The sequence below is a fragment of the Erythranthe guttata genome, chromosome 10 (assembly GCF_056151865.1).
Source record: "Erythranthe guttata isolate IM_541 chromosome 10, IM_541, whole genome shotgun sequence".
Classification (NCBI taxonomy): domain Eukaryota; kingdom Viridiplantae; phylum Streptophyta; class Magnoliopsida; order Lamiales; family Phrymaceae; genus Erythranthe; species Erythranthe guttata.
The window spans coordinates 15946430-16018518 of record NC_142542.1 but is presented as its reverse complement, the minus strand read 5'-3'; the positions used below and the strand labels follow the sequence as shown (position 1 = coordinate 16018518).

The 72089-nt window shown below is 34.1% G+C and overlaps 4 protein-coding genes across 4 annotated transcripts; 1 reads left to right on the top strand and 3 right to left on the bottom strand.

Annotated features, from left to right (window-relative positions):
* Window positions 1-9678: 9678 nt before the first annotated feature.
* LOC148767699 (uncharacterized) lies at window positions 9679-11700 on the top strand. Its single transcript, XM_088824827.1, has one exon. The coding sequence runs from the start codon at window positions 10429-10431 to the stop codon at window positions 11638-11640; it is 1212 nt and encodes a 403-aa protein (XP_088680953.1). The 5' UTR covers window positions 9679-10428; the 3' UTR covers window positions 11641-11700.
* A 19807-nt stretch (window positions 11701-31507) lies between these two features.
* LOC148767698 (NAC transcription factor 32-like) lies at window positions 31508-32694 on the bottom strand. The gene is made up of 2 exons (XM_088824757.1): window positions 32520-32694; window positions 31508-31713 (listed from the first exon to the last, which is right to left on the bottom strand). The coding sequence occupies exons 1-2, from the start codon at window positions 32692-32694 to the stop codon at window positions 31508-31510; spliced, it is 381 nt and encodes a 126-aa protein (XP_088680883.1).
* Window positions 32695-42043: 9349 nt separating this feature from the next.
* Window positions 42044-43230, bottom strand: LOC148767697 (NAC transcription factor 32-like). The gene is made up of 2 exons (XM_088824756.1): window positions 43056-43230; window positions 42044-42249 (listed from the first exon to the last, which is right to left on the bottom strand). Exons 1-2 carry the CDS (start codon window positions 43228-43230, stop codon window positions 42044-42046), a joined length of 381 nt encoding a protein of 126 aa, XP_088680882.1.
* A 6125-nt stretch (window positions 43231-49355) lies between these two features.
* On the bottom strand, window positions 49356-50497 carry LOC148767696 (NAC transcription factor 47-like). The gene is made up of 2 exons (XM_088824755.1): window positions 50323-50497; window positions 49356-49528 (listed from the first exon to the last, which is right to left on the bottom strand). The coding sequence occupies exons 1-2, from the start codon at window positions 50495-50497 to the stop codon at window positions 49356-49358; spliced, it is 348 nt and encodes a 115-aa protein (XP_088680881.1).
* Between the last annotated feature and the right edge of the window lie 21592 nt (window positions 50498-72089).

Genomic DNA, 72089 nt, shown 5'->3' with positions numbered 1-72089 from the left:
TAAAGTGTTAATGTTGAAATAGAACATAGAAAATAGTCAAATACAAACAAAAATGCATTGATTGCAAGAAATGTAAGGAAACAAAATTGAAAAAAAATAATTAATTAAAGAATTTAGAAAATATTTTGAAATGAAAAATACGTAGGCATCTTATAAGGATACAAAAAGAAAAAAAAAAAGGTAAATGATTTTACTGTTGGGATGTGAAACCCAGGATTCAATGAAAATTCGCAAGAGGTTCTAGATTAGCCGGTTTTAATTTTATTAACATGCTTTGATTAGATTCCTTTAAAGCGCAATAAATCTAATCTAGCAACTTACAGCTTTCGCGAGCAGATTCGTCTCTATCTTCGGCGCACGAACGAGGATCCACGTCACGCCTTCAACCTTCGTAAAAGCTGCTGTCCAGAAATTTCCAGTCCACTTCCTTCACCGATATCTCCGCGACCGTTGATCCGATCGGGAAACCCTTCAGGCAGATTGTAGATCCAAGGGTTATAAAGCTACTGTATAAATTTCGAGCCTATCCGACTAACGGTTGATTTATAGTGATTTTCTTCGCAGGACTGCTCAGAAAATTCGGGAATTATAGTTTGCTCTAAAAACCTATAATCATCTATTGTATATGCCGGATTAATAATTCTTCTACAAGGGTGGACTTGTACTTGAAGAAATTTAAACCTATAATCGAGAAACTTAGGGAGAAAAGAAGAAGAGAAAAATATATTCTCTTCCCCAACATGAATAGGCGTGTGTCGGAGTTCTTTTTCTCATCAACCTAATCTCTATTATATATAGCACAAGGAATTAGAGTCACACACGAATTCCACTCCTTCTATAACTCTATATAGTCGAAAATTGCAGTCCAATGGGGACTTAATTTTCCGCTATATTAATTCCAATATACAATATTAGTTGAACTTTATTTTCTCGATTAATTAGAAAATCCATCCGAATACAATAGGGACTAAAGGAGAAAATATAAATCGGGCAACTAATCAAACACCTTCTTAGTCAGATATAATAAATAATCAAATACTAATCCATTATTAATAATCAATTAATCAATAATCTAATTTAGGTTTAAGACAGTTAAAATATGTTGACTAATTAGTTCATCCACTACTTTAAAAAGTAATTGAAAATTTTAATATTACACAAAGTATAAAAATATTACTTGAATTTTATGAAGCATTATAACAAGAAGATAACAAACACTTGCAAAAGGGAGATTTACGAAGACTGAATGGTGATTTCGAACACTGGATTCAAATTCTTCGCGTTCTTCCTCTATATATATATATTGATTAAGTTTCTTTGTTTATTCGATTACTAGTTTATATTTTTTCTTAAATTTAACTCACTATAAGTAAAAAATGGCAGAAGTGACATCCGAATGCGATAATTAATATTAAAAATTGTTATTTTCGTTGTCATTAATACTTATTTTTGTTGTGACTTAATCCTTTTTTATTATTACTATATAAAGTTGTGACAACTAGCACATCGACAATATTTTCTGCCTAACCATATGAAAATAAGTGTTATTAATTACTCAAATTATAGTGTCTAATCATATTATAGTTTTTCTTATGTTTTACAGGAGTAAATAATTAATTGAGCTAAAATTTCATTGAAACATTATATATATAGGAGTTGTTGGATTGAATCTATAGTTATATAATTATTTGTTGAATTCAATTGAAAAATGGCTTTGATAATTAGGGCGGTGGATAAAAGATTATTAGAATCAATTTCATCATATTACATGTTATTGGCATGAATATAAGATATAAATATAATCTATGTACACCACATATGTATGCATTATCAGAGCTTGTGCTTAATATTTTATTTATAATTAATTCTCATAGACGTAAAAACATTGTTATGCACACTAGTGGAAAAAAATTAAGTTCTCGAGGACCTAATGCATTAAAATGTTTTATAAGGCCGATAATTAAATGTTAATTATATACAATTTTTTTTTAAATCTCTACATAAAAAAATTGGAATTCGAGAATTGTTAGAGGCCATGACCCCTTCTGCCGCTATGCTGGCTCCGTCATCAGTTGTGCTTATTAGGATTGTAATTTATTGCGATGGCCGATTATAATTAAGTTAGTGTTCTGGATATAAACGTAATATTAACACTTGCTAAATTGGAATTTACGATCTTTGAGATGCTACACTTGGTGAAATACATCGGATAATTATTAATCATTGATGTGGTGAATAATTTTCCACTAAGCATACATACACAAGTGTGTGTGTGATTGTGTGCAGATCAACAGTTAATAATACCCGGTATATTTCACCGGATGTAGCATCAAACAAACCAAAATTTAATTCTTACAACATATAGGTGGAAGATGATGAAAATACAAATTAACCTTTTCTTTTTCTTTCTTTTTTTTTTTTTCCTTTTCTTCTTTCTTTTCTGATAACAATCTCCCAACCAATTTTTATCTCTGACATTTTTTTCTTAATATTTTTTCTTTACATGCAATAAATTAAACATGTAACTATATTTATGAAATTCTAATCTTGTGTAGTAAACTCACAAACATGCTTTATGAAAAGAAAAAAAACATTTGACTTATGGTTAAAAGCAGGTTCAAAGCATAAACATAATTTATTTCAATTTGATCGGTAGTTGCACTCTTCCATAGTGTTAATATGTTTTACATTAATTATCCATAAATCTATATAATTAAATTGAGATTTTTAGGCAAGGAAAATAGAAATAAAACATTGACAAAATTAATTATAGATAAAAAAACAGTTGAAATAAAAATATAATATTACATATCTCCTTGTTCATGTAATTAATTCATTCTAAATCTCTAATTGATATTATATTCAATCTATATACTTAGTCCATTTGTCACAATTCTAAACCTAGCTTTACACTTTGGTCAATTCTTTAACCCTATTCTTAACTATAAATATTGGCTTTAATTAATTAATTGAGAAAATGTGCCAATTTTAGCTTCAATATATCAATATGAAAAAGTTTTATGGGATAGTTGTGTTACTCGTATTACTCTTGACTCGTAAGCACCTCCTCCCAATTTTTTTTTATACATATATGATATATATATATATATATATATATATATATATATATATATATATATATATATATATATATATATATATATATATATATATATATATATATATATATATATATATTGCTTTTGACCTTCCAATTTTTTGATTTTTTTTTCTCGATTCCCTTATTGTATAGCTCTTTCTTACGTAAATTTATACTTATTCCTAAATTTTATTTATATAATTTGAATTTAGGTGACCAACATAATGAAAATTTTCGAATCCCGTCAATTGATTCCGATCCGAAATTTTCCGATTTTGGAACAAGTTTTTTCATTCCAATTTCCAAAATTTTGATTCCATTTTTTTTCCGGTATTGTTTTTGGAACAGAATTGAAACCAGTTTTTCACTTCTGAAAAAATCGATTTATTTCCGAAAATACTAATTTCAATCCGATCTGTCTGATTTACACCCCTAATTATAGAGTATAAATATTGCTTTTCACCATCCAATTTCTTACCTTTTGTTTTCTTCATTCCCTCATTGTATAGCTCTTCCTTATGTAAATTTTTACTTAATCCTCAATGTAATTTAAATAGTTTTAATTTATTAGATTAATTTATTTTAGGACAAAATGCACTTTACTCTCCATAAATTTTTCATTTTTCGCACTCTCCTCCCTAAATATTCAAAAAAGAGATAACCCCCTCAAAGTATTGTTTTGGTTTCATTTTGCCCCAAAAGACAATTTTCGGTGGACATCGTGCAATAAAATAACATTTTAAAGGATCAGTGTGCAGAAAAATAGTGTTTTGATTGGGCAACACACAACAAAAAAACATCTAAAGGGGTTCGTGCGACAAAAACACTCAATTATATTCCCATCATGAATATAATCCATCGGAATTTTGCTATTGGGGCAATGTGCAATAAGAATAACATTTTGACGGAGCCATTCACTTTTTTAAATTTTGAGGGGGTAAAGTGCAAATATTAGAAATTCGTAAGGGGTGATGTGTAATTTACTCTTTATTTGTTGTTTTTTTAGTTGAATAGACATTTCCACAATAAAATTATGGAAAAATGAACCTTTTATTTTATTATTAACATACATAAACATGATGAGAAATTATATCTATTGGTCATGAACTTATTTCTTTTCTTACACAGTGTAAAAAATTAAAAAAAAAATATAAGGACAATTATTAAATTATCAAATTAAAGAGTACTAACCTCCATTGAGCCAAAGAACAAGAGGCCTTCTCTCAGCAACATTGCTTGTGGCCTCAGTCAACCAATAAAAAAGCGCACGCCCTTGTTCTTCGTTCACCGTAACATAGCTGGAATACTGCCGGAATTTCACCGGCGGCTGTCCCGGAAGCTTCGAAATCCGGTCAGATTCTTGTTCTTTATTAGGTAGTGCAAAAGGGTTTGTAGTGAAGGAGAGAATGAAGCAGAATAAAACAACTCTTTCTAATAATGCCATTGAATTAGCTATAGTAGCTTTTGGTCTTTTTTTATAAATAAAATGTAGCAATCTTTTTATAAACTTAGGAAGCTCTGAAACTAATGCAATAGGAGTAATAATGAAAATAATAATAATAAAATAATAATAATAATAATAATATTAATAATAATAATAACTATGATGTAAACAATGATAGGGTTGTAATAGTGATGTATATATACAAGTGATGTACATATTAATTCTCTTCTTAAAGTTTGGTCTGAAAAAATGTGGACCTTATTCTTTCCCATCACTGGGGTGTGTGTGTGTGTGTGTGTGTGTGTGAGAGAGAGAGAGAGAGAGAGAGAGAGAGAGAGAGAGGTGGTGGAATGGTCTCCATATATACAGTTATAACTATAAGTGCATATGTGTATGAAGAATTGAAGTTTGATTCAAAACTTTTATCTCCTCTGATATATGGGATGTGTGGTCCAATGTACTATATATGTGTAAGAAGATAGACAGATAATTAAAATATGTTTTATATTTATTTTTTTGACATATTTTCTAATTTTTGATATATATAAAACAAATAATGTTGTGACAACACTATGATGCACGGAAACTTCTGTACAAATGTGTTATTTGCGCTTTGGACACGTTTCGGGGCCGTTTTTCTAATTACTTAGAAGTTTTGAGGGCGTTTCTAATAGTAATGGAAAAAAATGTATTCGAAACGCAAAAACATGTTTGTATAATAATGAAAAAATATAATTGCATTTCCACCCAAAAGAAAATCTAGAACCTCTTTCACAAAAAAGAGTTGGAATTGTGCTTGAAAATCTTATTTCTCTTTAATTCTCACTTCTAGTGGTGTTCTAATATTTTTTATAAATGCCAATTCTACAGTGAAACAAATTTATCTGCACCAGCTATAATTTGTTGAATGATAATACGCATTGAAACTTGTAAATTATTAATAATTTGTAGATACAATGTAATTGACGTTAAGCATAAATGTAAGGTTATATCATCTTTTAGAATTTATGGACACGCCCCTATATTTTTAATATTTTTATGCTTTCCCATGTTTTCATATCCATTTTTTCACAAAAATAGGATTTTTCCCGTGTTCGTTTCCCCATTTCGCCATGTCCGCGTCCCAATGTCATTTTTTTGTACCTTACTATTGACGGAGAAAACTCGAAAACTTACCAACACACTCAAATAAGACATCGTCCGAGATTGAGAATATTCGAAAGCTGGAGATAAGTTATAGATATTTTTTTTTCCTGAAAAAGAAAATTCAAAACCCAACCATTTCGATGTATACGAAAACAATTCGATATTCTAAAAATTTCAAATCCGAAATTCAAAACTTTTACAAACTAACATAATATAATTTATGAATTATTTATTAAGTTCTCGACTAAACAATATATAAATATACTTGAAAATATTAATCCCTAAGGTAAATGGTATTAATCTCTCCCCCACAATATGGGGAGCATGGGGTTCGAACTTTGCTCGAACCTCCCCGTTACATCACATATACCAACAACAACATGTTGTCACAAACTTCAGAAAGAAAAAAAAGTCCCGAAAACGAAAAAACGAAAACCCTAACTACTAGTTCCTAAAGCACTACCTCAATTCCAAACCACTATTATATCGAGCTTTTTTCCTCGGATGATAATCAGTGTTGTAAGTTGTCGAACCAACCCCCGGCGGGGGAACAAAGTTGTTGCCCCTGCTGCTTGAGTGACCATGTTGAATATTTTTCCCCTCTACGTTTTCTCTGTAAATATTCGGCAACTGAGGGGCGAAATTCCCCGTATTCTGCGCATGCATGCCAAAGTTATGGCCCTGATGTTGTCGAAAATGGTAAGTAGCAGAAACCGCCCGATGATCGTTTGGCATGTAATATGGATTTTGCTTGCTGCCCGGATTCCGGATATTTTGCATGCTGCCTGGATTCGGAATATTTTGCATGCTGCCCGGATTCGGAATATTTTGCATGCTGCCCAGATTCGGAATATTTTGCATGCTGCCCTGATTCTAATTGTTTTGCATGCTGCCCTGATTCCAATTGTTTTGCATGCTGCCCGGATTCCAATTGTTTTGCATGCTGCCCGGATTCCAATTATTTTGCATGCTGCCCGGAATTCCATTGTTTTGCATGATGCCCGGAATTCCATTGTTTTGCATGCTCTCCGGAATTCCATTGTTTTGCATGCTGCCCGGATTCCAATTATTTTGCATGATGCCCGGATTTCCATTGTTTTGCATGCTCTCCGGAATTCCATTGTTTTGCATGCTGCCCGGGATTCCATTGTTTTGCATGCTCCCCGGAATTCCATTGTTTTGCATGCTGCCCGGATTCCAATTATTTTGCATGATGCCCGGAATTCCCATTGTTTTGCATGCTGCCCGGATTCCAATTATTTTGCATGATGCCCGGATTTCCATTGTTTTGCATGCTCTCCGGAATTCCATTGTTTTGCATGCTGTCAAAATTCCGCTTATTTGGCATGCTCCGATTAAAAGTAGAGCTCAAATCACCGCCAAAAGAATAAAAACGAGACCCGTCGTAAATATCGTGACAAGGCACCTGCTGAGAATTAAAATCAGGGCTGTTGGGAAATTGCAGCCAATCAAGGTACAAGTCAACGGCATCTGAAAATACTAGTTCGAATTCCGGAAATTGATATTCTTCGGAAGACACATCGAACTTGGCAATGAATAGTTTGGGATCGAACTGATCGTCCTCGTTTAGAGGTGCCGCCACATCACCGCTAGTATTATCACCGCGCAAATCCAAGGCAGCTACTTCTTCGGGTTGTGGCTGCTCGTCTTTTTTATCGTTAGCTTCTTCAACAACAACAACTTCTTGCACAACAGCTTCCTTATTCGCACGACGAGCTTTACTCTTTTCCTTGACCGGATTGTCGGTCGGTTCACCCGTTTTTTCGTACACACGGCACAGCACAAAATCGTCCAACTGCAAACGAAAAAAAAACAAAATTAAATAAATAATTTTAAACATATCTAGTGAAGAAAATTAAATAAAATAAAAAATGAAATAAAACCCTCATGTCAAGTTTGTCGGTCCTAGGTCGAGCTCGAGAGGGTTCGTTAGATCGGTACTCGTGCATGATCCAATTAGTCTTGGTGCCAGCTGGCGGTTTTCCTTCGAAGAAGACTAGCGATTTCTTGTAACCAACAATTTCGCCGTTGGAAGAACAAATAGATTTATCGGAACCAGTTGCTTTCCAATAACCGGTGCCTGCAGATCGACTAGGGCGGGACCCGTTTTTGTACTTTCGGTCCCTCGGCGTAAAATAATACCACTCATTTTCTCCAAGTTTAGGATAGATAGCTATCCAAAAATAAAAAAATAAAAAGAAGGGAAAAAAAGATATAATTAAATTTGCATGTGTTAAGTTAAATTCTTTAAGAATATTTCAGATATGTTCTTCACACATATAAAGTATCTATACAAGATATTATGTGAATGAATGAACTCAATACCCACAGAATCTAAAATCTCAACTAAATAATACAAAATAATAATAATAAAAATAATAATAATAACTCAACACATGTTAAATTTTCAATGATATATTGACTGTATTTATAAATCTCCATTTAAAAAAAAATCAAATTTGTTGAATCTAAAATCTAAATCCTCAACCAAAAAAAATAAAAAATAAAAAATAAATATGAATTTTAACATGTGTTAAATCTTCATCTTCAATGACAAATCCGACTCTATTTTTACACACGTGTGAAACCTTAGTAACTCATCATGTAGAATCCACACAAAGAAAAAAAAACAAGACTCTAAATTTTGAATTTAAAAAAAACAAAAAAAAAAAAAAAGAAAACAGTAGAACATTTCAACATGTATTAAATATATCAAGAGTATATCGATTCTGCACATCGACGGATACTACGAAAAACAGTTGAAAAACCCTAAAAAAAACACATCTAAATTTTCAACTTAAAAAAAAAAAGAAAAAAAGGAAAACAGTAAGTACATTTCAGCACGTGTTAAATATATCAAGAATATATATATCGATTTTTGCAATTCGTCACACAGACGGATACTACAAAAAACAGTTGAAAACCCCTAAAAAAAAACCCTAAAAACAAAAAACACTAAAAAAGAGAGAAACAAACCTCCCAGTGTCTGATGATTGGCCTAGTAAAGATTGACGTTGCTGATTTCCGGTACGGGGATATACTCGTCTCGGATCCGCTTCAGCAGATAATCGACAATCAGCTCTGTGTCTTTCGGCGCGAACCGGTATCCAGGCGGGTAGGGTTTCGTTGCGTAATTACGATGCGGCCGCATCGGAATCACTACTTGAGTACTGTTAGTTTCAGCTGGGGATAATTCCGCCGCCGGAATATTCTGCTGCTGGTCATTCTCCATTGTTGTTGTATATATATGGAGCTGAGGGTTTAGTAGTTAAGAGCCGTGGTGGAGTTGAAAATAGTCCTATTAGGGTTTTATAGAGAGAGAATGAGTTAGAGAGAGAGAGTTAGAGAGAGAGATGTATTTGAATTAGTTTGAATCTCTTTGATTGTTATCTGATAGAGGGAGTTTGTTGTGATTCAGAATTCTATTTGGATTTGGATGAGGTTTCTACGTAAATTGAAATATCGTTTACTTTTATAAATAAATTATTAAATAAATACTTGAAAAGTTTATAACAACTTAGATGCACTATTACGATGCCGATACGCATCTCAAATATGTCTATATTGTGACACTTATAATCGTCTCCATAGGTCTTATTTATATGACAATTAATGTCGTCTGTAAATGTAGATATAATGACCGCTTTGTTTGCCTCAATAAACTTAATTAGGTGACAAGCTAATATTCAATTTAATAATAGTTTTACAATTCACATATCCTTTACAACTCAATATTATAAAATTATCAGATTATTAGTTTGGATAATAAATATCATAAATAACAACATAAATAATGTATTCACATCATATAAGAAACAATTGTTGTACATGTAGACGCATAAAATTAATTAATTGGTTAATTAAATTAGCCAATTAAATTGTGTCTAAATTAAATTATACCTTGTCTTGCCAGGCAAGCCATGGGGATAATTATTAATTAATTATTGACCAATAGGATAATTTCTTCTCTTCCAAGTTATAAGAGATAAATATCAATTTAAAGAGAGCCAATCAAATCGCGCCACGTCATCAAGTAGACTTTAAGTAGGACTCTTATTCTACCACTATAAATAGAGACCCTCCCTACACAATTCAAAACACAACTCAAGAAGAAGAAAAACCGTAGGAGAAAATTCTCTCTACAATATTCAAGTCGTTCTTCATCAAATTCAAGGCGTTCTTCATCAAATCGAAGGAGTTCATCAAATCGAAGGTGTTCTTCATCAAATCAAGGCGTTAAAGCGTTTAATTCGAGATTACGGTGCTAAACCCTCGAATTAACGTTTTTAACATCAAATCAAGATCGAAGGAAGATTGAAGGGCCAAATCCATCAAGAACTCCAAGATCTTCAAGTCAAAATCCGTCAAAGTTCAGCGTTCGATCCGAGATTCAAGTCGCAAGACCCTCGGAAGACGTTATTCAAATCCAAATCAAATCCGGAGAAGATCAAGTCAACGACTCGTCTCCGTAATTCAAAGTCAATCATATATTTTTCTTGAGAGAAGAATCAGAGGATTAAATTAGAGTTTGTAACCCGCAATATTTTATTTTAATTCAATAAATTATCTTTGTGCAAGTATTTTCTTGTTTGTCTAAATCGCAGATAAGAAATTTGTTGTTACAAATTTTGGCACGCCCGGTGGGACATCTCTACCTCTCATCTCTTCTCTCTCTCGAAAATCCTCGAAGTGTTGCAGTGACGGCTCTACGTTCACAATGAAGATTGCTACTTCGGATTCATCAAGTGTGGGCTTAGGTACAAGGAGTATGGCTAAGAAGCTGCAAGCATCCTCCGAGACTAACTCGACGCCTCAAACCATTCAGAAAGGCTTACCACCTCTTGTCAACACAAGCGCAGACGTGGAAGGTTCAAAACGAGAGATTTCACAGCCCACGCCTCGTTCAACATCAAGCTACTCAGAGGTGGCATCCGTCATGACAACAAACGCTACAACCATGGAGGAGCAAATTGCAAGTTTGACAAAGGCCATTGAGGGACTCGCAAAGCATGTTCAACAACGAGATTCTCAAATTGCCGAGTTGATCAACAAGATGGACAAAGCCGATGCTAGTCAAGCTGTAGAGAATCAGATAGAGGTTCAAGACGAAGTCGAGACATCCACAAAGCAACAACCAGTTGAAAACGAGAAGGCTCCAGCTCAAGAACTTCAAGTTTCTCCAGAAGGGATGATTCATGTAGATCAAGTGATGACGCTGATCAGTGGAACCATCAAAGACAAGTTTGAAGGAAGCTCGAAGTCTCCATCGACCTATGTCAAGCCATACACGCAAAGGATTGATGATCTAAGGATGCCAATGGGCTATATACCTCCAAAGTTTCAACAATTTGACGGCAAAGGCAACCCCAAGCAACATGTGGCACACTTCGTCGAGACTTGCAATGATGCCGGGACGTGCGGAGATCACCTCGTCAAGCAATTCCTCCGGTCGCTCAAAGACAACGCGTTTGATTGGTACATTGATTTGGGGGCAAACTCCATCGATAGTTGGAAGCACTTAGAGGAAGAATTTCTCAACCGCTTTTACAGCACTCGAAGAACAGTCAGCATGATTGAGCTCACCAATTCCCGCCAATGGAAGAAGGAACCGGTCATCGACTACATCAACCGTTGGAGAAACTTGAGTCTTAATTGCAAGGATCGACTGTCTGAGACATCAGCTATTGAACTGTGCATCCAAGGAATGCAATGGGGACTCCGATATATCCTTCAAGTAATTCAACCTAAAAGTTTTGAAGAGTTGGCCACTCGAGCACATGATATGGAGTTGAGCATACTTGCAAATCAAATTGAAGAATCACCATTCCAAAAGCCGTACCAGCTCAATGAAGAACATGTCGAAGAAGAACAAGAAGATCATGAGGATGGGGGCAAGTCTTTTGAAGAAGCAACACCCTATGCAATATGACAAGTCAAATCAAGTGAAACACTCCTTGACACGAGTTTAAAAGGTCTACATGTCCAAATCAAGTGAAGTACTCCTGGACACGAGTTTAAAAGGTCTACAAGTCCAAATCAAGTGAAACACTCCTTGACACGAGTTTAAAATGTATACATGTCCAAATCAAATCAAGCACTCATTGCCACGAGTTTAAAAGGTATACATGTCCAAATCAAGTGAAACACTCCTTGACACAAGTTTAAAAGGTCTACATGTCCAAATCAAATCAAGCACTCCTTGACACGAGTTTAAAAGGTCTACATGTCCAAATCAAACGAAGTACTCATTGACACGAGTTTAAAAGGTCTACATGTCCAAATCAAACAAAGTACTCATTGACACGAGTTTAAAAGGTCTATATGTCCAAATCAAACGAAGTACTCCTTGACACGAGTTTCAAATGTCAACATATCCAAATCAAACCAAGGCTCCTTGATACGAGCATAAACTATCTATATATCAAAATCAAGTCAAGGCTCCTTGATAAGAGCATAAACTATCTACATATTCAAATAAAGTCAAGGCTCCTTGATACGAGCATAAACTATCTATATATCTAAATCAAGTCAAGGCTCCTTGATACGAGGATAAACTATCTATACATATCAAGTCAAGGCTCCTTGATACGAGCATAAACTATCTACAAATCCAAATCAAGTCAAGGCTCCTCGATACGAGCATAAACTATCTATATATTCAAATCAATTCAAGACTCATTGATACGAGCATAAACTATCTACAAATTCAAGTCAACTTGATGTTGTACTGAAGCCTTTTGGAAAGGAGAAGGTTTCACCGAGGGATACGGCTATTTGGCTCGCCAAAAGTCTCAAAGGAATGATTATAGACGAGACCGGTCGCAATTTGTGAATCACAGAATGTACACTGCTATTCGTTCCTTGATTTTTTTTTTTTTTTTTTTTTTAAATTTGTGTAATAATTTTCAGACATTGATACTGTATATAGTTTTATAATTCATTATGTTAAAGAAGAGAACAATACAAGAGAACAATGTTAGCAACTTCATCATTTGAAAATTTTGTGACATTCAGAATCATGTTTAAAGATGCTGTTAAAAAAATAAAGTAAATATTTTTTTGAAATAGTAAAATAATATTTTAAAATATATTATTTTTAGTTTTTTTTCCTCAATAAATCCAATTTAAATACTAAGAAATACATGTGATTTTATTTTAAAAATAAATAATAAAAAAGGACTTTTAAAACCGGGTGAAGTGTACTCATTCTTCTTGTTTTGGCCCAACATTTGACTTTGACCTCGAAATATATATTAATATAATAATCATAATATGTATAATTTTCAACTGATTTAATTCATGTCAAATTCTAGGTCGACCCCCTAGTGAATCGCACGTACAAGTACAACTAAAGTCCAACCCATATAAGGTAAAACAATTAAAATTTGTTTCGTCAATAAATAATGATATAACTAATTTTTTCTATAAATTATGGTGGTGAATTTAAGTCATTCTAGTACAAAATTAATTTTAATTCGTTGACGTAAACTGAGTCAATTGTACTAACTTAATCAACTCATTTAATTTAGTTGAACTTTAAATCGATTGAATCAACCAAAAGAGAAAGAAGAGAAAAATAGGAACATTATTAGAAAAAGAAAATAGTACGAGGGACTGTAATTAAATTAACAAATTATGTTTTCTTACCTCAAATAGTAAGAAGATATCTCAGGATTTTCCTCAAATTATAATTTAGAAGATTACAAATAAAGGTATATTTTCCGAATATGTATGTACTAGTAGTATATAACATTTTTGAAAATAAAGTTACTATTTTAGCCAGGTCACCCATTTATTTAATTATTATTATTATTATTTGTTTTGTTTGTTTAGGTCAATGAATTATGAATATCTCGATGGGAAACACCTATGTAAAGGTTCGAATTGAACTGAAGGAATTATTCCTTAGATTTCTTCGCCCTCAATAACAAAAAGATATCGATTAATGACGGCTTTGTTTGCCTCAATAAACTTAATTAGGTGACAAGCTAATATTCAATTTAATAATATTTTTACAATTTACATATCCTTTACAGCTCAATATTATAAAATTATCAGATTATTAGTTTGGATAATAAATATCATAAATAACAACATAAATAATGTACACATCACTAGTTTCATTCACAAAGAAATCATCTACTTACATAAGCTCTAATAAGTGTTCCTCTTGTTGAAGGTTTCAGTGAACAACACTTTACGTTCTCTTACCCAAACACGTGCAATATTGTAAGTGAATCATTCTTAATTCATTGAATTCCACTTCTTTACGATCTCTTCTCACCCAAACACCATGTAAATAAACTCCTTCTCTTCACATAAGCATCTTCTGAAAAAATAGATCAGATTACAATTAAAAATAAATTCATAACAAAAAGAAGTGGCAAAATATTTTCAGAATAGTAAACATTGTACTCCTATTTTTTGTATATATTAACCATAATTTTCATCTCATTTGAATGTGACTATGTTGATCATCAGTATAATAAGTTCGGTAAGTTGGAAAATTCTTAATTCTCCGGAAATTTGCATAATATTATGTCGTCCAACTCATATTTTAGCTATCAGCATGTTCCGTCATCCTGTTCAAATTAAACAATTGCAAATCAACACTAGTTCAGACATTAATCACTAGTAAGTACATTTCAGCACGTGTTAAATACATCAAGAATATATTGATTTCTGCGTTTTGTCACAGACGGATACTACAAATAACAGATGAAAAACCCTAAAAAAAATCCTAAAAAAAAAAACACTAAAAGAGAGAGAAACAAACCTCCCAGTGTCTGAGGATTGGCCTGGTAAAGATTGACGTCGCTGATTTCCGGTATGGGTATATGCTCGTCTCGGATCCGCTTCCTCAGATAATCGACAATCAGCTCTATGTCTTTCGGCGCGAACCGGTATCCAGGCGGGTAGGGTTTCGTTGCGTAATTACCATGCGGCCGCATCGGAATCACTACTTGAGTAATGTTAGTTTCAGCTGGGGATAATTCCGCCGCCGGAATATTCTCAATTGTTGTTGTAAACGTACTCTTAAAAACCACAATGTTTGTAAAAACCACAATTAACTTCATTCCATGTTTGTGAACTCTGTAAACATTGATTCATACATTCAAAACAATAAAGGAACGATAAAAGATAGCATAACCACGAAACCAAACAAACAATCGAATCCGAAAACTTCAAACATGAAAATTACTGTAAAATAAAATCAAACTAAACCCTAACAACAAGCTTATTCTCTCCAGTTTCCTAAACATTGGAGTTTGTTGTGATTCGGAATTCTATTTGGATGAGGCTTCTACGGTTAAATTGAAATATCGTTTACTTTTATAAATAAATAATTAAATAAATACTTGAAAAGTTTAAAAACTAAATAAAATGTGTAGAATTAAATATCTCTTTATATATAAAAGAAAGGTTTTGCCCCGAAACCCTAATCCTATTTTTGTGAAATATTTGCAACCTTAGGGTTATTTTTGTCCGTTTACTTGCAAGTCAATATATTTTGTTTTGTTTTTCTCCCGTCAATTTTCTATATATTCCCAGTTGATTCTTCCATAAATATTTGTGAAATTCTTCCCACAACTCCGTGCTTCATCGATCATCTGTCTCTTCTCTAATATAATGGCCATAGAGAATTCCCTTCCGTTTGTTGATAAATTTTTTTATGCATAATAACCTTCCCCATATGTGGAAATCGTGTTATTTGATTGGTTTGTCCATAAGCACTATTGTTTCATATGGTTTTGCAGATTTTGATCTTATCCAGCCTTAAGCACGATGACTTTGTTTAGCTACCAGGTTTCTTGGCTGATGTTTTGTATATATTCTTGGGTTTCGGGCACGTGTACGCAGCGGAAAACAAAAATTTTATGCGATTTAAACATCTTTAAAACACATAAACACATGCCCATTAAATGAAACCAATTAATTGCGTACCTTTGCGCTTCCAGCGAAATTAAAAACAACATACATTGCGTACCTTTGCGCTTCCAGCGAAATTAAAAAAAACATACATGCTTAATTACTTAATCGAAATTAAATCAATTAGCATGCTCGCGTTTAAATCAAATAATCATGCTCGCAATAATAAAACCAATTTCATGTAGTCACATAAAATCATACAAGTTTCTTATTAAAACGAACATGCATATATTAATTTAAACGTAACCGAATCGAATGACAATAGATTCGAAACATTACCTCTTGAAGCGTGAGGTAGGCGCACTAAGCAAAGCTAGATTGCCACGGAAACCAATCCGTGCAATCCGGGGCAGCAACAGCAATGCAGCGACGCGCTGTCCTTGAAGCATGAATCGAACGACGACTCGAGAAGATGGCTAGCTGCTCTTCCCACTCCTATTGATCCAACCTGTTTGCTGATCTGAAATTACAGCCTTGCTCCAACTTCAATATCTCCATGCTTATTTACTGGATGAACAATTCATTCTGGAATATTGTAGATTTATGAGTCGTGAAGCTGCTGTCAAAATTTCACGTCCACCCGATCACCGGTTGATTTATGGCGAATTTTCTCGCTGGACAGCGCAGAAAATCCGAGAGCAGTTTTCCAGAATTGCCTTCTCGCATCTTCGATTCTTCGATCTTCCTCCTCTTGGATTTCACCTCGTATACTTCGATCTACTAAGTACGTGGCACTAGACACGTAATAGTTAGAAAAACGGAAGAAAAGAAAGAAGGAAAAAGAATACCGAAAGGGATCGGCCAACGGATGGCCGATTCCGGCGATTTTCCTGCGACGACGGCGCGGTGGCCGAGGGGAGATGGCCGAGCGTGAGAGAGGGAGCGGCTAGGGTTTTTGGACGTGTTGTGTATATTTGTAAGACCTATAAATCTTGTATTTATAGTGTCTTGCATAAAACCCTAACGGGCTTAAGTTGGACCGGGCCCAACAGCTTAAGTTCGTTAGTTCCTTTACTTGCTCGTCCCTCTCAATTCAATGATTGGAAAAATGTAACGATTACATTTTCGGAATCATTATAATGTCCTCGTCATTACGAGTGCCAACTCTCGATTTCCAACTTTCCAAAAGTGGAAACCCTAATTCAGGGCACTTTCTAAATTTGGAAACTTCCCGATTTAGAAAGTCCACTAAGATGTTCGCCTATTCTTTTCCTTTTCTTATTCTCATTCATAATTCTAAATTACGAATGTTGGACCCAATCATATTGACTTCCAATCATGCAAAGATAAACATATTTTACCTTTGACCGTTTATTCAAAGATCTCATGTGCACGAGCAGTGTGACCCTCGATGGTTCAGGTGTAAGCTAGCCGTGGGCCCACAACCCTTTGTGGTCAAAACTCGTCCCCTTAGAGTTACGATTAAGATGAAACTCGTTTCACCTTAATCACCCAACGAATCAAGATTGGCGTCTAGCAACTACGCGTCATGATTCCCTAGATACAAATGAAGTGCCTGCAAGAACCTTCAGATATAGTTAACGTACAGTACGGTCCCTTCGATACATATGTCCCGATCGAACTAGAGGCATTGGTTCATCGAGACCTCTTTATATGTTCGATGACGGTGCGATCGTTCCAAGTGTTGTAATCGTCACGTGCATGACTTAGAGAATCGAATTCTCTAATCATCACTTAGTCAGCTCTGGCCAGAGACTTAGAATGATTACAAACTTTCAGAACACACAGGACATCCAAGACTATTCTAGCGATCGAATCCCCGACTACAATGCACAGACCTCCCACTAGATTTCGGACTGCACGAACACTGGCCCTTGGGATGGTCCTCGGTGGAACTCAGGGACAGGTCACGATACAGCTGGTCCTCTAGTGAAGTCACGGTGATGTCTAGGTCATAAGGACTAATGGTGTACAATTATACCATAGATATCTCTACTCGATTATTGGGAACCACTTAGAGATTTCTAGGGTGAGGGAGTTCAGTGAACTCGTCAACTTACGAGCACCCACTTATGCATGCCGATATCACAATACCGTTTACTGTTGAGATGCAGTACACATACACTAAGTGCTAGTCTTAATGGGAAAGGCCGATATCCTCATTAGTGGCGTAACCCTTCGACTAGGAACACGTTTAACAGTTATAATACTTAAGTAAATATCTCACGATCCTAACGATCAATTACTAGTACTTGTAATAACTGTAAGGACTATATCTATGCTTGTGACAAAGGGACAAAGATATAGAATGCCAAGGTGTTTTATCATTAATACGAATAAAGGTTCGTTTATTACAATAATAAATACGAAAAGCCACAGCCACATGTTGGCTTGTTGGTCACCTACTCTAACAATCTCCCACTTGACCTAAAGCCAACTATCCATAAATCGCAATCCCATCGACTCTCGATGTTTCTCATGGACCGATCTCGGTAAAGGCTTCGTGAAGGGGTCTGCAACGTTCTCTTCCGAGGTGACTCGTTCTACCTTAACTTCACCTCTATCAATGATCTCTCGGATCACATGATACTTTCTCAGAATATGCTTCGACTTCTGATGAGATCACGGCTCCTTAGCTTGCGCCAAGGCTCCGGTGTTATCACAGTACAACGGTACTGGATCACTAGCATTAGGAATGACATCCAACTCTTGGATGAACTTCCTTATCCAAGTCCCATCTTTTGCAGCTTCGGATGCTGCAATGTATTCCGCTTCGGTAGTGGAATCGGCCGTCGTGTTTTGCTTGGAACTTTTCCAACACACAGCACCACCATTAAGCGTGAATATAAATCCAGAATTCGACTTTGAGTCGTCCACGTCCGATTGAAAACTAGAGTCGTTAAACCCTCTAATTTCAACTCGGCACCCCCATAAACCAAAAATATATCCTTAGTCCTTCGTAAGTACTTGAGGATATCTTTCACGGCTTTCCGGTGAGCCGGGCCGGGGTTAGACTGATATCTGCTTGTGACACTCACAGCATACGCAATATCGGGTCTCGTACATAGCATGCCATACATTATGCTTCCTATGGCAGAAGCATATGGCGTCCTTTTCATCTCCTCGATTTCACTAGGTGTTTGCGGACACATAGATTTCGAGAGACGAACCCCATGGGACATTGGCAAGAATCCCTTCTTGGATTCTTCCAGGCTAAACCGTTTCATAACGGTGTCTATGTACATGCTTTGGGATAAGCCAAGCATCTTTCTCGCTCTATCTCTATAGATGCGTATTCCTAATACATAAGATGCTTCTCCCAAATCCTTCATTGAGAAACGTGTGGACAACCATGCTTTCGTTTGCTGCAACATTCCTACGTCATTCCCAATGAGTAGAATGTCATCAACGTAAAGTACTAAAAATATCAATGCCCTCCCACTAACCTTCTTGTATACACAAGGTTCCTCCGGATTCTTCTCAAAATCAAACTCATTGATAGTTGAGTCGAACCTAATGTTCCAACTTCGGGATGCTTGTTTCAATCCATAAATGGATCGCTGGAGCTTGCAAACCTTTTGCTCACTTCCAGAAGATATGAAGCCTTCCGGCTGCGCCATGTAAATTTCTTCCTCAATATCTCCATTAAGGAAGGCGGTCTTCACATCCATTTGCCATATCTCGTAGTCGTACCACGCAGCTATGGCCAGCAAAATCCTAATGGACTTCAGCATCGCGACTGGTGAAAAAGTTTCCTCATAGTCAACGCCTTGCCTTTGAGTGTAACCTTTCGCTACGAATCTAGCTTTATAGGTCGATACCTTTCCATCCACTCCAATTTTCTTCTTATAGACCCACTTGCAGCCTATAGGAACAATTCCCTTAGGTGGATCTATCAAGGTCCACACCTTGTTGGAGTACATGGAGTCCATTTCGGATTTCATGGCAGTTAGCCAATGTCCCATGTCCGCATCCGATACGGCCTCATTGTATGTTCTAGGATCTTGTCCAAGATCAACATGATCTTCATCATTTTCGAGGAGGAATAACCTATCCGGCATTTTCCGAACTCTTTCGGATCTACGTACCGTAGGTTCAGGAGGTATATTAGTGGTTTGTTGTATTGGTTCGATTGCTTGTTCTTGCGTTTGAACTTCACTTTGTGGTTCTTGAACTACTTCAAGTTCTATCATGCCGCCCTTTCTATCGGATAGAAACTCCCTTTCCAAAAAGGTGGCATTTCTTGAAACAAACGTCTTTGCTTCTTTGACATAATAGAACTCGTATCCCATTGAGTTTTCGGGATACCCCACAAAATAGCACAAGTCGGATTTACTATCCAACTTATCTCCCAATAACCGCTTCACATAAGCGGGACAACCCCATATCCTAATATGTTTGTAGTTGGGTTTCCGGGAATGCCAAAGTTCATAAGGTGTGGATTTAACTGCTTTGGTGTTAACTCTATTCAGCAAATACGCGGCAGTACGAAGTGCATGACCCCACAAGTATGCCGGTAAGTTCGTGAACCCCATCATTGATCGAACCATATCTAATAAAGTTCGATTCCGACGTTCGGAGACTCCATTAAGTTGAGGAGTTCCCGGTGGAGTCCATTGGGATTGTATCCCATTTTCTTTTAGATAGTCAATGAACTCGATGCTCAAGTATTCTCCACCACGATCGGATCGCAGCTTCTTAATACTTCGTCCGAGTTGCTTTTCCACTTCGTGTCTAAAATCTTTGAACCTTTCAAATGTTTCGGACTTGTACTTCATCAAGTACACATACCCATACCTAGAATAATCGTCGGTAAAGGTAGCGAAGTAGTTATATCCACCCTTCGCACTAACACTTAGTGGACCACATACGTCTGTATGGATCAAATCCAAAAGACCCTCGGCTCGTTCCATTTTCCCTTTGTAGGGTGACTTGGTCATTTTCCTTTTAAGGCAAGATTCACAAGTTTGTAGTGATTTCACGTCCTCCAAAGAGAACAATCCTTCACTAACAAAATCGTTCATCCTTCTTAAAGAGACATGACCTAATCTAGCGTGCCAAAGTTGAGTGGGGTTTTGATCTATCTCCTTACGTTTTGCTGATTTTCGCCTTAGGGGCCCCCACTACCTTCACCCACTTCGAACTTGCTGTTTGGGAAGGGAACTCTTTCCTTTATCTTCTTTTGGGAAGAACTCTTCTTTCCAAAAGTAGCAGCAATGAGAACAAACTTCTCTTTCTTAATGGTGGACTCGAAACTGACCAACATGTTCATTAACTCATCCAAGGGAGGATCTAGTTTGTTCATGTTGAAGTTCACTATGAACGATTCATAGGAACTAGGAAGAGACAACAGGATCAAATCCAACGAGAGCTCGGCCGGGAGGGTGACATCGAGATTCACTAGCTTTTCAAGGAGAGTGATCATTTTGAGACAGTGCTCGTGGACCGAAGTCCCTTCGCGCAGTCTCGCCGTGATCAACTCCTTTGTAGCAGCGTACCTCGATGCCCTAATATTCTCACTATACATGCTATCGAGATGAGCCTTTATATCGAAAGCATGCATGTGAGACTCATATTTCCTCGCAAGCGCGGGCTCCATGGCGGCTTATCATATAGCACCTAGCATGTGTGTCATCTTTCTTCCATGCCTCATAAGTTTCCTTTTCAGCATCAGTCGCTGTGGCAGGTATAGTGGCGGGAAGTCTCTCGTTCAAAACATAGAGACGCCCCTCAACGGTTAGCACACGCTTAAGACTACGCAACCAATCTAGGTAATTAGGGCCATTGAGTTTATTGTCCAGGATTGACATTATGGGGTTCTTAGACATGATTATCTGAGAGGTATAGAGAAGAGGATTATTAGAGATTCGCGTTAAATGATTGTTACAATTAAATGTTTGGACTTATGTTATTTAATTGTTCTCCCACTAATTTTATCGAGTTCCACTTCCCTCTAGTAGACAAACGAGAAAACTGATTTTTCTTAATGGGCTTTAGGTCCAATAGACAAATATAACCCGTAGTTAATCTAGCCCGATTATATATGCCCAAAGGTAGATCACAATCAATCATATCCACAATATGACCCTAAATTAATTTTCCTCACACTTGATAATGACCTAAGTTAATCTCGCGAATATCAAAATCGTCGTGTGTCAAGTCTAACCTACCAATGAAAGATGCTCATAGAACTTGATTATGCCAAACTAATGCAGTCCCTAGTTAATCTAGCCGACCACATTAATCCAACATAACCCTTTTCTATGGCTACCTTCATCGCTATGTCAATTGAATTACAGCTTACTCCACCGTAGCACTCCCCGCTAACACGGCTTACTGCACTACAGTGAAGGGCTACACATAATCCAACCGTTGGCAGAAGGAAAGAAATAACTCAACAGATTGGGTATTTCTTTATAGCTTGAAATAATTCTTAATTAGATTAAGAATGAGGGATTTTTATTAAAAGTTTTATCTCATCAGAAGGTTCGGATAGGTCTATGTGATTCCTACATCTATGTTCTCTAAAGGTATATGGAAAACGCATATTGTCCTAAGAGGAACATACGACCTCACTATATAATTAATTACATTAATTAATTATCGGGTTTTCAAAATAATTATAGAACCTCAACTAACATAAATTAATCAAATAATGTTGAGGTACTATTAATTAAGTTGAAGTATAATCAATATTATACGTGTGTTCTATTAATTGAAATCAATTTAACAATTTAAATTAATTAATTAATCTAACACCTATTTATTAAAATAGATGATTGCTGATCCGATTATCTAATTGGGATTAATTGAAAATAATTTTCCGAAAATTAAAATCAATTTGTTTTAAAATCAATATTTCAAAAATATTTTAAGCTTACGAAAACTCCCAATTACATAATACAACAATCACTACTTTAATAAATCGAACATGCATAAAATCATACCATATATAAACGAACGCAATTAATTGCGCAACGAGCTCTGATACCACTGTTGGGTTTCGGGCACGTGTACGCAGCGGAAAACAAAAATTTTATGCGATTTAAACATCTTTAAAACACATAAACACATGCCCATTAAATGAAACCAATTAATTGCGTACCTTTGCGCTTCCAGCGAAATTAAAAACAACATACATTGCGTACCTTTGCGCTTCCAGCGAAATTAAAAAAAACATACATGCTTAATTACTTAATCGAAATTAAATCAATTAGCATGCTCGCGTTTAAATCAAATAATCATGCTCGCAATAATAAAACCAATTTCATGTAGTCACATAAAATCATACAAGTTTCTTATTAAAACGAACATGCATATATTAATTTAAACGTAACCGAATCGAATGACAATAGATTCGAAACATTACCTCTTGAAGCGTGAGGTAGGCGCACTAAGCAAAGCTAGATTGCCACGGAAACCAATCCGTGCAATCCAGGGCAGCAACAGCAATGCAGCGACGCGCTGTCCTTGAAGCATGAATCGAACGACGACTCGAGAAGATGGCTAGCTGCTCTTCCCACTCCTATTGATCCAACCTGTTTGCTGATCTGAAATTACAGCCTTGCTCCGACTTCAATATCTCCATGCTTATTTACTGGATGAACAATTCATTCTGGAATATTGTAGATTTATGAGTCGTGAAGCTGCTGTCAAAATTTCACGTCCACCCGATCACCGGTTGATTTATGGCGAATTTTCTCGCTGGACAGCGCAGAAAATCCGAGAGCAGTTTTCCAGAATTGCCTTCTCGCATCTTCGATTCTTCGATCTTCCTCCTCTTGGATTTCACCTCGTATACTTCGATCTACTAAATACGTGGCACTAGAAACGTAATAGTTAGAAAAACGGAAGAAAAGAAAGAAGGAAAAAGAATACCGAAAGGGATCGGCCAACGGATGGCCGATTCCGGCGATTTTCCTGCGACGACGGCGCGGTGGCCGAGGGGAGATGGCCGAGCGTGAGAGAGGGAGCGGCTAGGGTTTTTGGACGTGTTGTGTATATTTGTAAGACCTATAAATCTTGTATTTATAGTGTCTTGCATAAAACCCTAACGGGCTTAAGTTGGACCGGGCCCAACAGCTTAAGTTCGTTAGTTCCTTTACTTGCTCGTCCCTCTCAATTCAATGATTGGAAAAATGTAACGATTACATTTTCGGAATCATTATAATGTCCTCGTCATTACGAGTGCCAACTCTCGATTTCCAACTTTCCAAAAGTGGAAACCCTAATTCAGGGCACTTTCTAAATTTGGAAACTTCCCGATTTAGAAAGTCCACTAAGATGTTCGCCTATTCTTTTCCTTTTCTTATTCTCATTCATAATTCTAAATTACGAATGTTGGACCCAATCATATTGACTTCCAATCATGCAAAGATAAACATATTTTACCTTTGACCGTTTATTCAAAGATCTCATGTGCACGAGCAGTGTGACCCTCGATGGTTCAGGTGTAAGCTAGCCGTGGGCCCACAACCCTTTGTGGTCAAAACTCGTCCCCTTAGAGTTACGATTAAGATGAAACTCGTTTCACCTTAATCACCCAACGAATCAAGATTGGCGTCTAGCAACTACGCGTCATGATTCCCTAGATACAAATGATGTGCCTGCAAGAACCTTCAGATATAGTTAACGTACAGTACGGTCCCTTCGATACATATGTCCCGATCGAACTAGAGGCATTGGTTCATCGAGACCTCTTTATATGTTCGATGACGGTGCGATCGTTCCAAGTGTTGTAATCGTCACGTGCATGACTTAGAGAATCGAATTCTCTAATCATCACTTAGTCAGCTCTGGCCAGAGACTTAGAATCATTACAAACTTTCAGAACACACAGGACATCCAAGACTATTCTAGCGATCGAATCCCCGACTACAATGCACAGACCTCCCACTAGATTTCGGACTGCACGAACACTGGCCCTTGGGATGGTCCTCGGTGGAACTCAGGGACAGGTCACGATACAGCTGGTCCTCTAGTGAAGTCACGGTGATGTCTAGGTCATAAGGACTAATGGTGTACAACTATACCATAGATATCTCTACTCGATTATTGGGAACCACTTAGAGATTTCTAGGGTGAGGGAGTTCAGTGAACTCGTCAACTTACGAGCACCCACTTATGCATGCCGATATCACAATACCGTTTACTGATGAGATGCAGTACACATACACTAAGTGCTAGTCTTAATGGGAAAGGCCGATATCCTCATTAGAGGCGTAACCCTTCGACTAGGAACACGTTTAACAGTTATAATACTTAAGTAAATATCTCACGATCCTAACGATCAATTACTAGTACTTGTAATAACTGTAAGGACTATATCTATGCTTGTGACAAAGGGACAAAGATATAGAATGCCAAGGTGTTTTATCATTAATACGAATAAAGGTTCGTTTATTACAATAATAAATACGAAAAGCCACAGCCACATGTTGGCTTGTTGGTCACCTACTCTAACATATATATATATATATATATATATATATATATATATATATATATATATATATATATATATATATATATATATATATATATATATATATATATATATATACACATATATACTACTTACATATAATGATATATGTAAGTAGTTGTCAAGTAATTATATTTTCCTTTTTATGTGTTATGCTTCAGTACTTAACTAAATGATTATAATTCATTCGTTTTTATGTGAAAAGAAATTTGGAGTATCTTTATTTATTCTTTAAGATATATAAGCATTTAATTGTGGAGTAATTAATCTGTTTCTTTTGGGTGCAGTAAATAATTGCGATGAAGAAGACATACGACATATATGATGAAGAGAGTACGTAGAACCGCAGTGAGTAGTTCTTTACTACATCCATATATTAATCAGGAATTGTCTTGGGAGGTGAAAGTTCTTCAATTTAATGTCACTTTTTTTTATAGATTTGTATTCCTTGATAAATTAATTATATCTGCAGATAGATACTATGCATAGAGTGGGTGCATCAAAGTTATTTGGAATTGCTAGTTATTTGACAGGAATATTCTTAAGCAGCTGTGTTTTCATTCTTTCCCCAAAATAAAATTACCTTTCTAAATATTTTCAAAAACTTTCCCCAAAAAGAATTTAAAATTTTCTCTCTCTAACATACATGATTTGACTGCTACAGTGAAAATTGTATTCACTAAATTACAAACTAAACAAATTTTTCTTTCAAAATACCCTTTTCCAACACCTTTTAGACATGATTTTACTTGCTACAGTATAAATTGTCTCCTCTCAAAACACAAACAAACTTTATTTTATTTTCAAATTCTTCTCCCAAAACATCTTTCTCCAGAATAAAATGGAAATGGAAGCCCAAAGGCTTGCCAAACACAACCAATGAGTTTTATGTTCTGTATAACATATCTACATCACTTATCGCTGGGGTGGTTTTATTTTCCATGATTATTTTATTATTGAGTTATGAATATTCTTTATAATATTTATTTTCTAACAAAAGTTTCCTCAATATGGTCTCATACAGTCATTTATTATTTGTGTTATTTATCTTACGCAGTTTTATTTTGTGTTAAGTGCATATGATTCATACACTACGTTTTGTTACTATGAAAGATTGTGTAGAATTTTAGACTGTGCTCGATAGAAACCAGGATTACGTTATGATCGATGTCCGAATAACTATTTGTTTATATAAGATTTGATGTGTTTTTCTTACTCTCATACAATGGTCTCAAATTCTATAGGTTTTACATTTTAATTGTTTTATGATTTTAATTGTCAGACATGCAACTGAATCAGTTTGTTATTTCTACAATAAATGAAAGATTTCGGCAGTGAAAAAAGTATTAAAAAATCTCGCACACAGTAAGATTTGCCCAAACAATACGCAATAGCACTTTACTTTGCTAATTTATTGTTTAATTTGCTAACTTATTGCCTTTTTTTTCCCTAATAGTTTAAACGTGTTTACGATTTGTTAGACGACCCATACAATTTTGCCACAAAGAACATTTCAAGCACTTAGTCTATGAATCTTGTCGTTCTCCTCAGGTGTCTCTACACCTTTCAAGTTTTCGTGTTTTCACTAATACTCGATTTTCAGTACTTTATCATGTTTTCATTTCCGAATTTCTTTATTACCGCAGTTTACACATTCTTTATTTTTGAATTTTCAAATATCTCTATTTCTTTATTTTTAATTTTTTTTAAACATTCTTTGTTATTCAATTGTGTAATTTTTATTTCTCTTACATCTTTGTAACTATTTTTTTTTTTAATTATTAATTTTTCTTAACTCTATTTGTTATTCCCCTTTTTTTGTCAATGACGTCATTGTAAAAAAAAAAATTAAACTTTTTATGTTTCTACGAAATCGGTGATGATATTTTTATAACTTTGTTTTCCTCTTCAAATCATACATGACTTTTCGCTTAATATTTTCTTCAAATATACTCAGTTTAATGTCACGTGTTGAAGTTATTATTGTTTTTACTCTTTGCAATATCACGCCGTGCATCGCACAAGGATAAATACTAGTGGTTAGTAACAACTTAGATTCCACGGTATCTAGACCAAGAATCGGAGATTGTTTATAATATGTTAATAAGCGAATGCTTTATATACATTGGAAAAACGAGAGATTACAATTAAATCTCTACAAATTAATACAGTCGGGATTAACAAAATTCTATTTATTTAGTGAAATATTTTATTATCGAATTAATGATTTAGTAGGTTTTTACGGAGTCGGTATTAGAAGAAACTGTTATTTTAACGAGGTTATTAATTTATCGAATATTAATATATCGAGTCGAGACTGGAAGAAACTGTTATTTTAACAAGGTTATTAATTTATCGAGTATTAATATATCGAACTTCTACTGTATTTAAATTTCATAACAATTTTCTTTGAGTTGGATGTTTTCGGTTTGCCACTAAACAAATTCATTTCAAAATAAGGTCATATTAAATTTAACAGAAAATGTTAATGTTGAAATAGAACATACAAGTCAAATACAAACAAAAATATATTGATTGCAAGAAATGTAAGAAAACAAAATTGAAAAAAATAATTAAAAGAATTTAGAAAATTTATAAAAATAAAAAATACGTAGGCATCTTATAAGAAATAATTTTTTAAACTTACACAATTTAGAAATTTTTTTTGATAAAAACGTACAAAGTCATAGTAATACATGGATTTTTGTTCATCCTTCGCCGAGATAATATCTCGGGGTTTGTAGCGATAACTTGGTATATCTACTGTACGCCCATTCACTAAAATATGTCTATGGTTGATTAATTGACGGGTTGCGGGAATAGTCGAAGCCAAACCCAACCGAAAAAGGTTGTTATCCAAACGCATTTCAAGTAATTGTAGTAAAACTTGACCTGTTGACCCCTTAGCTTCTACGGCGATATGAACGTATTAAGTAATTGTCGTTTTGTAAGACCATAGAAGATAAATAAATGATATATAAAAAGAGGAATAATCAATAGCCCCGAGTTCTTAGTAAATAATTAAGGGTAAAATACAGTTTGCACCCCTGTACTATCGCAAAGGTCGCATTTACCCCATGTAGTATTAAAAACTACAAAAACCCCCCTCCGTTAGTGATTCTGTCAGTCAAGTCTGATATGGCACGTTGACCACATATATTTCACTATTCGGGACATTTTTACCCCTTCACTATAAATATATATATATATATATATATATATATATATATATATATATATATATATATATATATATATATATATATATATTTACTGTTTTATACAATTATAGAAACAATTAAAATACAAAACTTCAAGTTTCAATTATTGATTTATAAATAATTATAATTTTGAAAATTTTAAATTGCAAATTATAAATTTATTACAAAAAAAATAATAGGAATTACTAAATAATGAAATATTCTCTAATAATTTATAAAATGACAAAAAATATAAAAAAATACTTTGTTGTAGAAATTCAATAAATATTATAAAATAATATAAATATATGTACAAAAGTACAAGAATCCTCCTAGCCCCACCATCGGAATATAGAGAAAAAAAATTCTTCCCACCGTTCTTCAATCTGGACAAAAATTAAGCAACATTTATCTTCATCATCTTCTAAAAATCATCAAAATCCCATGCCACCACCAACAACTGTCCAAATCTCATCACACCACCATCAACAACATCCACCCATTCCAACCTAATCCCCGCTCGTAGTACAAGAACCCATCACCGGATTTCGTGAAATAGTGCTTATTTTTTTTTGTGTTTGAGGATTCTATGTGAAGGTAATCGCCTTATATGAATGGATTTTGTGGAGAGGGTCGTGATTCCCTGCGGAAGAACCCACCCTGGCTAGCCGGCGATGTCGTGGTGACGGGGAAGGGCCTCGGTATCGGAAGTCTGCAGCGGCGGTGGACGAGGCAGAGGTGACGGCGTATTGAAGGGAGGGGATCGATGGTGGTGATGTACCGACGGCAGTGATGGCGTATCCTTTCGACATGAGGGGATCGATGGTGATGGGGGTGGTGAAATCATAGTCTCCGTACATCTTGATTTTGGTGGTGGGTGACGGAGAAATTTTGGAGAAAGTAAAAGACAAAAAGAGAGGGTATAAGAGTAATTTCACTGCAAAATTGAACACCGTCAATTTTTTGTTGACTGGCTGTCAAAAATAGGGGGGTTTTTGTAGTTTTTAATACTACAGGGGGGTGAATGCGACCTTTTTGATAGTACAGGGGTGCAAACTGTATTTTACCCAATAATTAAAATAGAGAATTTATGCGAAGTATGATACCACTAAATATAACATACAACGGATTAATCGTAAAAACATCGAATTTAATATCCACAATCAAATACTTGTGAACTCCCTTCATAAATGTGAAATATACTTATATAAACAATATTATAAGGATAAAAAAGAAAAAAAAAAGTAAATGATCTTCCCTATTATGATTGTATCTTACACAGATCCTTCGTACAATCAAGTCTAGCCTTCAACACAAACTAATTACAGGTTTTAAAAGTTATGTACTCGAGATGAGTTAATACAATAGACTCTACAAGAGATATTGAAATAACTCTAGTATATCTTTCTTTTCTCTCAACATGCTCTCATTTTCTCTTTTAAAATCCGTGAAAAAAACTTGCTTTGTGGACATGCATGTATTTATAGACTTCAGAACACATCAACTACCTGCATGTATATGTTAAGCGCATAAACAAGCACTAAGATAATAGGTTAGTGAGTTCGGTGGTGTTTGCAAATGCTTTTATAAATAGATTATGAACTTTTTTCTGCATATAATATGTTTTTAGGTGTTTGCAAAACAAGCTTTTGCTTTTGCTTCTCTTAAAATAAGTTGCTTTAAACTATAATTTAAAAAGCACCCATGTACTTGCGTTTTCTTAACCATAAGAAAATAATTGTTATTACTCAAATTATAGTGTCTAATCATATTATTGTTTTTCTTATGTTTTACAGGAGTAGTTAATCGTTTGAGCTAAAATTTCATTGAAACCTTACATATATATTTAGGAGTTGTTTGATTTGATTTTTATTTCTTCTGCTTGGTTTGAATACATAGATTTGTTCATCCTATGTTATGAAATGTTATTGTTGAATTCAATTTAAAAATGGCTTTGATAACTAGGGCGGTAAATAAAAGATTATTATAATCAATTTCATCATATTACATGTTATTGGCATGAATATAAGATATAAATATAATCTATGTACACCATATGTATGCGTTATCAGAGCTTGTACTTAATATTTTATTTATAATCAATTCTCATAGATGTAAAAACTTTGTTATGCACACAAGCAGTGCTAGAATTTTAAGTTCTCGAGGGTTTAATGCATTAAATTTTTTATAACGATGATAAAATGTTAATTATACACATTTTTTTTAAATCTCTACATAAAAAATAGAATTTCGAGAATTGTTGGAGGCCATGGCCCCTTCTGTCCATATGCTGGCTCTGCCACTAGTTATGCTTATTAGGATTGTAATTTATTGCGATGGCCGATTATAATTAAGTTAGTGTTCCGGTTGTAAACGTAATATTAACACTTGCTAAATTGGAAATTTATGATCTTTGAGATGCTACACCTGTTGAAATATACCTGGTAATTATTAATCATTGATATGGTGAAATAAATTCCCACTAACCTTACATACGAGTGTGTGTGATTGTGTGCAGATCAACGGTTAATAATCACCCGGTATATTTAACCTGATGTAGTATCAAACAAACCGGAATTTACTTCTTACAACATATAGGTGGAAGATGATGAAAATACAAATCAACTTTTTCTTTTTTTTTTCTTCTATTTTTTTAGTCTGATAATAATCTCCCAACCAATTTTTATCTCTGACATTTTTTTCTTTACATGCAATAAATTAATCATGTATCTATATTTATGAAATTCTATTCTTGTGTAGTAAACTCAACAAACATGCTTTGTGAAAAGAAAAACATTTGACTTATGGTTAAAACATAATTTATTTCAATTTGATCGGTAGTTTTACTCTTCCATAGTGTTAATATGTTTTACATTAATTATCCATAAATCTACATAATTAAATTGAGATTTTTAGGCAAGGAAAATAGAAATACAACATTGACAAAATTAATTACAGATAAAAAAAAACAGTTGAAATAAAAATATAATATTACATATCTCCTTGTTCATGTAATTAATTCATTCTAAATCTCTAATTGATATTATATTCAATGTATATACTTAGTCCATTTGTCACAACTCTAAACATGGCTTTATACTTTGGTCAATTCTTTAACCCTATTCTTAACTATAAATATTGGCTTCAATTATTTGAGAAAATGTGCCAATTTTAGCTTCAATATATCAATATGAAGAAGTTTTATGGGATAATTGTGTTACTCATATTGGCGGTTTTCCTTCGTAGAAGACTAGCGATTTCTTGTAACCAGCAATTTTTCCGTCAGAATAAAAAATAGATTTATCGGAACCGGTTGCTTTCCAATAACCGGTGCCTGCAGATCGACTAGGGCGGGACCCGTTTTTGTACTTTCGGTCTCTCGGTGTAAAATAATACCACTCATTTTCTCCAAGTTTAGGATAGATAGCTATCCAAAAATAAAAAAAATAAAAAGAAGGGAAAAAAATAGATATAATTAAATTTGCATGTGTTAAGTTAAATCTTCAAGAATATTTCAGATGTGTTCTTCACATATATAAAGTATCTATACAAGATATTATGTGAATGAATGAACTCAATGCCCACAGAATCTAAAATCTCAACCAAATAATACCAAATAATAATAATAATAAAATAATAATAACTCAACACATGTTAAATCTTCAATGATAGACTGTATTTTCAAATCTCAATTTAAAAAAAAAAATTCAAATTTGTTGAATCTAAAATCTAAAATCTCAACCAAAAAAATAAAAAATAAAAAATAAATATGAATTTTAACACGTGTTAAATCTTCATCTTCAATGATAAATCCGACTCTATTTTTACACACGTGTGAAACCATAGTAACTCATCATGTAGAATCCAGGTAAAGAAAAAAAAAACAAGACTCTAAATTTTTAATTTAAAAAAAAAAAAGAAAAAAAAAGAAAACAGTAGAACATTTTAGCAAGTATTAAATATATCAAGAATATATCGATTTTGCGTTTCGTTACACTGACGGATACTACGAAAAACAGTTGAAAAACCCTAAAAAAAACACATCTAAATTTTCAACTTTAAAAAAGTAAAAGAAAAAAAGGAAACAAGTAAGTACATTTCTGCACGTGTTAAATATATCAAGAGTATATCGATTTTTGCGTTTCGTCACACAGACGGATACTACAAAAAACAGTTGAAAAACCTTAAAAAAAAATCCTAAAAAAAAAAACACTAAAAAATAGAGAAACAAACCTCCCAGTGTCTGAGGATTGGCCTGGTAAAGATTGACGTCGCTGATTTCCGGTACGGGTATATGCTCGTCTCGAATCCGCTTCCTCAGATAATCGACAATCAGTTCTATGTCTTTCGGCGCGAACCGGTATCCAGGCGGGTAGGGTTTCGTTGCGTAGTTACCATGCGGCCGCATCGGAATCACTACTTGAGTACTGTTAGTTTTAGCTGGGGATAATTCCGCCGCCGGAATATTCTCAATTGTTGTTGTAAACGTACTCTTAAAAACCACAATGTTTGTAAAAACCACAATTAACTTCATTCCATGTTTGTGAACTCTGTAAACATTGATGCATACATTCAAAACAATAAAGGAACGATAAAAGATAGCATAACCACGAAACCAAACCAACAATCGAATCCGAAAACTTCAAACATGAAAATTACTGTAAAATAAAATCAAACTAAACCCTAACAACAAGCTTATTCTCTCCAGTTTCCTAAACAATAGAGTTTGTTCTGATTCGGAATTCTATTTGGATGAGACTTCTACGGTTAAATTGAAATATCGTTTACTTTTATAAATAAATAATTAAATAAATACTTGAAAAGTTTAAAAACTAAATAAAATGTGTAGAATTAAATATCTCTTTATATATAAAAGAAAGGTTTTGCCCCGAAACCCTAATCCTATTTTTGTGAAATATTTGCAACCTTAGGGTTATTTTTGTCCGTTTACTTGCAAGTCAATATATTTTGTTTTGTTTTTCTCCCGTCAGTTTTCTATATATTCCCAGTTGATTCTTCCATAAATATTTGTGAAATTCTTCCCACAACTCCGTGCTTCATCGATCATCTGTCTCTGCTCTAATATAATGGCCATAGAGATTTCCCTTCCATTTGTTGATAATTTTTTTTTTTGCATAATAACCCACCCCATATGTGGAAATCGTGTTATTTGATTGGTTTTTCCATAAGCACTATTGTTTCATATGGTTTTGCAGATTTTGATCTTATCCAGCCTTAAGCACGATGACTTTGTTCAGCTACCAGGTCTCTCTCTCTCTCTCTCTCTCTCTCTCTCTCTCTCTATATATATATATATATATATATATATATATATATATATATATATATATATACTACTTACATATAATGATATATGTAAGTGGTTGTCAAGTAATTATATTTGCCTTTTCATGTGTTATGCTTCAGTACTTAACCAAATGATTATAATTCATTCGTTTTTATGTGAAAAGAAATTTGGAGTATCTTTATTTATTCTTTAAGATGTATAAGCATTTAATTGTGGAAAAATTAATCTGTTTCTTTTGGGTGCAGTAAATAATTGCGATGAAGAAGACATACGACATATATTATGAAGAGAGTACGTAGAACCGCAGTGAGTAGTTCTTTACTACATCCATATATTAATCAGGAATTGTCCTGGGAGGTGAAAGTTCTCCAATTTTATGTCACTTTTTTTTTATAGATTTGTATTCCTTGATAAATTAATTATATCTGCAGATAGATACTATGCATAGAGTGGGTTAATCAAAGTTATTTGGAATTGCTAGGTATTTGACATGAATATTCTTAAGCAGCTGTGTTTTCATTCTTTCCCCAAAATAAAATTACCTTTTTGAAATATTTTCAAAAACTTTCCCCAAAAAGAATTCAAAATTTTCTCCCTCTAACAGACATGAGTTGACTGCTATAGTGAAAACTGTTTTCACTAAATTACAAACTAAAATCACTTCATCCTTCAAATTTTTCTTTCAAAATACCCTTTTCCAACACCCTTTTCGGAATCATTATAATGTCCTCGTCATTACGAGTGCCAACTCTCGATTTCCAACTTTCCAAAAGTGGAAACCCTAATTCAGGGCACTTTCTAAATTTGGAAACTTCCCGATTTAGAAAGTCCACTAAGATGTTCGCCTATTCTTTTCCTTTTCTTATTCTCATTCATAATTCTAAATTACGAATGTTGGACCCAATCATATTGACTTCCAATCATGCAAAGATAAACATATTTTACCTTTGACCGTTTATTCAAAGATCTCATGTGCACGAGCAGTGTGACCCTCGATGGTTCAGGTGTAAGCTAGCCGTGGGCCCACAACCCTTTGTGGTCAAAACTCGTCCCCTTAGAGTTACGATTAAGATGAAACTCGTTTCACCTTAATCACCCAACGAATCAAGATTGGCGTCTAGCAACTACGCGTCATGATTCCCTAGATACAAATGATGTGCCTGCAAGAACCTTCAGATATAGTTAACGTACAGTACGGTCCCTTCGATACATATGTCCCGATCGAACTAGAGGCATTGGTTCATCGAGACCTCTTTATATGTTCGATGACGGTGCGATCGTTCCAAGTGTTGTAATCGTCACGTGCATGACTTAGAGAATCGAATTCTCTAATCATCACTTAGTCAGCTCTGGCCAGAGACTTAGAATCATTACAAACTTTCAGAACACACAGGACATCCAAGACTATTCTAGCGATCGAATCCCCGACTACAATGCACAGACCTCCCACTAGATTTCGGACTGCACGAACACTGGCCCTTGGGATGGTCCTCGGTGGAACTCAGGGACAGGTCACGATACAGCTGGTCCTCTAGTGATGTCACGGTGATGTCTAGGTCATAAGGACTAATGGTGTACAACTATACCATAGATATCTCTACTCGATTATTGGGAACCACTTAGAGATTTCTAGGGTGAGGGAGTTCAGTGAACTCGTCAACTTACGAGCACCCACTTATGCATGCCGATATCACAATACCGTTTACTGATGAGATGCAGTACACATACACTAAGTGCTAGTCTTAATGGGAAAGGCCGATATCCTCATTAGTGGCGTAACCCTTCGACTAGGAACACGTTTAACAGTTATAATACTTAAGTAAATATCTCACGATCCTAACGATCAATTACTAGTACTTGTAATAACTGTAAGGACTATATCTATGCTTGTGACAAAGGGACAAAGATATAGAATGCCAAGGTGTTTTATCATTAATACGAATAAAGGTTCGTTTATTACAATAATAAATACGAAAAGCCACAGCCACATGTTGGCTTGTTGGTCACCTATTCTAACATATATATATATATATATATATATATATATATATATATATATATATATATATATATATATATATATATATATATATATATATATATATATATATATATACACATATATACTACTTACATATAATGATATATGTAAGTAGTTGTCAAGTAATTATATTTTCCTTTTTATGTGTTATGCTTCAGTACTTAACTAAATGATTATAATTCATTCGTTTTTATGTGAAAAGAAATTTGGAGTATCTTTATTTATTCTTTAAGATATATAAGCATTTAATTGTGGAGTAATTAATCTGTTTCTTTTGGGTGCAGTAAATAATTGCGATGAAGAAGACATACGACATATATGATGAAGAGAGTACGTAGAACCGCAGTGAGTAGTTCTTTACTACATCCATATATTAATCAGGAATTGTCTTGGGAGGTGAAAGTTCTTCAATTTAATGTCACTTTTTTTTATAGATTTGTATTCCTTGATAAATTAATTATATCTGCAGATAGATACTATGCATAGAGTGGGTGCATCAAAGTTATTTGGAATTGCTAGTTATTTGACAGGAATATTCTTAAGCAGCTGTGTTTTCATTCTTTCCCCAAAATAAAATTACCTTTCTAAATATTTTCAAAAACTTTCCCCAAAAAGAATTTAAAATTTTCTCTCTCTAACATACATGATTTGACTGCTACAGTGAAAATTGTATTCACTAAATTACAAACTAAACAAATTTTTCTTTCAAAATACCCTTTTCCAACACCTTTTAGACATGATTTTACTTGCTACAGTATAAATTGTCTCCTCTCAAAACACAAACAAACTTTATTTTATTTTCAAATTCTTCTCCCAAAACATCTTTCTCCAGAATAAAATGGAAATGGAAGCCCAAAGGCTTGCCAAACACAACCAATGAGTTTTATGTTCTGTATAACATATCTACATCACTTATCGCTGGGGTGGTTTTATTTTCCATGATTATTTTATTATTGAGTAATGAATATTCTTTATAATATTTATTTTCTAACAAAAGTTTCCTCAATATGGTCTCATACAGTCATTTATTATTTGTGTTATTTATCTTACGCAGTTTTATTTTGTGTTAAGTGCATATGATTCATACACTACGTTTTGTTACTATGAAAGATTGTGTAGAATTTTAGACTGTGCTCGATAGAAACCAGGATTACGTTATGATCGATGTCCGAATAACTATTTGTTTATATAAGATTTGATGTGTTTTTCTTACTCTCATACAATGGTCTCAAATTCTATAGGTTTTACATTTTAATTGTTTTATGATTTTAATTGTCAGACATGCAACTGAATCAGTTTGTTATTTCTACAATAAATGAAAGATTTCGGCAGTGAAAAAAGTATTAAAAAATCTCGCACACAGTAAGATTTGCCCAAACAATACGCAATAGCACTTTACTTTGCTAATTTATTGTTTAATTTGCTAACTTATTGCCTTTTTTTTTCCTAATAGTTTAAACGTGTTTACGATTTGTTAGACGACCCATACAATTTTGCCACAAAGAACATTTCAAGCACTTAGTCTATGAATCTTGCCGTTCTCCTCAGGTGTCTCTACACCTTTCAAGTTTTCGTGTTTTCACTAATACTCGATTTTCAGTACTTTTTCATGTTTTCATTTCCGAATTTCTTTATTACCGCAGTTTACACATTCTTTATTTTTGAATTTTCAAATTTCTCTATTTCTTTATTTTTAATTTTTTTTAAACATTCTTTGTTATTCAATTGTGTAATTTTTATTTCTCTTACATCTTTGTAACTATTTTTTTTTTTAATTATTAATTTTTCTTAACTCTATTTGTTATTCCCCTTTTTTTGTCAATGACGTCATTGTAAAAAAAAAAATTAAACTTTTTATGTTTCTACGAAATCGGTGATGATATTTTTATAACTTTGTTTTCCTCTTCAAATCATACATGACTTTTCGCTTAATATTTTCTTCAAATATACTCAGTTTAATGTCACGTGTTGAAGTTATTATTGTTTTTACTCTTTGCAATATCACGCCGTGCATCGCACAAGGATAAATACTAGTGGTTAGTAACAACTTAGATTCCACGGTATCTAGACCAAGAATCGGAGATTGTTTATAATATGTTAATAAGCGAATGCTTTATATACATTGGAAAAACGAGAGATTACAATTAAATCTCTACAAATTAATACAGTCGGGATTAACAAAATTCTATTTATTTAGTGAAATATTTTATTATCGAATTAATGATTTAGTAGGTTTTTACGGAGTCGGTATTAGAAGAAACTGTTATTTTAACGAGGTTATTAATTTATCGAATATTAATATATCGAGTCGAGACTGGAAGAAACTGTTATTTTAACAAGGTTATTAATTTATCGAGTATTAATATATCGAACTTCTACTGTATTTAAATTTCATAACAATTTTCTTTGAGTTGGATGTTTTCGGTTTGCCACTAAACAAATTCATTTCAAAATAAGGTCATATTAAATTTAACAGAAAATGTTAATGTTGAAATAGAACATACAAGTCAAATACAAACAAAAATATATTGATTGCAAGAAATGTAAGAAAACAAAATTGAAAAAAATAATTAAAAGAATTTAGAAAATTTATAAAAATAAAAAATACGTAGGCATCTTATAAGAAATAATTTTTTAAACTTACACAATTTAGAAATTTTTTTTGATAAAAACGTACAAAGTCATAGTAATACATGGATTTTTGTTCATCCTTCGCCGAGATAATATCTCGGGGTTTGTAGCGATAACTTGGTATATCTACTGTACGCCCATTCACTAAAATATGTCTATGGTTGATTAATTGACGGGTTGCGGGAATAGTCGAAGCCAAACCCAACCGAAAAAGGTTGTTATCCAAACGCATTTCAAGTAATTGTAGTAAAACTTGACCTGTTGACCCCTTAGCTTCTACGGCGATATGAACGTATTAAGTAATTGTCGTTTTGTAAGACCATAGAAGATAAATAAATGATATATAAAAAGAGGAATAATCAATAGCCCCGAGTTCTTAGTAAATAATTAAGGGTAAAATACAGTTTGCACCCCTGTACTATCGAAAAGGTCGCATTTACCCCATGTAGTATTAAAAACTACAAAAACCCCCCTCCGTTAGTGATTCTGTCAGTCAAGTCTGATATGGCACGTTGACCACATATATTTCACTATTCGGGACATTTTTACCCCTTCACTATAAATATATATATATATATATATATATATATATATATATATATATATATATATATATATATATATATTTACTGTTTTATACAATTATAGAAACAATTAAAATACAAAACTTCAAGTTTCAATTATTGATTTATAAATAATTATAATTTTGAAAATTTTAAATTGCAAATTATAAATTTATTACAAAAAAAATAATAGGAATTACTAAATAATGAAATATTCTCTAATAATTTATAAAATGACAAAAAATATAAAAAAATTCTTTGTTGTAGAAATTCAATAAATATTATAAAATAATATAAATATATGTACAAAAGTACAAGAATCCTCCTAGCCCCACCATCGGAATATAGAGAAAAAAAATTCTTCCCACCGTTCTTCAATCTGGACAAAAATTAAGCAACATTTATCTTCATCATCTTCTAAAAATCATCAAAATCCCATGCCACCACCAACAACTGTCCAAATCTCATCACACCACCATCAACAACATCCACCCATTCCAACCTAATCCCCGCTCGTAGTACAAGAACCCATCACCGGATTTCGTGAAATAGTGCTTATTTTTTTTTGTGTTTGAGGATTCTATGTGAAGGTAATCGCCTTATATGAATGGATTTTGTGGAGAGGGTCGTGATTCCCTGCGGAAGAACCCACCCTGGCTAGCCGGCGATGTCGTGGTGACGGGGAAGGGCCTCGGTATCGGAAGTCTGCAGCGGCGGTGGACGAGGCAGAGGTGACGGCGTATTGAAGGGAGGGGATCGATGGTGGTGATGTACCGACGGCAGTGATGGCGTATCCTTTCGACATGAGGGGATCGATGGTGATGGGGGTGGTGAAATCATAGTCTCCGTACATCTTGATTTTGGTGGTGGGTGACGGAGAAATTTTGGAGAAAGTAAAAGACAAAAAGAGAGGGTATAAGAGTAATTTCACTGCAAAATTGAACACCGTCAATTTTTTGTTGACTGGCTGTCAAAAATAGGGGGGTTTTTGTAGTTTTTAATACTACAGGGGGGTGAATGCGACCTTTTTGATAGTACAGGGGTGCAAACTGTATTTTACCCAATAATTAAAATAGAGAATTTATGCGAAGTATGATACCACTAAATATAACATACAACGGATTAATCGTAAAAACATCGAATTTAATATCCACAATCAAATACTTGTGAACTCCCTTCATAAATGTGAAATATACTTATATAAACAATATTATAAGGAAAAAAAAGAAAAAAAAAAGTAAATGATCTTCCCTATTATGATTGTATCTTACACAGATCCTTCGTACAATCAAGTCTAGCCTTCAACACAAACTAATTACAGGTTTTAAAAGTTATGTACTCGAGATGAGTTAATACAATAGACTCTACAAGAGATATTGAAATAACTCTAGTATATCTTTCTTTTCTCTCAACATGCTCTCATTTTCTCTTTTAAAATCCGTGAAAAAAACTTGCTTTGTGGACATGCATGTATTTATAGACTTCAGAACACATCAACTACCTGCATGTATATGTTAAGCGCATAAACAAGCACTAAGATAATAGGTTAGTGAGTTCGGTGGTGTTTGCAAATGCTTTTATAAATAGATTATGAACTTTTTTCTGCATATACTATGTTTTTAGGTGTTTGCAAAACAAGCTTTTGCTTTTGCTTCTCTTAAAATAAGTTGCTTTAAACTATAATTTAAAAAGCACCCATGTACTTGCGTTTTCTTAACCATAAGAAAATAATTGTTATTACTCAAATTATAGTGTCTAATCATATTATTGTTTTTCTTATGTTTTACAGGAGTAGTTAATCGTTTGAGCTAAAATTTCATTGAAACCTTACATATATATTTAGGAGTTGTTTGATTTGATTTTTATTTCTTCTGCTTGGTTTGAATACATAGATTTGTTCATCCTATGTTATGAAATGTTATTGTTGAATTCAATTTAAAAATGGCTTTGATAACTAGGGCGGTAAATAAAAGATTATTATAATCAATTTCATCATATTACATGTTATTGGCATGAATATAAGATATAAATATAATCTATGTACACCATATGTATGCGTTATCAGAGCTTGTACTTAATATTTTATTTATAATCAATTCTCATAGATGTAAAAACTTTGTTATGCACACAAGCAGTGCCAGAATTTTAAGTTCTCGAGGGTTTAATGCATTAAATTTTTTATAACGATGATAAAATGTTAATTATACACATTTTTTTTAAATCTCTACATAAAAAATAGAATTTCGAGAATTGTTGGAGGCCATGGCCCCTTCTGTCCATATGCTGGCTCTGCCACTAGTTATGCTTATTAGGATTGTAATTTATTGCGATGGCCGATTATAATTAAGTTAGTGTTCCGGTTGTAAACGTAATATTAACACTTGCTAAATTGGAAATTTATGATCTTTGAGATGCTACACCTGTTGAAATATACCTGGTAATTATTAATCATTGATATGGTGAAATAAATTCCCACTAACCTTACATACGAGTGTGTGTGATTGTGTGCAGATCAACGGTTAATAATCACCCGGTATATTTAACCTGATGTAGTATCAAACAAACCGGAATTTACTTCTTACAACATATAGGTGGAAGATGATGAAAATACAAATCAACTTTTTCTTTTTTTTTTCTTCTATTTTTTTAGTCTGATAATAATCTCCCAACCAATTTTTATCTCTGACATTTTTTTCTTTACATGCAATAAATTAATCATGTATCTATATTTATGAAATTCTATTCTTGTGTAGTAAACTCAACAAACATGCTTTGTGAAAAGAAAAACATTTGACTTATGGTTAAAACATAATTTATTTCAATTTGATCGGTAGTTTTACTCTTCCATAGTGTTAATATGTTTTACATTAATTATCCATAAATCTACATAATTAAATTGAGATTTTTAGGCAAGGAAAATAGAAATACAACATTGACAAAATTAATTACAGATAAAAAAAAACAGTTGAAATAAAAATATAATATTACATATCTCCTTGTTCATGTAATTAATTCATTCTAAATCTCTAATTGATATTATATTCAATGTATATACTTAGTCCATTTGTCACAACTCTAAACATGGCTTTATACTTTGGTCAATTCTTTAACCCTATTCTTAACTATAAATATTGGCTTCAATTATTTGAGAAAATGTGCCAATTTTAGCTTCAATATATCAATATGAAGAAGTTTTATGGGATAATTGTGTTACTCATATTGGCGGTTTTCCTTCGTAGAAGACTAGCGATTTCTTGTAACCAGCAATTTTTCCGTCAGAATAAAAAATAGATTTATCGGAACCGGTTGCTTTCCAATAACCGGTGCCTGCAGATCGACTAGGGCGGGACCCGTTTTTGTACTTTCGGTCTCTCGGTGTAAAATAATACCACTCATTTTCTCCAAGTTTAGGATAGATAGCTATCCAAAAATAAAAAAAATAAAAAGAAGGGAAAAAAATAGATATAATTAAATTTGCATGTGTTAAGTTAAATCTTCAAGAATATTTCAGATGTGTTCTTCACATATATAAAGTATCTATACAAGATATTATGTGAATGAATGAACTCAATGCCCACAGAATCTAAAATCTCAACCAAATAATACCAAATAATAATAATAATAAAATAATAATAACTCAACACATGTTAAATCTTCAATGATAGACTGTATTTTCAAATCTCAATTTAAAAAAAAAAATTCAAATTTGTTGAATCTAAAATCTAAAATCTCAACCAAAAAAATAAAAAATAAAAAATAAATATGAATTTTAACACGTGTTAAATCTTCATCTTCAATGATAAATCCGACTCTATTTTTACACACGTGTGAAACCATAGTAACTCATCATGTAGAATCTTGGTAAAGAAAAAAAAAACAAGACTCTAAATTTTTAATTTAAAAAAAAAAAGAAAAAAAAAGAAAACAGTAGAACATTTTAGCAAGTATTAAATATATCAAGAATATATCGATTTTGCGTTTCGTTACACTGACGGATACTACGAAAAACAGTTGAAAAACCCTAAAAAAAACACATCTAAATTTTCAACTTTAAAAAAGTAAAAGAAAAAAAGGAAACAAGTAAGTACATTTCTGCACGTGTTAAATATATCAAGAGTATATCGATTTTTGCGTTTCGTCACACAGACGGATACTACAAAAAACAGTTGAAAAACCTTAAAAAAAAATCCTAAAAAAAATAAACACTAAAAAATAGAGAAACAAACCTCCCAGTGTCTGAGGATTGGCCTGGTAAAGATTGACGTCGCTGATTTCCGGTACGGGTATATGCTCGTCTCGAATCCGCTTCCTCAGATAATCGACAATCAGTTCTATGTCTTTCGGCGTGAACCGGTATCCAGGCGGGTAGGGTTTCGTTGCGTAGTTACCATGCGGCCGCATCGGAATCACTACTTGAGTACTGTTAGTTTTAGCTGGGGATAATTCCGCCGCCGGAATATTCTCAATTGTTGTTGTAAACGTACTCTTAAAAACCACAATGTTTGTAAAAACCACAATTAACTTCATTCCATGTTTGTGAACTCTGTAAACATTGATGCATACATTCAAAACAATAAAGGAACGATAAAAGATAGCATAACCACGAAACCAAACCAACAATCGAATCCGAAAACTTCAAACATGAAAATTACTGTAAAATAAAATCAAACTAAACCCTAACAACAAGCTTATTCTCTCCAGTTTCCTAAACAATAGAGTTTGTTCTGATTCGGAATTCTATTTGGATGAGACTTCTACGGTTAAATTGAAATATCGTTTACTTTTATAAATAAATAATTAAATAAATACTTGAAAAGTTTAAAAACTAAATAAAATGTGTAGAATTAAATATCTCTTTATATATAAAAGAAAGGTTTTGCCCCGAAACCCTAATCCTATTTTTGTGAAATATTTGCAACCTTAGGGTTATTTTTGTCCGTTTACTTGCAAGTCAATATATTTTGTTTTGTTTTTCTCCCGTCAGTTTTCTATATATTCCCAGTTGATTCTTCCATAAATATTTGTGAAATTCTTCCCACAACTCCGTGCTTCATCGATCATCTGTCTCTGCTCTAATATAATGGCCATAGAGATTTCCCTTCCGTTTGTTGATAATTTTTTTTTTTGCATAATAACCCACCCCATATGTGGAAATCGTGTTATTTGATTGGTTTTTCCATAAGCACTATTGTTTCATATGGTTTTGCAGATTTTGATCTTATCCAGCCTTAAGCACGATGACTTTGTTCAGCTACCAGGTCTCTCTCTCTCTCTCTCTCTCTCTCTCTCTCTCTCTCTCTCTCTCTCTCTCTCTCTCTCTCTCTCTCTCTCTCTCTCTCTCTCTCTCTATATATATATATATATATATATATATATATATATATATATATATATATATATATATATATATATACTACTTACATATAATGATATATGTAAGTGGTTGTCAAGTAATTATATTTGCCTTTTCATGTGTTATGCTTCAGTACTTAACCAAATGATTATAATTCATTCGTTTTTATCTGAAAAGAAATTTGGAGTATCTTTATTTATTCTTTAAGATGTATAAGCATTTAATTGTGGAAAAATTAATCTGTTTCTTTTGGGTGCAGTAAATAATTGCGATGAAGAAGACATACGACATATATTATGAAGAGAGTACGTAGAACCGCAGTGAGTAGTTCTTTACTACATCCATATATTAATCAGGAATTGTCCTGGGAGGTGAAAGTTCTCCAATTTTATGTCACTTTTTTTTTATAGATTTGTATTCCTTGATAAATTAATTATATCTGCAGATAGATACTATGCATAGAGTGGGTTAATCAAAGTTATTTGGAATTGCTAGGTATTTGACATGAATATTCTTAAGCAGCTGTGTTTTCATTCTTTCCCCAAAATAAAATTACCTTTTTGAAATATTTTCAAAAACTTTCCCCAAAAAGAATTCAAAATTTTCTCCCTCTAACAGACATGAGTTGACTGCTATAGTGAAAACTGTTTTCACTAAATTACAAACTAAAATCACTTCATCCTTCAAATTTTTCTTTCAAAATACCCTTTTCCAACACCCTTTAGACATGATTTGACTTGCTACAGTATAAATTGTCTCCTCTCAAAACACAAACAAACTTTATTTTATTTTCAAATTCTTCTCCCAAATCATCTTTCTCCAGAATAAAATGGAAATGGAAGCCCAAAAGCTTACCAAACACAGCCAATGAGTTTTATGTTTTGTATAACATATCTACATCACTTATCCCTGGGGTGGTTTTATTTTCCATGATTATTTTATTATTGAGTTATGAATATTCTTTCTAATATTTATTTTCTAACATAAGTTTCCTCAATATGGACTCATACAGTCATTTATTTTTTGTGTTATTTATCTTACGCAGTTTTATTTTGTGTTAAGTGCATATGATTCATACACTACGTTTTGTTACTATGAAAGATTGTGTAGAAGTTTGGACTGTGCTCGATAGTAACCAGGATTACGTTATGATCGATGTCCGAATAACTATTTGTTTATATAAGATTTGATGTGTTTTTCTTACTCTCATACAATGGTCTCAAATTCTATAGGTTTTACATTTTAATTGTTTTATGATTTTAATTGTCAGAAATGCAACTGAATCAGTTTGTTATTTCTACAATAATTGAAAGATTTCGGCAGTGAAAAAAGTATTAAAAAATCTCGCACACAGTAAGATTTGCCCAAACAATACGCAATAGCACTTTACTTTGCTAATTTATTGTTTAATTTGCTAACTTATTGCCTTTTTTTTTCCTAATAGTTTAAACGTGTTAACGATTTGTTAGACGACCCATACAATTTTGCCACAAAGAACATTTCAAGCACTTAGTCTATGAATCTTGCCGTTCTCCTCAGGTGTCTCTACACCTTTCAAGTTTTCGTGTTTTCACTAATACTCGATTTTCAGTACTTTTTCATGTTTTTATTTCCGAATTTCTTTATTACCGCAGTTTACACATTCTTTATTTTTGAATTTTCAAATTTCTCTATTTCTTTATTTTTAATTTTTTTTAAACATTCTTTGTTATTCAATTGTGTAATTTTTATTTCTCTTACATCTTTGAAACTGTTTTTTTTTAATTATTAATTTTTCTTAACTCTATTTGTTATTCCCCTTTTTTTGTCAATGACGTCATTGTAAAAAAAAAAATTAAACTTTTTATGTTTCTACGAAATCGGTGATGATATTTTTATAACTTTGTTTTCCTCTTCAAATCATACATGACTTTTCGCTTAATATTTTCTTCAAATATACTCATTTTAATGTCACGTGTTGAAGTTATTATTGTTTTTACTCTTTGCAATATCACCCCGTGCATCGCACAGGGATAAATACTAGTGGTTAGTAACAACTTAGATTCCACGGTATCTGGACCAAGAATCGGAGATTGTTTATAATATGTTAATAAGCGAATGCTTTATATACATTGGAAAAACGAGAGATTACAATTAAATCTCTACAAATTAATACAGTCGGGATTAACAAAATTCTATTTATTTAGGGAAATATTTTATTATCGAATTAATGATTTAGTAGGTTTTTACCGAGTCGGTATTAGAAGAAACTGTTATTTTAACGAGGTTATTAATTTATCGAGTATTAATATATCGAGTCGAGACTGGAAGAAACTGTTATTTTAACAAGGTTATCAATTTATCGAGTATTAATATATCGAACTTCTACTCTATTTAAATTTCATAACAATTTTCTTTGAGTTGGTTGTTTTCGGTTTGCCACTAAACAAATTCATTTCAAAATAAGGTCATATTAAATTCAACAGAAAATATTAATGTTGAAATAGAACATACAAGTCAAATACAAACAAAAATGTATTGATTGCAAGAAATGTAAGAAAACAAAATTGAAAAAAATAATTAAAAGAATTTAGAAAATTTATAAAAATGAAAAATACGTAGGCATCTTATAAGAAATAATTTTTTAAACTTACACAATTTAGAAAAAAAAAAATTGATAAAAACGTACAAAGTCATAGTAATACATGGATTTTTGTTCATCCTTCGCCGAGATAATATCTCGGGGTTTGTAGCGATAACTTGGTATATCTACTGTACGCCCATTCACTCAAATATGTCTATGGTTGATTAATTGACGGGTTGCGGGAATAGTCGAAGCCATACCCAACCGAAAAAGGTTGTTATCCAAACACATTTCAAGTAATTGTAGTAAAACTTGACCTGTTGACCCCTTAGCTTCTACGGCGATATGAACGTATTAAGTAATTGTCGTTTTGTAAGACCATAGAAGATAAATAAATGATATATAAAAAGAGGAATAATCAATAGCCCCGAGTTCTTAGTAAATAATTAAAATAGAGAATTTATGCGAAGTATGATACCACTAAATATAACATACAACGGATTAATCGTAAAAAACATCGAATTTAATATCCACAAGTAAATACTTGCGAACTCCCTTCATAAATGTGAAATATACTTATATAAACAATATTATAAGGAAAAAAAAGAAAAAAAAAGTAAATGATCTTCCCTATTATGAATGTATCTTACACAGATCCTTCGTACAATCAAGTCTAGCCTTCAACACAAACTATTACAGGTTTTAAAAGTTATGTACTCGAGATGAGTTAATACAAGAGATATTGAATTAACTCAAGTACATCTTTCTTTTCTCTCAACATGCTCTCATTTTCTCTTTTAAAATCCGTGAAGAAAACTTGCTTTGTGGACATGCATGTATTTATAGACTTCAGAACACATCAACTACCTGCATGTATATGTTAAGCGCATAAACAAGCACTAAGATAATAGGTTAGTGAGTTCGGTGGTGTTTGCAAATGCTTTTATAAATAGATTATGAACTTTTTTCTGCATATAATTTGTTTTTAGCTGTTTGCAAAATAAACTTTTGCTTTTGCTTCTCTTAAAATAAGTTGCTTTAAACTATAATTTAAAAAGCACCCATGTACCTGCGTTTTCTTAAGCATATGAAAATAATTGTTATTACTCAAATTATAGTGTCTAATCATATTATAGTTTTTCTTATGTTTTACAGGAGTAGTTAATCGTTTGAGCTAAAATTTCATTGAAACCTTACATATATATTTTGGAGTTGTTGGATTTGATTTTTATTTCTTCTGCTTGGTTTGCATACATATATTTGTTCATCCTATGTTATGAAATGTTATTGTTGAATTCAATTGAAAAATGGCTTTGATAACTAGGGCGGTAAATAAAAGATTATTATAATCAATTTCATCATATTACATGTCATTGGCATGAATATAAGATATAAATATAATCTATGTACACCATATGTATGCGTTATCAGAGCTTGTGCTTAATATTTTGTTTATAATCAATTCTCATAGATGTAAAAACTTTGTTATGCACACAAGCAGAGCCAGAATTTTAAGTTCTCGAGGGTTTAATGCATTAAATTTTTTATAAGGATGATAAAATGTTAATTATACACAATTTTTTAAAATCTCTACATAAAAAAATAGAATTTCGAGAATTGTTGGAGGCCATGGCCCCTTCTGTCCATATGCTGGCTCTGCCACTAGTTATGCTTATTAGGATCGTAATTTATTGCGATGGCCGATTATAATTAAGTTAGTGTTCCGGTTGTAAACGTAATATTAACACTTGCTAAATTGGAAATTTACGATCTTTGAGATGCTACACCTGTTGAAATATACCGGGTAATTATTAATCATTGATATGGTGAAATAAATTCCCACTAACCTTACATACGAGTGTGTGTGTGATTGTGTGCAGATCAACGGTTAATAATCACCCGGTATATTTCACCGGATGTAGTATCAAACAAACCGGAATTTACTTCTTACAACATATAGGTGGAAGATGATGAAAATACAAATCAACTTTTTTTTTTTCTATTTTTTTTTCTGATAATAATCTCCCAACAAATTTTTATCTCTGACATTTTTTTCTTTACATGCAATAAATTAAACATGTATCTATATTTATGAAATTCTAATCTTCTGTAGTAAACTCAACAAACATGCTTTGTGAAAAGAAAAACATTTGACTTATGGTTAAAACATAATTTATTACAATTTGATCGGTAGTTTTACTCTTCCATAGTGTTAATATGTTTTACATTAATTATCCATAAATCTACATAATTAAATTGAGATTTTTAGACAAGGAAATTAGAAATACAACATTGACAAAATTAATTATAGATAAAAACAAACAGTTGAAATAAAAATATAATATTACATATCTCCTTGTTCATGTAATTAATTCATTCTAAATATCTAATTGATATTATATTCAATGTATATACTTAGTCCATTTGTCACAACTCTAAACATGGCTTTATACTTTGGTCAATTCTTTAACCCTATTCTTAACTATAAATATTGGCTTCAATTATTTGAGAAAATGTGCCAATTTTAGCTGCAATATATCAATATGAAGAAGTTTTATGGGATAGTTGTGTTACTCATATTGGCGGTTTTCCTTTGTAGAAGACTAGCGATTAATTCTTGTAACCAGCAATTTTGCCGTCGGAAGAACAAATAGATTTATCGGAACCGGTTGCTTTCCAATAACCGATGCCTGCAGATCGACTAGGGCGGGACCCGTTTTTGTACTTTCGGTCCCTCGGTGTAAAATAATACCACTTATTTTCTCCAAGTTTAGGATAGATAGCTATCCAAAAATAATAAAAAATAAAAAGAAGGGAAAAAAATAGATATAATTAAATTTGCATGTGTTAAGTTAAATCTTCAAGAATATTTCAGATGTGTTCTTCACACATATAAAGTATCTATACAAGATATTATGTGAATGAATGAACTCAATACCCACATAATCTAAAATCTCAACCAAATAATACAAAATAATAATAATAATAAAATAATAATAACTCAACACATGTTAAATCTTCAATGATAGACTGTATTTTCAAATCTCAATTTAAAAAAAAAATTCAAATTTGTTGAATCTAAAATCTAAAATCTCAACCAAAAAAAAAATGAAAAATAAATATGAATTTTAACACGTGTTAAATCTTCATCTTCAATGATAAATTCGACTCTATTTTTACACACGTGTGAAACCATAGTAACTCATCATGTAGAATCCACGTAAAGAAAAACAACCAAGACTCTAAATTTTCAATTTAAAAAAAAAAAAAAAAAAAAACAGTAGAACATTTTAGCAAGTATTAAATATATCAAGAATATATCGATTCTGCGTTTCGTCACACTGACGGATACTACGAAAAACAGTTGAAAAACCCTAAAAAAAAACACATCTAAATTTTCAACTTCAAAAAAGTAAAAGAAAAAAAGGAAAACAGTAAGTACATTTCAGCACGTGTTAAATATATCAAGAATATATCGATTTCTGCGTTTCGTCACACAGACGGATACTACAAAAAACAGTTGAAAAACCCTAAAAAAAATCCTAAAAAAAAAACACTAAAAAAGAGAGAAACAAACCTCCCAGTGTCTGAGGATTGGCCTGGTAAAGATTGACGTCGCTTATTTTCGGTACGGGTTTATGCTCGTCTCGGATCCGCTTCCTCAGATAATCGACAATCAGCTCTATGTCTTTCGGCGCGAACCGGTATCCAGGCGGGTAGGGTTTCGTTGCGTAATTACCATGCGGCCGCATCGGAATCACTACTTGAGTACTGTTAGTTTCAGCTGGGGATAATTCCGCCGCCGGAATATTCTCAATTGTTGTTGTAAACGTACTCATAAAAACCACAATGTTTGTAAAAACCACAATTAACTTCATTCCATGTTTGTGAACTCTGTAAACATTGATTCATACATTCAAAACAATAAAGGAACGATAAAAGATAGCATAACCACGAAACCAAACCAACAATCGAATCCGAAAACTTCAAACATGAAAATTACTGTAAAATAAAATCAAACTAAACCCTAACAACAAGCTTATTCTCTCCAGTTTCCTAAATATTGGAGTTTGTTGTGATTCGGAATTCTATTTGGATGAGGCTTCTACGGTTAAATTGAAATATCGTTTACTTTTATAAATAAATAATTAAATAAATACTTGAAAAGTTTAAAAACTAAATAAAATGTGTAGAATTAAATACCTCTTTATATATAAAAGAAAGGTTTTGCCCCCGAAACCCTAATCCTATTTTTGTGAAATATTTGCAACCCTAGGGTTATTTTTGTCCGTTTACTTGCAAGTCAATATATTTTGTTTTGTTTTTCTCCCGTCAGTTTTCTATATATTCCCAGTTGATTCTTCCATAAATATTTGTGAAATTCTTCCCACAACTCCGTGCTTCATCGATCATCTGTCTCTGCTCTAATATAATGGCCATAGAGATTTCCCTTCCGTTTGTTGATAATTTTTTTTTTTGCATAATAACCCACCCCATATGTGGAAATCGTGTTATATGATTGGTTTGTCCATAAGCACTATTGTTTCATATGGTTTTGCACATTTTGATCTTATCCAGCCTTAAGCACGATGACTTTGTTTAGCTACCAGGTTTCTTGGCTGATGTTTTGTATATATATATATATATATATATATATATATATATATATATATATATATATATATACAACACATATATACTACTTACATATAATGATATATGTAAGTAGTTGTCAAGTAATTATATTTGCCTTTTCATGTGTTATGCTTCAGTACTTAACCAAATGATTATAATTCATTCGTTTTTATGTGAAAAGAAATTTGGAGTATCTTTATTTATTCTTTAAGATGTATAAGCATTTAATTGTGGAGTTATTAATCTGTTTCTTTTGGGTGCATTAAATAATTGCGATGAAGAAGACATACGACATATATTATGAAGAGAGTACGTAGAACCGCAGTGAGTAGTTCTTTACTACATCCATATATTAATCAGGAATTGTCCTGGGAGGTGAAAGTTCTCCAATTTTATGTCACTTTTTTTTTTATAGATTTGTATTCCTCGATAAATTAATTATATCTTCAGATAGATACTATGCATAGAGTGGGTTCATCAAAGTTATTTGGAATTGCTAGGTATTTGACAGGAATATTCTTAAGCAGTTGTGTTTTCATTCTTCCCCTAAAATAAAATTACCTTTCTGAAATATTTTCAAAAACTTTCCCCAAAAAGAATTCAAAATTTTCTCTCTCTAACAGACATGATTTGACTGCTACAGTGAAAACTGTCTTCACTAAATTACAAACTAAAATCACTTTATCCTTCAAATTTTTCTTTCAAAATACCCTTTTCCAACACCCTTTAGACATGATTTGACTTGCTACAGTATAAATTGTCTCCTGTCAAAACATAAACAAACTTTCTTTTATTTTCAAATTCTTCTACCAAAACATCTTTCTCCAGAATAAAATGGAAATGGAAGCCCAAAAGCTTACCAAACACAGCCAAAGAGTTTTATGTTCTGTATAACATATCTACATCACTTATCCCTGGGGTGGTTTTATTTTCCATGATTATTTTATTATGAGTTATGAATATTCTTTATAATATTTATTTTCTAACATAAGTTTCCTCAATATGGTCTCATATGGTCATTTATTTTTTGTGTTATTTCTCTTACGCAGTTTTATTTTGTGTTAAGTGCATATGATTCATACACTACGTTTTGTTACTATGAAAGATTGTGTAGAAGTTTAGAATGTGCTCGATAGAAACCAGGATTACGTTATGATCGATGTCCGAATAACTATTTGTTTATATAAGATTTGATGTGTTTTTCTTACTCTCATACAATGGTCTCAAATTCTATAGGTTTTACATTTTAATTGTTTTATGATTTTAATTGTCAGACATGCAACTGAATCAGTTTGTTATTTCTACAATAATTGAAAGATTTCGGCAGTGAAAAAAGTATTAAAAAATCTCGCACACAGTAAGATTTGCCCAAACAATACTCAATAGCACTTTACTTTGCTAATTTATTGTTTAATTTGCTAACTTATTGCCTTTTTTTTTCCCTAATAGTTTAAACGTGTTAACGATTTGTTAGACGACCCATACAATTTTGCCACAAAGAACATTTCAAGCACTTAGTCTATGAATCTTGCCGTTCTCCTCACGTGTCTCTACACCTTTCAAGTTTTCGTGTTTTCACTAATACTCGATTTTCAGTACTTTTTCATGTTTTCATTTCCGAATTTCTTTATTGCCGCAGTTTACACATTCTTTATTTTTTAATTTTCAAATTTCTCTATTTCTTTATTTTTAATTTTTTTTTAAACATTTTTTGATATTCAATTGTGTAATTTTTATTTCTCTTACATCTTTGTAACTAATTTTTTTTAATTATTATTTTTTCATAACTCTATTTGTTATTCCTCTTTTTTTGTCAATGACGTCATTGTTAAAAAAAATTAAACTTTTTATATTTCTACGAAATCGGTGATGATATTTTTGTAACTTTGTTTTCCTCTTCAAATCATACATGACTTTTCGCTTAATATTTTCTTCAAATATACTCATTTTAATGTCACGTGTTGAAGTTATTATTGTTTTTACTCTTTGCAATATCACCCCGTGCATCGCACGGGGATAAATACTAGTGGTTAGTAACAACTTAGATTCCACGGTATCTAGACCAAGAATCGGAGATTGTTTATAATATGTTAATAAGCGAATGCTTTATATACATTGGAAAAACGAGAGATTACAATTAAATCTCTACAAATTAATACAGTCGGGATTAACAGAATTCTATTTATTTAGTGAAATATTTAATTATCGAATTAATGATTTTGTAGGTTTTTACCGAGTCGGTATCAGAAGAAACTGTTATTTTAATGAGGTTATTAATTTATCGAGTATTAATATATCGAGTCGAGATTGGAAGAAACTGTTATTTTAACAAGATTATTAATTTATCGAGTATTAATATATCGAACTTCTACTGTATTTAAATTTCATAACAATGTTCTTTGAGTTGGTTGTTTTCGGTTTGCCACGAAACAAATTCATTTCAAAATAAGGTCATATTAAATTCAACAGAAAATGTTAATGGTGAAATAGAACATACAAGTCAAATACAAACAAAAATGTATTGATTGCAAGAAATCTAAGAAAACAAAATTGAAAACAATAATTAAAAGAATTTAGAAAATTTATAAAAATGAAAAATACGTAGGCATCTTATAAGAAATAATTTTTTAAACTTACACAATTTAGAAAAAAAAAATTGATAAAAACGTACAAAGTCATAGTAATACATGGATTTTTGTTCATCCTTCGCCGAGATAATATCTCGGGGTTTGTAGCGATAACTTGGAATATCTACTGTACGCCCATTCACTAAAATATGTCTATGGTTGATTAATTGACGGGTTGCGGGAATAGTCGAAGCCATACCCAACCGAAAAAGGTTGTTATCCAAACGCATTTCAAGTAATTGTAGTAAAACTTGACCTGTTGACCCCTTAGCTTCTCCGGCGATATGAACGTATTAAGTAATTGTCGTTTTGTAAGACCATAGAAGATAAATAAATGATATATAAAAAGGGAATAATCAATAGCCCCGAGTTCTTAGTAAATAATTAAAATAGAGAATTTTTGCGAAGTATGATACCACTAAATATAACATACAACAGATTAATCGTAAAAACATCGAATTTAATATCCACAAGTAAATACTTGCGAACTCCCTTCATAAATGTGAAATATAATTATATAAACAATATTATAAGGAAAAAAAAGAAAAAAAAGTAAATGATCTTCCCTATTATGAATGTATCTCACACAGATCCTTCGTACAATCAAGTTTTAAAACTAATTACAGGTTTTAAAAACTTATGTACTCGAGATGAGTTAATACAACAGACTCTACAAGAGATATTGAAATAACTCTAGTATATCTTTCTTTTCTCTCATCATGCTCTCATTTTCTCTTTTCAAATCCGTGAAAAAAACTTGCTTTGTGGACATGCATGTATTTATAGACTTCAGAACACATCAACTAACTGCATGTATATGTTAAGTGCATAAACAAGCACTAAGATAATAGGTTAGTGAGTTCGGTGGTGTTTTGCAAATGCTTTTATAAATAGATTATGAACTTTTTTCTGCATATAATCTGTTTTTAGGTGTTTGCAAAATAAGCTTTTGCTTTTGCTTCTCTTAAAATAAGTTGCTTTAAACTATAATTTAAAAAGCACCCATGTACCTGCGTTTTCTTAACCATATGAAAATAATTGTTATTACTCAAATTATAGTGTCTAATCATATTATAGTTTTTCTTATGTTTTACAGGAGTAGTTAATCGTTTGAGCTAAAATTTCATTGAAACCTTACATATATATTTAGGAGTTGTTGGATTTTGTTTTTATTTCTTCTGCTTGGTTTGCACACATAGATTTGTTCATCCTATGTTATGAAATGTTATTGTTGAATTCAATTGAAAAATGGCTTTGATAACTAGGGCGGTAAATAAAAGATTATTATAATCAATTTCATCATATTACATGTTATTGGCTTGAATATAAGATATAAATATAATCTATGTACACCATATGTATGCGTTATCAGAGCTTGTGCTTAATATTTTATTTATAATCAATTCTCATAGATGTAAAAACTTTGTTATGCACACAAGCAGAGCCAGAATTTTAAGTTCTCGAGGGTTTAATGCATTAAATTTTTTATAAGGATGATAAAATGTTAATTATACACAATTTTCTTAAATCTCTACTGTTGGGTGCTAAATACCAACACGCAAGTGTACGTATCGCAAACAAGTACCAACTCGTGAGAGTCGGATGTCGATCCCACAGGGAATACGCAATTTACCTAATCCTAAGTACCAAATCTTAACAATTATGATTTTTATCCAGCCTACGCAGGGTTGTCAAATTAATTAACTAAATAAATTAAACTAATTAAGAAAGCAATTAAACACGAGAAAATATCAATATAAAACGGATCTAGGATTTTATCTTCCCCCTATGCGATAATTCTTCACCCAATTAATCTCCTATCATGCAAGTTACGATTCCCGATTATTAACCCAAGACACGAAATTACTCATAACCAGCTGTCGCTGTATTATAAGCCTATTATTCATAAAAGATTCACTATATGTCTATGCAAACCTAGTATAAATAAAGCATTAAATAACAAGTCTCGTATACGGCTACCTAAGGTATTATCTGTATGTCTACGATAATACATGCAATTAACACACTCATCCGGTGAAAACTACTCGAAGGCTCTTCTATCCCTGTTCTAATTATTAAAACGATCTGTCAATCAATTTTAACAATAACTAATAGCAACATAAATTAGCTACGTTCATGCGCTAAATAAGATCAAGATAGAAGAAATAATCGAAGAATTAAACTTGCATAAAAGTAGAAAAATAGGTTCGAATTACCACATAGGGTTCCAATAAAATCCTGATAAAAACTTAGCTACTCGTGTTCGCTACGGAAAACATAATAAAAATACGAAAGTTCATGAAAATCGAAAAATAAAAATAAAGGGAGAACTATGAAGAAGATTCGTCAAGTCTTCGTCTTCGTTGCTCCGTTCCTAAATTGCGTGTAGAAAGATGAAAGATAAAAACTAAAGATCAAAGATAAATCTAATTGTGTGCTTTTGGCCTTTAAATAGGGTGCAAAAATATAATAGGGCGGGTTTCCTTGTGTAATTAAACTTCCTTCACTGCGCCACCTCGACCACCCGGACGGCCGTGCGAGAATAAGCTTTAAAATCCGGACGGCCGTCCGGTCTTCAATTCTTCAGAGTTTTGATATTTTCACTTTTGGCCCACTTTTTCTCCGAATTTGCAGTTTTCACCCCATAAGTTGCCAATTCTTCAATTTGCACCTAAAATACAAATAATAACCATTTTAAGCACCAATTATCGTCAAAACACACCAAAAGCTCCAATTAAAAGGTACAATTAAGTGTAAAAATATACACTTAACACACCCCCAAACTTGAACTTTTGCTTGTCCTCAAGTAAAATCAATTAATGAGCACAAAAACGACTATACATCTCATTACATAGATCGATTGGTCAACTTCGCGTTTTCAGAACTTGCAATTATGATGATAATTCCTAAGTATTCGCAAGCTTAACATTCAACGGCACTTAGTCACTCACTATTACAAAAAACCACAAATCATACAATTGCTTCAAGTATCCAATATTTGCAAGTTAAAGATAGAAAGAATTTATACTTACATGCATATATTTGACTCCAAATACTCACCAAATTATTCTACTCAACTAATATTGAATATTAAGCTATTGGGATCATTGGGACTTTGTGGCTTTCAATTGTTAGGCTCTTTGGTCCGAGGTAGGTAATATGGGTATGTGTGGCTAATTTTCTTGAATTGAGGTGATTACGCCAAAATTTGAAAGATAGGCGTTTGAAACACTGAATTCACCTCTAAGGACTTAAATAAACTCGATTCTCAACATTTCAAACATCTACACTTTTGCCTTTTTTTTTCTTCTTTTTATCGAAGGATTTAGATATATATATAAAGATGCACATATATATCTATATCTTTTTTTTTTTTTTTTTTTTTTTTTATCGAAGAAGAAGAAAGATCTTATAAGAATTTTCGATCGACCTCCAAGGGATAATTATTCAAAAATCTCCACTTTTCTACCTTCTACATATTGGCTAAAAGAAAGAACACCTTTTCTCCGAGGCTCAAATCAAGGTTCTAAGGATAAATTCGACAAAAAGGGTAGGCTTGAAAGGCACAAACGGTTCAAAGAAGGCCCAAATCATATCCTAAATCACTTACTACCCAACACTTCGTATCATAAATGTCCTAAGGTGAGATTTAAAACCGAACAAAACATGATTTAGCACAAATAAACTCCAAATTTAAAATGCAAAATCTTCAACCAAAGCAATGCATAAGGTGTGATTCCTAGCAATAATTCACTTCTACGTTCCGTTGAATCGAAAGCTAAACAAATATCTATTCCCTATCAACATAAAACAAGTAATCTCATCATCAAACATTGACCATCTCCCATCATCATAATTCATCGATGCATCGAACAATATTATTTTTTTTTTTTTTCCGAAGCAAATAATAAAACGGAAATAATAAAACGACAACTAAAACAAAAACTAAAGCATGCGAACTAAAAAAAAATAAAACACAAAAAGTAGGCGCACATAAAAGAAAACAGTTAACCACCCCCAAACTTAAAATTCACATTGCCCTCAATGTGATTCGCCCGAAGTTTAAGGATAGAAAACACCTGTTTTTAAGCGTCGGGACCATCGTCGGGTTGCTCACCAACTCCACCTTGCGCATGAGCATCACCATCCTCCTCGTCATCCGAAAGCTCGGGTATCGGCTCATGAATCGGTGCGGGCAACGGAGCCGGTTTGGCGCACTCGGGATTGCCGCATGCCAAATGGCGCACAATGGCTTGGAGCATCTTTCCTGACCACCGTTGGAGGGATTCGATCATGCTCACCTTGTGCTCCACCGTGGCAAGCCGATTTCTCATGATCACCAACTCTCGCTCCATTCTTCTTTGAAAAAGGCGGTCCGAACTTGTGCTTGGACCCTCGGGTGGAGCTATTGGTTGGTTATCGACGGGTTGCTCGCCATCTTGGATGGGTGCTTTGTATTGTCGGGCCGCAAGGTTACTCATCGGCTTCCGAATCGGTGTGAGAATGTCCGTCGTTTTGATTGGGACCTTCGCCTTTTTGCATAAGCCGGTAACTAGGCAAGGGAAATAAAACCCCTTGGAGTTGTTGACCATGGAGGTCCAAAATCGGTTGGATATGATTTCGCCTATGTTGATCGGTGTGCCCTTGAGAATGTAGTAGGCAAGAGCGCACCGTTCGGGATCCACGTGAGTCCACGAGCGGGTGGGAATGAGGTTGGCACAAATGAACGTAAGGCACGCCTTGCCTATTTGGTGGATGCATTTCCACTCCAACTCGTATGCCTCTTCGGTTGAGAGGTCGGACCAAATTGGGGGTCCATTGCACAACACCTCGGCGATTTGATCTCTTGTAACCGCGAGTTGCATTTGCTCCCAATTGAATGGTGCTGGCGGAGGTGATAGAAGGAGTTGATTGCTTGGGCACACCAATCGACCCGCTTGCCTCGAACCGTGCTCGATTTCCGATCCGTTGTTAGGAGGATACGGGTGTTGGCGTAGAACTCGCGGACTAACGATAAGTTGATCGACCCTTCCGTTTCCAATAATGCTTGCCACCCTCGTCGTAGGAATTCTTGGTGCAACGGTGCAAATTGTGGAAGGGTGATCTCATAGGCACGCTCCGTCACAAGTTTCTTCACTTTTTGCTTCTCAAAACGAGCACTGGCCCCTTCGACACAAAAAGCATCGTCGTCGGGTGTTGGAATTTGATCGGTTTTCTTGCCCTTCCCCTTGCTCTTTGAAGTGCTTTCGCCTTGTGAGGTGCCCTCCCCGTCACGTCCTCGTTTCCCCATGATTTGAGAATGCGTGTGGAAGGGATTAGATGTGAATTGATGTGCAAAATTCCCCCCAAACTTGACTTGGGCAATTCGTCGAACACCTTGTGGGCGTTCGTGGTGGAGTGGGTTTGTGGAGAAATTTGCACCTTTCTTGAATCCTCCCTGCCCAAATCAACAACAAACCACCAAGATTAAGTATTATGTGTGTGTAGTTGGTGAATTTCTGGTGAAATTTGTCAAAGAAAATCGAAAATTTTGAAAAGAGAGAGCTAGGGTTCGAAGTATGAGAGAGAGGGGTTTTGGATTCGTGAAGATTGGGGTGTGAAAAATTCTATTTAAAGCTGCCCCTTTTTTTTTCGGACGGCCGTGCGGGATTTAAGCCTGAAATCCGCACGGCCGCGCCAATTACCGGTTTTGGGCAGTAGCCCTTTGGACTCTCGGACGGCCGTGCGAGATTTAAGCCTTAAATCCGCACGGCCGCGCCAAATTGCGATTTTGGGCAGTAGCTTCCCCGAAATCTCACACGGCCGTGTGAGATTCCTGCCTTTTTCTTGCACGGCCGTGTGCATAATTGCATTTAGGCCCCTAAAAAATAAAAACTTCTTATTAGTGCCCCTGAAACTTTTTTTTTTTTTTTTTTTTATGAAAAAAAACAAAAACTAAAAAAAATTAAAATAACATAAAAAAATAAAACAAGAAAAAAGAAATCTTGGGTTGCCTCCCGAGAAGCGCTAAGTTTACAGTCTTCAGCCGGACTTTGTCTGCTTCTTTGTTCAAGCTAACGTGACCGAAGTCACTTGGCGATTCAATTCCCCTCCATGATAATGCTTGAGGCGTTGTCCATTGACCTTGAACGATTTTTCGCTCTCGGGATCCAATAATTCGACTGCGCCGTGCGGAAATACTTCGAGTATGGTAAACGGTCCGGACCATCTTGACTTGAGTTTTCCCGGAAACAACTTTAGACGGGAGTTGTAGAGGAGAACCAATTGCCCCTTTTGAAATTCTCGATGCAATATCTTATTATCGTGCCAACGCTTGGTTTTCTCTTTGTATACACGATTGCTTTCATACGCATTCAATCTCAATTCATCGAGCTCGTTGAGTTGCAGCATTTGTTTCTCCTTGCACGCTTCAATATCGAAATTCAGCTTCTTAATTGCCCAAAACGCATTGTGCTCCAATTCAACTGGTAGATGACACGCCTTGCCATAAATCAATCGAAACGGTGTCATCCCAAGTGGGGTTTTGTAAGCTGTACGATATGCCCAAAGTGCATCATCTAATTTTCTCGACCAATCCTTCCGGGTAGGACTCACAACCTTTTCGAGGATGTTTTTGATTTCACGATTTGTGACCTCGGCTTGCCCGTTCGTCTGAGGGTGGTAGGCCAATGCGACTTTGTGCTTTACACCATACTTGGCCAAGAGTGCTTCAAATTGTTTATTACAAAAGTGAGTGCCTCCATCACTAATAATTGCTCGTGGCATTCCAAAGCGAGTGAAAATCTATCTTTTTAAGAAAGCACAAACCACTGCAAAATCAGTAGTAGGAAAGGCGGCCGCCTCAACCCATTTAGATATATAATCGACGGCCACTAAGATGTATAGGTTATTGAATGATGGGACAAAGGGCCCCATAAAACTATTCCCCATACATCGAAAGGCTCTACTTCGATCATTGTATTTAATGGGAGTTCGTGCCTCCTAGAAATATTACCATCTCGCTGGCATCTATCACAACTTGAAACAAAATTATAGCAATCTTTAAACAAAGTTGGTCAAAAGAAACCTGATTGAAGCACCTTTCTCGCCGTGCGCTCACCTCCATAATGCCCCGCATAATCCGAGCCATGGCAGTGAAAAAGTATATCTCCTTGCTCGCTTTCCGGTACACATCTTTGAATGACTAAATCGCTGCATTGTCTAAACAAAAAGGGTTCTTCCCAAAAGTAGAAATTCACATCGTGTAAAAACTTTTTTCGTTGATGAAAAGTAAGCTCGGGTGGAAGTACATGGTTAACTAAATAATTCACAAAATCCGCATACCATGGCACTTCTTGATTATTAATAACAAGCAATTGTTCATCCGGAAAATTTTCATTAATGCAAATTGGATCTTTGAATTCCGTTTCTAGCCTAGATAAATGATCGGCTACTTGGTTCTCGCTACCCTTACGATCACGAATTTCCAAATCGAACTCTTGCAACAATAACACCCACCTAATAAGTCTAGGTTTTGCCTCTTTCTTTTCTATCAAATATTTTAAAGCCGTGTGATCCGTGAAGACAATGACTTTGGTGCCTATAAGATATGATCTAAATTTTTCGAATGCAAAAACAACTGCTAGCAACTCTTTTTCAGTCGTGGTATAATTCAACTGTGCATCGTTTAGGGTTTTACTAGCATAGTAAATTGAATGAAAAATTTTATTCTTTCTTTGACCCAACACGGCACCTACCGCAAAATCGCTGGCATCACACATAAGCTCAAAAGGTTCATTCCAATCGGGCACAACAATAATAGGAGAAGTTACTAACCTTGTTTTCAAGTCGTCGAAGGCTTTGAGGCATTCGTCATTGAAGTCAAATTTGACGTCCTTCTCCAACAAATTGCACAATGCTTTTGCAACCTTGGAAAAATCCTTGATGAACCGCCTATAGAATCCCGCATGTCCTAAGAAACTTCGAATCCCCTTTACGGAAATTGGTGGCGGTAATTTCTCGATTGTCTCGATTTTTGCTCGATCGACTTCTAACCCCTTCTTTGACACCTTGTGTCCTAGCACGATCCCCTCTTGCACCATAAAGTGGCACTTTTCCCAGTTGAGCACCAAATTTGTCTCTTCACACCTGCGAAGAACCTTAGCCAGTATTTCGAGACAAGTGTCATACGTATCACCGAACACAGAAAAATCATCCATAAAAATTTCAAGACCACATTCAACCATGTCCGTAAAAATAGCCATCATACAACGTTGAAAAGTAGCAGGAGCATTGCATAAACCAAAAGGCATACGTCTAAAAGCAAAAGTACCAAAAGGACAAGTAAAAGTGATTTTGTCTTGATCCTCGGGAGCTATGGCAATTTGGTTATAACCGGAATACCCATCTAAAAAGCAATAAAATTCTTGACAAGCTAGCCTATCAAGCATTTGATCAATAAAGGGCAACGGGAAGTGATCTTTTCGAGTGGCTTTATTCAATTTTCTATAATCCATGAAAATTCGCCAACCCGTTACTGTCCTAGAAGGGATTAATTCAATTTTTTCGTTTTTTATAACAGTCATTCCCCCCTTCTTGGGTACACATTGTACCGGACTAACCCACGCACTATCGGAAATAGGAAAAATAATACCTGCGTCTAACCACTTGATGATTTCTTTCTTCACAACTTCCTTCATGATGGGGTTCAATCGCCTCTGTTATTCCACCGAAGATTTATGGCTCTCCTCCAATATGATATTGTGAATGCAAAAAGTTGGACTTATGCCCTTGATATCGGCAATTGTCCATCCTAGTGCTAGCTTGTGTTCTCGCAAGACCTCCAAAAGTCTCTTTTCCTGTAGACCTGTCAAAGATGAAGAAATAATAACATGTAAGGTCTCATGAGCTCCAAGATACATATATTTTAAATGAGATGGTAAAACTTTAAGCTCAAGTTTCGGAGGTTCGATCACTGAAGGCTTAAAAGTGACAGATAACGGGATCTCCGTTTCCAAACTCTCAAAGCGTGGTCTTGACAGCGGCTTTGCCGAATCCAACCAACATAATTGTTCCGTCACTGCTTCTTCCTCAACTGATGTTCCTACACTCAAAGATGCTTCCAACGGATCCGCAATTAAAGGTTCAACAAAATCAAAATTCAATTGATCTAACACATCAAAAGCAAAGCATTCATCACCCTCTTGAGGGTGTTTCATTGTACGGAAAACATCAAATTTAATCGTTTCATCCCCCAAAGACATAGATAAAATTCCATTATACACATCAATTATAGTTCTACCCGTTCTCAAAAAAGGTCTTCCCAAAATCAAGGGAATTTCTTTATCTTCTTCCATATCAAGAACTACAAAATCTGCAGGAAAGATGAATTTATCTACTTTAACTAAAACATCCTCTACTATTCCTTTTGGGTATATGAGCGATCTATCGGCTAACTGTAAAGTCACAGATACCAATTTTATATCTCCTAAATCTTGAAAAACCGAGAAAGGCATGAGATTAATGCTCGCACCTAAATCTATGAGAGATCTTGCAAAGAACTTACCTCCGATAGCGACTGGAATCGTAAAGTTACCCGGGTCTCCAAGCTTTGGTGGAATTGGGCGAGTAAGAATGGCACTGCATTGCTCGAAAATGATGAAGATCATATTGATCTTGGACGAGATCCAAGAACATACAATGAGGCCGTATCGGATGCGGACATGGGACATTGGCTAACTGCCATGAAATCCGAAATGGACTCCATGTACTCCAACAAGGTGTGGACCTTGGTAGATCCACCTAAAGGAATTGTTCCTATTGGCTGCAAGTGGATCTAGAAGAAGAAAATTGGAGTGGATAGAAAGGTGTCGACCTATAAAGCTAGATTGGTAGCGAAAGGATACACTCAAAGGCAAGGTGTTGACTATGAGGAAACCTTTTCGCCAGTCACGATGCTGAAGTCCATTAGGATTTTGCTGGCCATAGCTGCGTGGTACGACTACGACATATGGCAAATGGATGTGAAGACCGCCTTCCTTAATGGAGATATTGAGGAAGAAATTTACATGGAGCAGCCGGAAGGCTTCATATCTTCTGGAAGTGAGCAAAAGGTTTGCAAGCTCCAGCGATCCATTTATGGATTGAAACAAGCATCCCAAAGTTGGAACATTAGGTTCGACTCTGTTGGCACGAGATTTCTGTTAGTGAAGATTGAAGAAATCCGCCATACGTGGAAATTAAAGATTGGCAAAGATTTGTTTTCCATGTTTACTTTGGAATTAATTAGAGTCCTATTTTTGTAATATTGTTATTAGGACTTAGATTTATTTCCATGTATTGTATTCTAGTTAGGTATCTTTTGTATTTATCTAGAATAGAAGTAGAAATCGACTAGGATTCTATTACCTAGTTAATCGATTTCATAGGGCTCAAGTTAGGTTTAGGGTGGTGGATTTCGTGCCTATATAAGGCCCTCAACCTCATATGAGTCCGATGGAGCTTTACAAAGAAAAATCCCAGCATAAAGGCTTTGAAGAGTGCAGCCCGTGCTGCAGCCCTGTCTGCACGGCAGGTGTGGCAACAGAACAGGTTTCTTCTACCAGGCCATAAAGAAGATCGGCGTTTCGGGAGAAGTGCTTAAAAGATCTCGGGAGAGGTCGATCCGCCGTTTGAAGGGAGTTCAACATTGGAGGAAGTCCAAGAGTGCGGAGGAGGAATTGCTTTGATTATCAACAAGTTCGAGTCGTGTGCAAGAACGGCGTATCACATAAAGAGGGAGTCTTTAGTGTTTTATTAAGTCCTATTAATGTACACATAAATCTGAACTAGTTTTGCAAGTCCTCGTGGATGTAGGGTACGTTTGTATCCGAACCACATTAAATTCTTGTGTTTTTTATTCTGCTTTTAGTAGGTTAATTACTGTGATAACACAAGAATACTGTTGCCACTCCTAATGTCGTAACACGTAGTCTGTCTCAACAGAAGAGTAGATATCCATAGGCATTCAAAATTCAACAATTCGCATCAGAGCGGGTCACTAGATATACTTAGTGTCCGATTTTGGGTTTTGATTTATTTGCTTTGTTTATTGGATGACGTGTGTCCACAAGGAAGGTTGAGACGGAAGTCTGTCACGGCATTCACCCAATTCCGCTGCGCTGTAACATGCCCCGTGATGGGACACTCTGATAGAAGATAAAGATGGGTGAAGAAACGTGGTATCTATATTGCAGGGGGAGTACATCTCATCTGCAGGGGGAGTTCGTGTTAAACATGGATTCTAACCAATCTATGCCAAAGGGGGAGATTGTTGGCACGAGATTTCTGTTAGTGAAGATTGAAGAAATCCGCCATACGTGGAAATTAAAGATTGGCAAAGATTTGTTTTCCATGTTTACTTTGGAATTAATTAGAGTCCTATTTTTGTAATATTGTTATTAGGACTTAGATTTATTTCCATGTATTGTATTCTAGTTAGGTATCTTTTGTATTTATCTAGAATAGAAGTAGAAATCGACTAGGATTCTATTACCTAGTTAATCGATTTCATAGGGCTCAAGTTAGGTTTAGGGTGGTGGATTTCGTGCCTATATAAGGCCCTCAACCTCATATGAGTCCGATGGAGCTTTACAAAGAAAAATCCCAGCATAAAGGCTTTGAAGGGTGCAGCCCGTGCTGCAGCCCTGTCTGCACGGCAGGTGTGGCAACAGAACAGGTTTCTTCTACCAGGCCATAAAGAAGATCGGCGTTTCGGGAGAAGTGCTTAAAAGATCTCGGGAGAGGTCGATCCGCCGTTTGAAGGGAGTTCAACATTGGAGGAAGTCCAAGAGTGCGGAGGAGGAATTGCTTTTATTATCAACAAGTTCGAGTCGTGTGCAAGAACGGCGTATCACATAAAGAGGGAGTCTTTAGTGTTTTATTAAGTCCTATTAATGTACACATAAATCTGAACTAGTTTTGCAAGTCCTCGTGGATGTAGGGTACGTTTGTATCCGAACCACATTAAATTCTTGTGTTTTTTATTCTGCTTTTAGTAGGTTAATTACTTTGATAACACAAGAATACTGTTGCCACTCCTAATGTCGTAACACGTAGTCTGTCTCAACAGAAGAGTGGACTTTGATAGGCATTTAAATTCAACAGACTCAACTATCAAAGAGTTTGATTTTGAGAAGAATCCGGAGGAACCTTGTGTATACAAGAAGGTTAGTGGGAGGGCATTGATATTTTTAGTGCTTTACGTTGATGACATTCTGCTCATTGGGAATGATGTAGGAATGTTGGAGCAAACGAAAGCATGGTTGTCCACACGTTTCTCAATGAAGGATTTGGGAGAAGCATCTTATGTATTAGGAATACGCATCTATAGAGATAGAGCGAGAAAGATGCTTGGCTTATCCCAAAGCCTGTACATAGACACCGTTATGAAACGGTTTAGCATGGAAGAATCCAAGAAGGGATTCTTGCCAATGTCCCTTGGGGTTCGTCTCTCGAAATCTATGTGTCCGCAAACACCTAGTGAAGTCGAGGAGATGAAAAGGACGCCCTATGCTTCTGCCATAGGAAGCATAATGTATGGCATGCTATGTACGAGACCCGATATTGCGTATGCTGTGAGTGTCACAAGCAGATATCAGTCTAACCCCGGCCCGGCTCACTGGAAAGCCGTGAAAGATATCCTCAAGTACTTGCGAAGGACTAAGGATATATTTTTGGTCTATGGGGGTGCCGAGTTGAAATTAGAGGGTTTTACCGACTCTAGTTTTCAATCAGACGTGGACGACTCAAAGTCGAATTCTGGATTTATATTCACGCTTAATGGTGGTGCCGTGTGTTGGAAGAGTTTAAAGCAAAACACGACGGCTGATTCCACTACCGAAGCGGAATACATTGCAGCATCCGAAGCAGCAAAGGAAGGGAATTGGATAAGGAAATTCATCCAAGAGTTGGGTGTCATTCCTGATGCTAGTGATCCAGTACCGTTGTACTGTGATAACACCGGAGCCGTGGCACAAGCTAAGGAGCCGCGATCTCATCAGAAGTCGAAGCATATTCTGAGGAAGTATCACGTGATCCGAGAGATCATTGATAGAGGTGAAGTTAAGGTAGAACGAGTCACCTCGGAAGAGAACGTTGCAGACCCCTTCACGAAGCATTTACCAAGATCGGTCCATGAGAAACATCGAGAGTCGATGGGATTGCGGTTTATGGGTAGTTGGCTTTAGGTCAAGTGGGAGATTGTGAGAAAAGGTGACCAACAAGCCAACGTGTGGCTGTGGTCTTTCATATTTATTAATGTAATAAACAAACCTTTATTCGTATTAATGATAAAACACCTTGGCATTCTATATCTTTGTCCCTTTGTCACAAGCATAGATATAGTCCTTACAGTTATTACATCTACTAGTAATTGATCGTTAGGATCGTGAGATATTTACTTAAGTATTATAACTGTTAAACGTGTCCCTAGTCGAAGGGTTACGCCACTAATGAGGGTATCGGCCTTTCCCATTAAGACTAGCACTTAGTGTATGTGTACTGCATCTCATCAGTAAACGGTATTGTGATATCGGCATACATAAGTGGGTGCTCGTAAGTTGACGAGTTCACTGAACTCCCTCACCCTAGAAATCTCTAAGTGGTTCTCAATAATCGAGTAGAGATATCTATGGTATAGTTGTACACCATTAGTCCTTATGACCTAGACATCACCGTGACTTCACTAGAGGACCAGCTGTATCGTGACCTGTCCCTGAGTTCCACCGAGGACCATCCCAAGGGCCAGTGTTCGTGCAGTCCGAAATCTAGTGGGAGGTCTGTGCATTGTAGTCGGGGATTCGATCGCTAGAATAGTCTTGGATGTCCTGTGTGTTCTGAAAGTTTGTAATCATTCTAAGTCTCTGGCCAGAGCTGACTAAGTGATGATTAGAGGATCGATTCTCTAAGTCATGCACGTAAGGATTACAACACTTAGAACGATCGCACCGTCATTGAACATATAAAGAGGTCTCGATGAACCAATGCCTCTAGTTCGATCGGGACATATGAATCGAAGGGACCGTACTGTACGTTAACTATATCTGAAGGTTCTTGCAGGCACTTCATTTGTATCTAGGGAATCATGACGCGTAGTTGCTAGACACCAATCTTGATTCGTTGGGTGATTAAGGTGAAACGAGTTTCATCTTAATCGTAACTCTAAGGAACGAGTTTTGACCACAAAGGGTGGTGGGCCCACGGCTAGCTTACACCTGAACCATCGAGGGTCACACTGCTCGTGCACATGAGATCTTTGAATAAACGGTCAGAGATAAAATAGTTTATCTTTGCATGATTGGAAGTCAATACGATTGAGTCCAACATTCGTAATTTAGAATTATGAATGAGAATAAGAAAAGGAAAAGAATAGGCAAACGTGTTAGTGAACTTTCTAAATCGGGAAGTTTCCAAATTTAGAAAGTGCACTGAACTAGGGTTTCCACTTTTGGAAAGTTGGAAAATGAAAGATGGCACTCGTAATGACGAGAATATTATAATGATTCCGAAAATGTAATTGTTGAAATTTTCCGATCATTGAATTGAGAGAGACGAGCAAGTAAAGAAACTAACGAGCTTAAGCTGTTGGGCCCGGTCCAACTTAAGCCCGTTAGGGTTTTATGCAAGGGACTATAAATACTTGATTTATAGGCCTTGCACAAACAAACAAGACCTAACCCTAACCCTAGCCGTCCACCTCTCTCTCTCGGCCTCTCTCTCCCGCGGCCACCTCCGCCGTCAACGCCGCCGTTTCGCCGGAATCGGCCGTTCGTCGGCCGATTGTTTCGGTAGCTTTTTCCTTCTCTTTTTCTTCCGTTTTTCTAACTATTACGTGTCTAGTGCCACGTATTTTGTATATCGAAGTATACGAGGTGAAATCCGAGAGGAGGAAGACCGAAGATCGAAGAATCGAGGAGCAGCGCACGAGCCGAAGCCGCACGCTGCCCCACGCGCCGCCCCGGAAGACCGCGCGTGAGATTCACGCGCCGCCGTGGCCGTCTCACCGCCGCTGCCGCTGCACCGCTGCTGCCCCGATTGTACGGATTGGTTTCCGTAGCAATCTCGACTTGCTTAGCGCTCCTGCCTCACGCTTCAAAAGGTAAACACACGAACTCGAAGTTCTTGTTTCGTTTAAACGCTATATATATTCATGTTTGCTTTCGTATGATTTTATGTGATTATGTGTAATCGTTTTAAATCATTGCAAGCATGTTATTTGGTTTAAACGCGAGAATGTTAATTGATTTAAATTCGGTTAAATTAATTAGCATATATGTTGTTATTTAATTTCGCTGGAAGCGCAAAGGTACGCAATTAATTGATTTTAATTTGTCGGGCATGTGCTTATGTGATTTAAACTCGTTTAATTCGCATAAAATTTTTGTTTTCCGCTGCGTACGCGTGCCCGAAACCCAACATTTTTTGTCCGTTTACTTGCAAGTCAATATATTTTGTTTTGTTTTTCTCCCGTCAGTTTTCTACATATTCCCAGTTGATTCTTCCATAAATATTTGTGAAATTCTTCCCACAACTCCGTGCTTCATCGATCATCTGTCTCTGCTCTAATATAATGGCCATACAGATTTCCCTTCCGTTTGTTGATAAATTTTTTTTTGCATTGCCTGCTATACACCTCATGTTTATCTATGGTATATTTTGGTAAATTTTCTAATTTGATGACATTTATGCACTGAGTTATTGGGTTTTTGTTGTTTCGATGCATTACAATCCTCTTGAATGTTTACTTTCTTTGTTGTTTATCTATGGTATATTTTGGTAATTAGAATTGCCAAAGTTTCATCTTTTTTTTTTTTTTTTTTTTTTTTTTTTTTGGTATTTAAAAGTCATACCTACAAAACTATCATATTAAGTGATAATTGATCTTACATATAATGATATATGTAAGTAGTTGTCAAGTAATTATATTTGCCTTTTCATGTGTTATGCTTCAGTTAACCAAATGATTATAATTCATTCGTTTTTATGTGAAAAGAAATTTGGAGTATCTTTATTTATTCTTTAAGATGTATAAGCATTTAATTGTGGAGTAATTAATCTGTTTCTTTTGGGTGCAGTAAATAATCTTAAAGCAGGTGTTGCTATATAATCTTAAAGTATGGCTCTTATTAACTTCATATTACTTGTTAGGTATTTGACAGGAATATTCTTAAGCAGCTGTGTTTTCATTCTTTCCCCAAAATAAAATTACCTTTCTGAAATATTTTCAAACACTTTCCCCAAAAAGAATTCAAAATTTTCTCTCTCTAACAGACATGATTTGACTGCTACAGTGAAAGCTGTCTTCACTAAATTACAAACTAAAATCACTTTATCCTTCAAATTTTTCTTTCAAAATACCCTTTTCCAACACCTTTTAGACATGATTTGACTTGCTAGTCTCCTCTCAAAACACAAACAAACTTTATTTTATTTTCAAATTCTTCTCCCAAAACATCTTTCTCCACAATAAAATGGAAATGGAAGCCCAAAAGCTTACCAAACACAACCAATGAGTTTTATGTTATGTATAACATATCTACATCACTTATCCCTGGGGTGGTTTTATTTTCCATGATTATTTTATTATTGAGTTATGAATATTCTTTCTAATATTTGTTTTCTAACATAAATTTCCTCAATATGGTCTCATACGGTCATTTATTTTTTGTGTTATTTATCTTACACAGTTTTATTTTGTGTCAAGTGCATATGATTCATACACTACGTTTTGTTACTATGAAAGATTGTGTAGAAGTTTAGACTCTGCTCGATAGAAACCAGGATTACGTTATGATCGATGTCCGAATAACTATTTGTTTATATAAGATTTGATGTGTTTTTCTTACTCTCATACAATGGTCTCAAATTCTATAGGTTTTACATTTTAATTGTTTTATGATTTTAATTGTCAGACATGCAACTGAATCAGTTTGTTATTTCTACAATAATTGAAAGATTTCGGCAGTGAAAAAAGCATTAAAAAATCTCGCACACAGTAAGATTTGACCAAACAATACGCAATAGCACTTTACTTTGCTAATTTATTGTTTAATTTGCTAACTTATTGCCTTTTTTTTTCCTAATAGTTTAAACGTGTTAACGATTTTTTAGACGACCCATACAATTTTGCCACAAAGAACATTTCAAGCACTTAGTCTATGAATCTTGTCGTTCTCCTCAGGTGTCTCTACACCTTTTAAGTTTTCGTGTTTTCACTAATACTCGATTTTCAGTACTTTTTCATGTTTTCATTTCCGAATTTCATTATTACCGCAGTTTACACATTCTTTATTTTTTAATTTTCAAATTTCTCTATTTCTTTATTTTTAATTTTTTTTAAACATTCTTTGTTATTCAATTGTAATTTTTATTTCTCTTACATCTTTGTAACTATTTTTTTTAATTATTAATTTTTCTTAACTCTATTTGTTATTCCCCTTTTTTTGTCAATGACGTCATTGTAAAAAAAAAATTAAACTTTTTATGTTTCTACGAAATCGGTGATGATATTTTTGTAACTTTGTTTTCCTCTTCAAATCATACATGACTTTTCGCTTAATATTTTCTTCAAATATACTCATTTTAATGTCACGTGTTGAAGTTATTATTGTTTTTACTCTTTGCAATATCACCTCGTGCATCGCACGGGGAGAAATACTAGTGGTTAGTAACAACTTAAATTCCACGGTATCTAGACCAAGAATCGGAGATTTTATAATATGTTAATAAGCGAATGCTTTATATACATTAGAAAAATGAGATTACAGTTAAATCTCTAATTAATACAGTCGGGATTAACAGAATTTATTTATTTAGCGAAATATTTAATTATCGAATTAATGATTTAGTAGGCTTTTATCGAGTCGATATCAGAAGAAACTGTTATTTTAACGAGGTTATTAATTTATCGAGTATTAATATATCGAGTCGAGACTGGAAGAAACTATAATTTTAACGAGGTTATTAATTTATCGAGTATTAATATATCGAGCTTCTACTGTATTTAAATTTCATAGCAATTTTCTTTGAGTTGGTCGTTTTCGGTTTGCCACTAAACAAATTCATT

Bases quoted from the DNA above. Each gene is read 5' to 3' on its own strand.
- LOC148767699 (XM_088824827.1), top strand. From the start codon at position 10,429: ATGAAGATTGCTACTTCGGATTCATCAAGTGTGGGCTTAGGTACAAGG.
- LOC148767698 (XM_088824757.1), bottom strand. From the start codon at position 32,694: ATGCGGCCGCATGGTAACTACGCAACGAAACCCTACCCGCCTGGATAC. The intron at 31,714-32,519 runs GTTTGTTTCTCT...ATTTTTGGATAG, and splicing joins CAATCCTCAGACACTGGGAG to CTATCTATCCTAAACTTGGA.
- LOC148767697 (XM_088824756.1), bottom strand. From the start codon at position 43,230: ATGCGGCCGCATGGTAACTACGCAACGAAACCCTACCCGCCTGGATAC. The intron at 42,250-43,055 runs GTTTGTTTCTCT...ATTTTTGGATAG, and splicing joins CAATCCTCAGACACTGGGAG to CTATCTATCCTAAACTTGGA.
- LOC148767696 (XM_088824755.1), bottom strand. From the start codon at position 50,497: ATGCGGCCGCATGGTAATTACGCAACGAAACCCTACCCGCCTGGATAC. The intron at 49,529-50,322 runs GTTTGTTTCTCT...ATTTTTGGATAG, and splicing joins CAATCCTCAGACACTGGGAG to CTATCTATCCTAAACTTGGA.